Source organism: Silene latifolia, chromosome 1 (assembly GCF_048544455.1).
Source record: "Silene latifolia isolate original U9 population chromosome 1, ASM4854445v1, whole genome shotgun sequence".
Taxonomy (NCBI): domain Eukaryota; kingdom Viridiplantae; phylum Streptophyta; class Magnoliopsida; order Caryophyllales; family Caryophyllaceae; genus Silene; species Silene latifolia.
Genome location: NC_133526.1, coordinates 82,667,161 through 82,723,563, shown reverse-complemented (window position 1 = coordinate 82,723,563; position 56,403 = coordinate 82,667,161). Strand labels below are relative to the sequence as shown.

General features: G+C 34.6%; 11 protein-coding genes and 1 pseudogene across 11 annotated transcripts; all 12 read right to left on the bottom strand.

The window, feature by feature from the left end:
- Positions 1 to 19,828: 19,828 nt before the first annotated feature.
- LOC141649511 (uncharacterized) lies at positions 19,829 to 21,101 on the bottom strand (annotated as a pseudogene).
- Positions 21,102 to 21,640: 539 nt separating this feature from the next.
- Positions 21,641 to 22,480, bottom strand: LOC141649505 (glutathione S-transferase T3-like). Its single transcript, XM_074458194.1, has one exon. It carries the CDS (start codon positions 22,478 to 22,480, stop codon positions 21,641 to 21,643), a length of 840 nt encoding a protein of 279 aa, XP_074314295.1.
- A 2,493-nt stretch (positions 22,481 to 24,973) lies between these two features.
- LOC141649496 (glutathione S-transferase T3-like) lies at positions 24,974 to 25,636 on the bottom strand. The gene has a single exon (XM_074458188.1). It carries the CDS (start codon positions 25,634 to 25,636, stop codon positions 24,974 to 24,976), a length of 663 nt encoding a protein of 220 aa, XP_074314289.1.
- A 2,315-nt stretch (positions 25,637 to 27,951) lies between these two features.
- On the bottom strand, positions 27,952 to 28,713 carry LOC141649488 (glutathione S-transferase T3-like). The gene has a single exon (XM_074458181.1). The coding sequence runs from the start codon at positions 28,711 to 28,713 to the stop codon at positions 27,952 to 27,954; it is 762 nt and encodes a 253-aa protein (XP_074314282.1).
- Positions 28,714 to 31,107: 2,394 nt separating this feature from the next.
- Positions 31,108 to 31,869, bottom strand: LOC141649483 (glutathione S-transferase T3-like). Its single transcript, XM_074458173.1, has one exon. It carries the CDS (start codon positions 31,867 to 31,869, stop codon positions 31,108 to 31,110), a length of 762 nt encoding a protein of 253 aa, XP_074314274.1.
- A 2,403-nt stretch (positions 31,870 to 34,272) lies between these two features.
- LOC141649478 (glutathione S-transferase T3-like) lies at positions 34,273 to 35,112 on the bottom strand. Its single transcript, XM_074458169.1, has one exon. The coding sequence runs from the start codon at positions 35,110 to 35,112 to the stop codon at positions 34,273 to 34,275; it is 840 nt and encodes a 279-aa protein (XP_074314270.1).
- Positions 35,113 to 37,424: 2,312 nt separating this feature from the next.
- On the bottom strand, positions 37,425 to 38,264 carry LOC141649471 (glutathione S-transferase T3-like). The gene has a single exon (XM_074458162.1). It carries the CDS (start codon positions 38,262 to 38,264, stop codon positions 37,425 to 37,427), a length of 840 nt encoding a protein of 279 aa, XP_074314263.1.
- Positions 38,265 to 40,578: 2,314 nt separating this feature from the next.
- LOC141649464 (glutathione S-transferase T3-like) lies at positions 40,579 to 41,418 on the bottom strand. The gene has a single exon (XM_074458157.1). It carries the CDS (start codon positions 41,416 to 41,418, stop codon positions 40,579 to 40,581), a length of 840 nt encoding a protein of 279 aa, XP_074314258.1.
- A 2,316-nt stretch (positions 41,419 to 43,734) lies between these two features.
- LOC141649460 (glutathione S-transferase T3-like) lies at positions 43,735 to 44,574 on the bottom strand. The gene has a single exon (XM_074458152.1). It carries the CDS (start codon positions 44,572 to 44,574, stop codon positions 43,735 to 43,737), a length of 840 nt encoding a protein of 279 aa, XP_074314253.1.
- Positions 44,575 to 46,900: 2,326 nt separating this feature from the next.
- Positions 46,901 to 47,740, bottom strand: LOC141649456 (glutathione S-transferase T3-like). The gene has a single exon (XM_074458147.1). The coding sequence runs from the start codon at positions 47,738 to 47,740 to the stop codon at positions 46,901 to 46,903; it is 840 nt and encodes a 279-aa protein (XP_074314248.1).
- A 2,487-nt stretch (positions 47,741 to 50,227) lies between these two features.
- Positions 50,228 to 50,890, bottom strand: LOC141649453 (glutathione S-transferase T3-like). The gene has a single exon (XM_074458143.1). The coding sequence runs from the start codon at positions 50,888 to 50,890 to the stop codon at positions 50,228 to 50,230; it is 663 nt and encodes a 220-aa protein (XP_074314244.1).
- A 2,480-nt stretch (positions 50,891 to 53,370) lies between these two features.
- LOC141649448 (glutathione S-transferase T3-like) lies at positions 53,371 to 54,033 on the bottom strand. The gene has a single exon (XM_074458140.1). It carries the CDS (start codon positions 54,031 to 54,033, stop codon positions 53,371 to 53,373), a length of 663 nt encoding a protein of 220 aa, XP_074314241.1.
- Positions 54,034 to 56,403: the final 2,370 nt, after the last annotated feature.

Here is a 56,403-nt window from a genome sequence, read left to right as displayed (position 1 = left end):
ATCTAATAATTTCTTAAAAAAATAAGTATATTTTGTTTCCAAATTTAATAATCATATTTAATTATTAAAACAAAAAAAACTCATACTATATTTCAATTGTATCGACACCACCATCATCTTTCAAATATGAGTTTTTTTTTTTTGAAATTGTCATCTCATTAATAATCAACTAGGCGTAGGTTACAATGAAGATAACAAATAGACAAAGGAAAATCAAGATTGCTAACGTAAAAAATACATTCAAAATAACTATCTAAATATCGTAATGATGCTGTAGCTCCAAAATCATAAATTTCTTGAATTTATGAATAATCGATGTCTTTGCATCCTTCTTGATGGAGGGAAACAGTGTAGCCGTCTTGATGTATTCATCCACGAAACAAATCTGATAATCTCCCCGTCGATTAAAACTTATTATATTGATAACAATCCCACGAAAAAATGGAAAAACCCCGAAAGAAGGGACGGAACAACAGATCTCACCAAAAGGGAGACTATTATTGAAAATAAGATAGATCTTCAAATATGAGTTTTAATCAATCTTGTTCTTGCGATTCACATTGTTATCATAACTTGGTTCCAATCCGTCAACTCGTGAAGAAAAATGGACCTAACAAAGGAATGTTTTTTTTATCGTTGTCCCTTATGGAAGGTATATTTATGTTTATAGCTCAAAATAATATAATTAGTATAATATCTATGTTTATTGCTCTAATTAATTTTTAATGCATCTTTAGACTGAAGATTGTGGTTACTTCGTATGGGATGAATGCGTGGAGGTTGATCAGAACATGAACAGGTTGATTGATCTAAACAACTCTTTGGAGGATAGGTTACGGCAATTGACATCGGAAAATATTAAATTGAAATCTCAGAAGTTACGTGCTAGTAAATCAGAAAAGTTAGCTCGTCGGTTATTGTATTATTCATGGGTTGTATTTGTATTATTATTATCAATTTGTATTGTGATAATACTACATAAATAAGAGAAGAAGCTTTAATTTGTTATTGATTGTTGATCTAAATTTGTATTTTGACGATAGTTGTCCATTATTCGTTGTCGATCAAAAATAATTTCGGTCTCGGTTTGTTATGCTTGATTATTTAGGTGTTAAAAACTTAAAATGAATCAATTGCAAAAAGAAAAAGAAAAAATTTGTAATGTGTTAACTTTGCAAATTACAAATGATATCTACTTACTGACGGCCCAAATAAATGAATGGATGAAAATGGCCCAATTGAGGAAGTAAATGGGTCGACGAGAAAGAATGGATGAAAATGGCCCAATTGAGGAAGTAAATGGGTCGACGAAAAGTAATCGATGAAAATGGCCCAATTGAGGAAGTAATAATGGGTCTAGTTACCGAAGGCCCAAGTAAGTTAGTTGATAAATAGAATGACCCCAAATTGTTATATAAGACCTATATTTTGATTGAGCTTTTCCCCTATTGGGGCCACATTCCTAATGGTCTGGTTTTTAACATAGAAACATGGAAAATGAATATTAATGACCCAAGTGAATAATGGTCAGTCCTACCAAGTTAAATTGCATAATTATTTGTAGCAGCATAAGATCTCATTGTGGTGTTTGTTACTCGCTTGGCCGTGTTCTCCTCATGTGCCGAATTGTTTTTGGATTAAAATTAGTCATCACACATTGGTAAAATTACGGGTATTTTTTTAACGAAGAACGTAAGATAATAATTAAAAAAAATAACAGGAATTTGAAAAGGAAAATGGGTAGTTGATAATCATAGATCCATTGGAAAATATAAACCAACCTTTTAATCCTTACAAAATACGTACTATATAAACCATATTTAACCTAACTAAAAACCAAGAAGTTCAAGTTGATGAAGCTCCAACTCAATTTTCCGGATTTCAATCACCCCTTGTTCACGATTAGCTTTCACTTCATGTATAAGAGCTTCCATATTTTCCTGCACGTCCTTCATCCCTCTACTTATTTCCCGCTGCCTTATCACCTCCGCTCGGTCTATTAGATCGGCCAACTGAGTGTCAATCTCTCGCAACCGAGCGAGTTTGATTCTGCGATTGATAGTGTATTGTACTAATATAGGAATGAACTGTCTAACCATCTGAAATTCATACGAGTTAATTAAATTAAAAATAAAACGTTATGTAAAAGGAAAATTGGATGACAACTACCATTCATATCCCATCGCCAATATGGACATAAACCGTTTATATTCAATCAAAAAATAGTTATGATTGACGAGTTATTAAATTGATTGTCACATACATGCAAAAATCGTTTACGGTTTTAAACTTATACAAACGATTTCATTTAAAAGAAAGAATGGTTAAATATCTTGATGAAATGAGCAGTAAAAAAGAAAGAATGGTTAAAATACCTTAATGAATGATCAAACAATTAGTAACAAGAGTTGTGAACAAGTTTAGAGTCCTCCTTACAAGTATATATGAGATCTAGAGTTTGTGTTGTAAAGGGAGTTTTATTTTTGTAGATGAATGTAAAATACTGCCATATTCCTTTTATAATGGGGAGAAAGACAATTTTTTAAATTTTTGTAATTAGTGATGTTTAAAACCGTCTATATTCAATTAAAAAAATAAAGCGTTATGTAAAAAGAAACAAATATAACAACCTTTCATATCACATAAACCGTTTATATTCAATTAAAATATAATTATGATTGAGGACTTATTAAATTGATTGTCGCATACATGCAAAAATTGTAAACTATACAAACGATTTAATTTAAAGGAATGAATGGTTAAATACCTTGATGAATGAATTAGTAACACAAGAGTTATGAACAAGTTTGGAGTCCTCCTTACAAGTATATATGAGATCTAAAGGTAGTTTTATTTTTGTAGATAGATGTAAAATAGTGCCATTTTCCTTTTATAATGGGGAGAAAGACAATTTTTTTATTTTTCTTATTAGTGATGATGTGTTTAAATCCTGTCAATTGGAAGTCAAATCAACATGCATGCATGCTAGATTTATGCCGTTTCGTTGCTTGCTTACACGCAGGGCCGGCTATTACCCTATTCAACCTGTTCATTTGAACAGGGCCCCCAATTTTTTGGGGCCCAATAATGTCACTCCTCAGTCCTCTCACATGAAGTACGAAATACAGAGTACAATTTTTGTGGGCCTGGCTTATTTTCGTCAACGCTTAAACCAATTTTTACCACTTTCATCTGTATATTTTTTTCAAAGTATAGGGTCCACAAGTACCACTTTTATCAAATCACTTGGTTTTGATTTTCCAAGCTCTATTTTTCTTTTATTTATTTGAAGCTCCTTTTCTTTCTTTTATTTATGTTAAAATTTTGCTATTGTTGGTGGTTTTTTTAAATTCATTTTAAGCTCCTTGAAATAAGTCTCTCCATAGATTGCTTTACACCCGATCGTTATTTAAGATAATTTTAATTTAAGACGGTTTTTACAATTGATTAAATTAGAGGTGAAAATGAAAGAAGATTGTGAGACGTCATTAAGTTAAGACGACCTTATGCAAAACCTACCGTTTCTTTTTATTGGTTGTCATATACGAAGTATAAAATATAACTTTTCAATAAATGAAAAAAACGAGATACAAAATTAAATTCTTTTTTACAATGTCTTTCGTAAACTTGACGAAATCATTTGTCTCAAAAAAACGAAAAAACGACATACAAAAAAACAACCTCGTAATAAATAGGGCCCCGACATGACACGTTTTGTACAAGGCCTCCGAAATCTCAGAGACGGCCCTGCTTACACGACACACATAATCAAATCAAATCAATTGTAATTCTTTTTGTGTTGTGTTTAGTCAAATCAAAATAATTTATAAGGACTCCTTAATAGGAAAATCAATCTACATTTTTAACTATTAATAGATATTCATATGTTATATCGAAACCAAAGAAAATCAATGATAATAAAACTGATTCAAATGGAAAATATTAAAAACCCATATTTAAATTTACATACTTAATATAAGTGACATCATGCATGCCCACTAAATTAAATAGAACTTAAACGAGAAATAGAGGCTCTTAGGGAGTCATTCTCTTCCATGATTTTGATCTTCACCTCCTTTGCTAGTTTGAGGTCTCGTAAAGCAGATGCAATATCTGCCTGCATCTTCTCCAACTCCGGCATAAAGCCACGATCTTTGGCCACCTTGAGTGGGATTTGAACATTAACAAGGAATAGGTTGTTCTTCCTTTCGATTTCCTCTAAGCGATTTATGAAACATTTGTTGTACTCGATTGTAATTAATGTTTTGGTAATGTTTCGATCCATTATTTTGAAGGAAGTTTTCAGTTTAGGTTTTAAAGGTTTAGGGTTTGAAATATTGATAAACAAATCAAATTAGATAATGGCTTGTGTAGTAGATGTGGTTAGGATTTACTGAATATATGTATCATATATATAAATAAAGTGTGGGTCGTGTCTTTTCATATGCCACACAGGAGGATTTTTAATTATAAATTAAAATTAACAAGTGGAAGTTGAATTAAAATTAATATGTTTATAGGAAATGACAACTTGTCCTTTAATCTTCCGGTACAATGAATTGTATTTTAATAAATCTTACGTAATTAATATAATTCCGAGTATTTTTTGCTTTAAATTTTTTTACTATGTACTCTATTTAAAACCGATATTTATTTATCAACTCTTGTTCAAGTACGAAATTAAAATGACGTCACATAGTTAACATTCAAAATCGAACAAAATATAAAAGGGGTAGAAGAGAAAACCCAACCATGATAGTACTAAAATGAAGTAATATTAAGATAAACTTAAATAAGAAAAGTACAACATAATAATATTATAAAAATAAAACATGCATAGATATTAATTGGAAATTAAATACATGAATATCTAATTAAGGATTTCTTTTAATCCTTCTATTTTGCATGAATATCTAATATCTAATTAAGGATTTCTTTTAATCCTTCTATTAAGGATTGTAACCTCACATGTAGGATGATTAACATAATACAGGTTGGTACCGGACGTTATCCAAAGTAGTGTATATCAACCCCATACTCCATAATGCTTCATATTTGAGGATTGTAACATCACATGTAGGATGAATAATGCAATGCTGCCACCCTTGAGCCGGTTTCTTCGTTTAATATGATTCCCGTGTAGGTAATCCTAAACCCTAATCCCTAAACCCTAAACCCTAAACCATAAACCCTAAAACCCTAAACATAAACCCTAAAACCCTAAACCATAAACCCTAAACCCTAAACCCTAAAACCCTAAAACCTAAACATTTTTTAAACAAAATTGGTACCGGAGAATGTCCAAAGTAATATGGTTAAACATTTTTTAACGTAATTAAATTATTTGGTAGAAATAAATATTTTAAACAAAATTTCGTTGACAATAATGCCCCTCAATTTCACTAAATCCATCCCTCCATAGTTGCAATATTTCAAGGTTATAAGTGAAAAAATTTCTTAAAAAATTAAAGGGAAAATAAATAGGGAAAACATTAATTCAGGCGCCGAAATGAAAAATCGAAAGAAAACACCCCCAAATCCAGAATTCAAAACCTTATTTCGCGAAAAATTAAAAAAATTAACTTCCCTCCAAGTCGAAAATAATGGATGTAGGCAGAGAATATTGGGGAAATGTTCTAGATTGTTGTCAAGATATCAATAAGGGAATAGACATGGGTGACAAAAGAGTAGAAGACGAAGTAACATGTTCGACCAAAGCAGCTGAAGACGTCAACGATAACGTACTTCCATACTTTCTTTACACTTTTACATTTGTTAATTACTCAATATTTTAGATTTAATTGAACAACCGTATTCACCATGAAGCTTAACAACGAGGGAGAATCTGATGGCGAATATGAAGAGAATGAATCAAAATCCGAGACGAAATCGAATCGTATGTCTTTAAATTAATTTCATACTCATGTAAATCCTTGTGCTAATTAATTGCAGGAGATGTACTAAAATTAATCTCACTGGTTCTTTTGAAGGACACCCATTCGAAGGATAGAAGTATCGATAAACCCAGAAAGCGTGGAAGGCCAAGGAAGCTTCACAAATCATCTGGCCCCAGAAAGGTAATATTTAAATTTTAAATTTTAATTAGTACTCCCTATTAATTCGAATTTGTTCGATAAAAACCCCAATTTTTTATCTTTAATTTCAGTATCCTCCAATGCGCCTTTATCCTCATAAAGTAATGGAGCTCATTGTCAACTTAAATAGTAATCAAATCCAGTGGGTAAAGCAGTCCATTTTTCAGACGATCCTTGACCTCAAAATAAACAAGTCACTGGACCGTTTTTTCCTGGCATGGTTGAGTCGTAGGTGGAACCCTAGATCCTGTGAACTGAAAATTCGTGATGATTATATTGTTAAAGTTGATGAGGAAATGATTGGGTGGGTGCTTGGTTTACCATATGGTGATGACGCCTTCGACTTTGAAGAAACGTCTTCAAGGCGTCTAGAGTTTAAGGAATTGAAGAAACACTATGAATGTTATGGTGGTGTCCCCTACAACTTCATCTACAATGCATGTATATCTGAGGTCAAAAGTAGAGTACTTTTCTTGCGGCATTTCATTTTTTATGTATTAGGTGTCCTTCTCTGTACTACGAAGAGCAAATTTGCAAGTCCAGAGCTGCTACGAGCGGTTGTTTACGATTACGTTTCTGAAAGTTGGAAATGGAATTGGTCTAAGTTCATTTTACAATGGATGGTGAAATATCTTTGGTGAAGGTACATGTGATGGTATTTCAGGTGTGCATTAGTCTTGATGGTAAGTGATTCCTCATTATATGTGAATTGCTTCAGATATGGTTGTTAATTTTCCCTGAAAGTTGCACTCCATAATCGTGCATTGTCTGTCACGTGTTGTACTTGCAGATTATTTATCTTGATAGGTTGAACTTTGAGGGTAAGGGCCTTAGGTGGAAAGTTGATGAGCCAAGATTGGGTGCATGACAACACTCTGATATTCAAAAGGCAACAGTGGCGATAGGGTAGGTGATTCAGAGGATCATTTTGGAAGGTCGATGTTGTTCGGAATGTCGTTTATGGCCAACCTTACCCAATAGGTCCACGCTACATCAGACCAAAGTGGCTTGAAGGTAAAGGGTGCTCGATGACTAAGGAAATGGGTGTTGATGTGGATTTGAAGAAGGCGAAGGTAAAGCCGGCAACGGTAGGACGTAAGCGAGTTAAAAGGTCACGAAAAGGAAACAAATAACTGCAGTGTTGAAGATGTGGACCAAAAGACATTTATCAATGAAAGGGTTGACAAACTTCTACGCCGTATAGTTCTACATCCCGCCAAAGTGCGTATGGGTTAGTGCATGGGAATTTTTAGGATTCTCGTAGTTGCTTTCATAAAATAATACGTTTTGTGTACTTTGATATCGTCCATATTGTTATTTTTTAGGTGCAAAGACGACTCAATTTTCAATGACGGAGAAGTTGAATTGTCGGTCCGTCGTGTTCGTCAAACTATTCTTGGAGAAGAACCAATTGGTGTAGAGGTTGTTGAAAAAGGTTTCCATCTAAATTACATTAACTAATTGTTTAATTTTTACTAAATCAGAATTTGATTAACTTTTTTACTAGGTAATGGAGGCTTTGGCAAGGGTAATCAATTATACTTTATTTATGAAAGATCCGATTGACACTCAACACTACATACTTTGTCCAAAACTTATGGTAAATTGTGAGACATATTCAACTAACTTTGTAATGTACAATCTTAGAACTACATGTTTCTTCAATTTATGTAGGGGGAGATGCTTGATCTGGTTGTGAAGGGTAGAGGCTGTCATAAGTTCATGCCGAATATGGCCACCCTAGTAAAGAAAGATATAAGTAAGGGGTTTAAACTAAGTGAGACAACCCATGTAAGTGCCTTTTCTGCATAAATTTGCATGCATGATGGTTTTATCGGTGCCTCACTCGTATTTGTTTTAATTTGTGCCACGAACCTTCCATGTTTATTGACTAGTTCCATGTACCTGTATTTGTTGATGGCCTCTGGATGTTGTATGTGGTGAACAAGTGTAAAAAGTCAGTACGCCTTTACAAGACAACCGATGATTCAGTTGACAACACGAATGTTCATGAAGCTGTGGGAAGCAAGCGTTATTAATGTCCTAATAACATTTCGTATATGTTATGTGCTACTAAAGCATAAATAGCACAACGCTAATAGATGGAATTTTCTATATGTTTTTGCAGAAAAGGACGTTGGAGAAAGCAACAAGTTTGGCCGGTGGGATTTCGCTCAAGTGCAGTAAATGGCAACTGAAGGAGAAGAAAGGAGTGGCAATTGAGAGGGATTCAGCAACCTACGTCATGCACCGTTTTCTTAAGTTACTATATCTATCTGATGGAAACTTGGTAGAACTTGAGAAAGACGGTAAAATGTGCCGTAAGTTAGCGTTAGGATTTATGTTGGGTCACCAAAATAACGGGAGCAGTTACATCATTAAGAAACTGATCGGGGAAGTCTATTAAGAAAATGACTTGTTTAATTTTATGTAAATTTGTTTGTATACACTTTAAATTAACGAATTGCATTTCCACGTGAAGACAACGTAGTAAACGGACCATTTCGCACAAATCTTCAAATTAATTACCAGAGAATATGGAGTATAGGTTCAATGTACATACGCCGTATGTACATTGAACCTATAAAATATACGCAGGGGCGGCCTGTTGGATTTGGAGGCCCAGTTCCAAATACTAGGTGGAGGCCCTTACGATAATCGTGTCATATTTTTTTATAGTCATAAAAAAATATGAGACCTTTAATGTATGAGGAGGCGTAATATTTAAAATTTGAAATACTATAAATATAAAATGAATCGAGTCAATTTTTCGATTTAAGTCATATTACTTTAATTATATTATTTTGTTTTTTGTGAACAAATGTTCGCTCTATTTCTTCCAATTAGCGTTTTTATACTTTTATTTCTAGAAGTAAAGTAATTAGAAAAATAAGGCTACAATAAAAAAAAATAGTCAGAAAGTGCATTATTGACAATAACATATTCGTTTCGTTAAATAAGATCACGTTTTTAACACCATTCTTATTTAAGACCGTCTTAACTTATAGATGATTTTCACACCCGATTATATTAGAAGTAGAAGTAAAACAAGGGTGTTAGAGGTTTCAAGATAATACGGTCATTTGCAAGATCAACATTTTTTTTTAAAACGGCAAAATTATCAAGTCACTTGCACTTATATGATGGATTTGCTTTTAAATATTGAAGGGGAAATTTCATACGAATGAACTTTTAAAATTTACGAAGACGAAATAAGAGATAAAGAAAAAGAATGAAACTAAAATAATTAATTAAAGCTAACTAAAGCTAACTAATGAAAAAAAAAGAAAATAATAGAAATACAACAAAAAAATCCAAAAATAATTGATGTAAAATGACAGCTTCAGGACTCGAGCCTGAGACTTCATTAGGCTTTTTTTGTTGTTCGTTATTAGGCCCATTACGACTAAGCCATAGGAAAAACTGTTAACTTTATAGAATGTTAATACGCACTTTAACAATAACTTCTTCCAAATGAGGCCCCCAATCCTATTGGGCCCCGGTTCGGTGAACCTAATTGAACCACTTAAGGGCCTCCTCTGAATATACGTAAAACTGGCCATTGAATATGGAGTATAAAAATGAAAAGACACCATCTCCATCTCCTATATATATATATATATGTGTATATATATATATATATATATATATATATATATATATATATATATATATATATGTCCCCATAAATTTTTTTCTCTGTCAACCAGTCCATCAACACAACCCAAAAACCCTAAAAAACCTAAATGGAAGGTGTTTATCCATACAAAAGAATGAAAATGTGGTGGGAACCAATGCTCTATACACCAAAGAACTATAAGGTCAAGGGATACAACAAGACATCACCGGCATTCAGAGTCGGTTCGTGCAAGGACCTTATCATCTCCTACATCCTGCCAAGATGCGATAGGGAAACTAGGCTGAATGCTGCCCTGGTTTGCAGAGCATGGGGCAGTTGGTACCATAAGGAAGGTGGCCGTGCTGAAATGAACAAGTATAATATGTCAATTACTGGTTGGCCACAACCACCATATTGTCCATGAAAATGGACAATATTCAATAAGGAAATGTCTTGTTTGTTTTTTATTTTATGGAATAATAAAAAAATATTAATATATAATGTTTATGTTTATCTAAGTAAGTTTCGTTCTTTTTAGATCATTTTACGAAAGAAAATATATTAATGTTATAATGTTTATGTTTATCTAAGTAGGTTTCGTTCGTTGTTAGATCATCATATCACATAATGCAATATTATAATATCCGTATCATAAAGCTATTAAAATAACGCAATATTGTTAAGATCTTATCTCTTTTTTTTTTTTAATTTGCTGCCATAGTATAATCCTATAATCATGTTCATATTGTACCGAATAAAAAAATAAAAAAAAATACAAATCGTTTATTTTAATATCCCACAACAAATTGGCACCCATTTATTTCTTTTTCCACTTCCCCATATAAACTGACTGCACAAACAGTTTGAGAAGTTGAAGAGACATACCGTCTGATAACGTCTACATCACGGCCTACTTCTTCATCATTATCAACAAGGTAGGTTTGATCTCACATTTAAACTTAAATATGTTTATTAATAATTTAACAAGTATGTATGTTACAGTATATGTTAAAGAATTATTGTTCTTCATCAGTAGAAGATGAAGTACTTGATGGAATATTGTTCTTTGTATACAAATTTTGCCCTAAATTTATACTCTGTACAAGTTTAAATGATTATTGTTGCTTAGTCAGTCCAAGATGCATGCTTGTTTTTCATATATTGATGTCTTGATGATTCTGATTATATGATATGTAATCCCCAAATATGCATGTTCTACATATATTGAGGTTTAGGTTTAAAGGATTGATGATTGTGAGTTTTGAGTAACATCATGTATCTCGTTAATCTTTATGCATGTTTGATCTTACTGGAATCTTTCGAAGAGTTTATGGATATGAACAGAAAACGGAAGTGCGACCCTTTCTGGTGGAAGTTTCAACATCCAAATAAAAGACAAGCGGTTTCAAATCCGGATTGTCCTTGGGAGGCAGAAATAACAAAACTAGAGGAAGAAAGATTTCTTAGAAGGGCTAGGAATGTTCCAAATTCAGTTGCGTATCCAAAAGGAAAGATCATCCTCAAAGGGACCGATGAGAGATCATCCGCTTACGAAGTGGGTTCTAATGAGGACTTGATGGTGGGTTATATAATACCCAGGTGCGGCTGGTGGAAACGTTCTGTGAGCAAGGCAACAAGGGGATGGTATACCTGGTGGTTCCACTCAGGTCCGACCATTGAACGTATTGAAGAGCAAGTGCGTACTGAGAACCTCTTCTACGACGAAGATTATAAGAGGCGATATTGTCCATGACTTTATTTACTTTTAAGTTGATCTTTTAGGGCTCTAAGTTTAAATTGGTATGTAATTTTGTAATTATAAACTCATGGTTTCTGAAATTAAACTTATGGTATGTGAAATTAAACTTGGTCAATATAATTACACTTCATTAAGTAGATGATTGTCTTCATTATGCAAAATGCAATTTCATTCATATGCAATTTACATGACAAACAGACTAACGGTAAAATTCGTAAGATGACTCATACATCGATCGATTAACATCTCCTTCCATCGCATGCAAAGGAGGAGTAGGCTGTGATGCACCAAATGTGCTTCTGCTAGGGGTAGAATAAGGTGAGCGTAATTGCGATGCACCTAATACGCTCCTTGTAGGAGTTGATTTCGACGTATCAAACTGGCTCCGCGTAGGGGTACATTGTGACGCACCAAACAGGCTCCGCGTAGGGGTACATTGCGACGCACCAAACTGGCTCCTCGTAGGGGTACATTGCGACGCACCAAACTGTCTTATAGGAGTAGATTGCGATGCACCAAACTCGCTACATGCAGTATTTAAATGATTGCTCTCATTAGCGGTGAATGGGTTTGGAACATTAGTTTTTTTCTGCAATTCAAAAAATTATGACGTTATTTAGAGGGTTATGCAAAAAATCCGAGTAAAGAATTTAGTACAACAATGAATAACAATTACTCTATTACTCACCTTCTTATTCTTTCTAGCATCGGGAGTTCTATTGCCTTTTGGTACCCTCCCAGATCTTCTTCTGTCAACAGGGTCCTGCAGACCACCTTCCCTCTGTGTTGCCTTCCTCTTCATATATCTAATATTGCATTCCTTAGGCTGTAACCTTCTATGACCCCATACCCTAGAAGAAACACCGCCAGGGACATAAGCGTCTATAGTTTCAACACCAACAATCCCCTCCAACTCCTTAATTAATTCAGAAGTCAATCTATCATATGTTGCATAAGTTTCATCGTCTCGAAGCGCTAGTGTGGAAATGTAATGGTTCCTTATAGTTACCTCCAACGACTTCTTCGCACGAGCTGAGGCTTCCGGATTATAGTACCCAGTTTTGATTGTCTGGTATTCTCTAACCAAGTCCTTTCGCCATCGATCAAGTATATACTTCTCCGGGATCACCTTCACATCTTCGATAACCATGCATCTAATAATATGTCGACACAGTATACCCTTGAACTCAAATAACTTACATGAGCACTTGAGCAGTCCCACACTTCTGTCAATATCAACCCAATAGTTCTTACACTTACCAAATGACGCCACTTTTTTTATCTTCAACGTTAAATGTCACACTATGCCCAAGTCTTCTCGGCGGATCAGCGTTCGTATAAATTAACCCAATTACCTCGTCACGTACCAACTTATATATCTTCTTAGTATACAATTTATGGAAAACCTGCTCAACAAGTAAGTTGCACTCAATCTTATACGGTTTCTCTGTGCAATCGTGATTGTTCGCGGTCTCCTCCTCCACTTTCAATTTCAAGGCTTCCTCAATTTTCTTTGCAAACTGACTTAAAGTAGTCCTCCCATTGACATAAGTTTTGAAAAACCGGTTTTGTTGCTCACTCCTCTGCGTCGACGACATCCCAGCACAAAATATCTCACGCCAATATGCGGGGACCCAACTCTCCCTGATCAAATACGACTCCATCACCCACGAACACTTTTCAATACCATATTTACGAACCATTTCCTTCCATGCTATCTCAAAATCATGCACCTCCAAACTGTCGTGAACTGCTAAATTAAGGTCACTTGAGATATCGTTCCAAAGTGGATGTTTTCCCAGATTTTTACCAGCATTTTTCAATATGTGCCAAAGGCAGAGCCTGTGGTGAGTGTTGGGGAAGATTTTTTTAATTGCATTACCAATTGCTCTTTCCTGGTCTGTCAATATAACTGATGGAGCTTTACCCATGCATTCTAAAAACTTGGCAAAAACCCACTCAAAACTTTCTTCATAATCACGCGTAACCAAAGCACAAGCAAAAGCAATTGAATTCTCATGTTGATTCACCCCTATGAAAGGGGAAAAGGCATGCGATACCTGTAACACCATGATTTATTCTATCAGATTAATGATATACTACAAAACTTATACTTACATAACCAAACAAATAAAATCAGTAATCAGAATAATTTCTATAGTACAATTAAATTGGTAATTTTAATTTTAATTTTATGAATTCTTGAAGCACGGTAAAACACTCCTACTCTTACATAACAAAACAAACAAATACGATTAATCAAAATAACATTTTAACACAGATAAATTGAGATATAACGCCTTACATATTCGTCAAGAAAGTTGTATCGTACGACACGTCTCCGTACGATTTAAACATAGCTCGGCAGCGTGAATCACACCAAAAAACATTCATTGGAGCCCCAAAATCATCGAGTTCAATTGCATAGAAATAATTAGGATCCTCCTCTTTCATCTTCTCAAAATATGCCTTCAATTCTTTAGCATCGCCATCTATGACGCTACGTCTTCGTTCTTGATTGATGGCGTTTCGACTATCACTAAACTTAAAGCCAAGGTTCTCATGACCTCCCCCCTCCAAGACCAACGACTTGTAATTATTTAATATTGAAATACCCACAGACATCATTGATCATCATCCTCTTTTTGAAGTAGTCATTTATATGTCTAAACCCAACAAATAACCGGCTTTTCTTAGGATCCATCTCATGGTTGTGCTCTAAATGGCATTGCGTTATCTTCACTACGTCTTCATCGTCGAAATAACGGGACTCAATGTAAACATTGCAGGCATCCTTGGTTTTAGCAGCATGACCACAACAAAGCCTTAATCTTTCATACATATGATACCGCGGTTCATTCTTAAAGGAACCTTTTTTTGAAACACCGTCTTCCTTGTACTTTTTAAAGAGTTTATTACTGCGAATGTACCATGAAAACCCCTTCTTATATGCGTATGAATGGGCGAAAGCTGCGAGTTCTTCGATGACTTGTAAGCCAAACCTACAACAGGTTCAACAATGTTGTCGTTTTCAGCAGCAGTAACGACGGTGTCATCATCATCCACTGGACCGTCGCCATACAACTGGACATACTCTTTCATTAAATCAACATCGCCATTATATTTTGCTTCACCGTTGCCTTTTGTTTCTGCTGCTCGTGAACATTCACCTTCTTCATACAAGTTATTGAGATCAAAATCAAGCGCCATTTAATCAAATGTTGAACGAGTATTTTTTTTTTTTTTTGGTGTAGATGTTGAACGAGTATTAAAAAATAAGGTTTCCAAAATTTTAATTTTACAATATTAATCACTGTATTTTTTTTGTTCTAGCATAATTTACTGTATTTAAGTAATGAAAATAATAAGAGAGATAAAGTGTTAATTAAAAAGATTATATTAAAAATAAGAGAGATAAAGTGTTAATTAAAAAGATTATATTAAAAATAAGTGTTAATTATAAAGATTAGATTAAAATAAGTGTTGTTAATTATGGAGATTAGACTAAAATAAGTGTTAATTAATCTTGGGGTTATTCCCAATACTACTCCCGCCAAAACCGAAATAATCCCTCCCATTTTTCCCTCCAACTTTCCCTCCAAACAAAAAAAGAATCTTTGACTCACCTTTACACGTGGCGAGCGCTGATTGGCCGGTGTACCAAGGCCTTATACACGCCGTGTACTCCTAACATCTTTGATGGATGGACCGTAATAATAATAATGCATAGAGACAAGTAATATATTTTAATTTTATATACAAGTGGTAGACATTTAACCGTTTTAATTTAAGATGAATACCGCTATGACACCATCGTAAATGAGAATTTGTGATGGACATTTGAACTAAATTGACCTGATAACAAGACTTGTACGGAAAAAATTGACGTACACAGTAGTTGGTTTTAGATACTCCGTAAATCGATTGTTACTAAAATAATGGTATACTCCGTAACTAATAATTACTATCGTTTAGTGTTCATTTATTGTTCCTATCGTAAAAACTCGAGCTCAAACGCAATGTATAAATTTCAATTTAATATTTTCCAAGCTCTTATGATGGTTGTAATTGAAGTAAGGTCGAGAAGATATATATCATTTTGTGCATTTTGAGTCCATAACCATATTTAAGCTACTATTTATGACTTTCAAATTGTCATTTTAAGTTATTTTGAATCAATTTGAGTTATGTTAAATAAAGAACGTTGAATTAGTTCACTTACAGGTCAATTTGGATTTCGAGAACATTATGTCATTTTGATGTTGCAATTCAGATCTATTTTTGGCATTAGGTCAAATTTTTCGAGCCAAATTTTTTCGAGCAAAGTCAATCCAATCAAGCTGCTTTGCGATATTTAGACATAAGGCTCCATAATTTAGCAATTCGTGAGGTATGAAATTAAAATATGTTCTCACTCAAATGTGATGCGCCTATATGGGTCTAATGGCGTTTTTTAATCTCATTTTAAGCTCGGGATTGATGCGTGTCTTTTATATGATGTTTTGCACCTCATTTTACACGCATTTCAGAGCTCATTTGTGTAGTTTAAGCTGCCATTTCCCCCATTTCCGTCTACTTTCGTGTTTTTGTACTTTATTGCAGAAATGTGAAGAATTCAACGAAAATTGAGCTAAATCCGTCCCCGACTATCCTGCATTGCAATTGACGTGAAGTATTCGCTTAAGGAACGAGCTTGGTGCGCAATTCAAGGCCCAAAAGACAAATCCACGAGATTATAGAAGTCAAGTAGCAGCTAAAGCAGTCGATCGACCACTACCTTCAGTCGATCGACCAACATGCGGGTTCCAGAAACTACTGTACACTGCATAGCGGTCGATCGACCGGTCATCTCAGTCGATCGACCACCCCGCTACTCAGACGAGAATTAAAAGATCGAGGAAAGCAAGCCCATTATGTTTAGGTTTTGATAATAAGTTGTTACGTATGTTTGCTATATAACGTAACCTAGAACATCAGATAAAGGCATCGAGTTTTAATCGAGTTTTGATCCCAGTTTTGATCTAAATTTCACATTCAGTTTTAGAATATCATAGTTAGGGTTTGGAATATTGGTTGCATCGGATTTTCATTCATACTTCTAATCATTCCGTTACTATTCTTCTGCAATTTTCGGTATTCCTTCTGTTCTACTTTTAGTTCATCTTTATTGCGTTGTTAGATATAGAATTGTTAGTTAGAATCTAAGCCAATTATCGTTTATGTTAATTGTTTGTTCTACTATTTTTAGTATGAATTCAGTAGTCTTTATCGTCAATATTATTGTTATTTTAACCATAGCCATGAGTAGCTAAATCAATTGTGCTAGGATGTAGGGGAATTATAGCGTTGGCGGCGTAGTATTAATTTGATGAAATCGCGTGTCGGTCGATCGATCGCCATACCTGGTCGATCGACCGACCACGTGAGGTTATCTTTCGTTTTAATTGATTTTAATGTTGTATTTAACGAATCGAATGCATGCGACCGTTAGTCGCTTAATTTATGGTGACCCATTAGATCGAAAGATAGGGAAAGTTGTTAGATCACCAATTGAAATGACTAAACTGCGCTGAGATCGAAAGATAGGTAAAGTTTAGATTATTAGTCACTTTTCAGGACGAGAGTCAGTATTAGTGATATTAGGAACCTATAGCGAGATCGAAAGATGCTATCTGTTAAGAGTGGACAGAGAGGACCTCTTGTTTCCCGCCTCACATGCGTTCGATTTGGACCTGTTTAGTATGCTGCCGCCGAAACTATAACGAACCGACCATCCTAGTACCTCTTTTTATACTTGATTTCATCCGTTTGCTTAGTTCACTTTATTTTATTGCTCATTAGTTGTAGACCAAATCCAATCAAACCCCCACCTTATTGTTACCTTAGACCGAATTTAAACAACTAGAAATTACGTCTGCCTCTCTATGGTTCGACCCGACTGCCGCTAGCTATAGTTGTAGTTGGAGATTATAAATTTATTTTTGACACCTCACGACGGGTATCAGGGATAATGTCAAGAGTTTAAACGCATATTATACTGAATTAAGTTTGTTAAAATCACGTCCAACTCGGCTGATTCGAAGTGGCTGGTCTGAACCAAAGACAAACCGCTCTGATCTCAAAGGTTAAAGATTTACCAATTCTTGTTCTAGGTATGGTCCAAACTCCAAACACAAATGAAACCTGCAAAACCGAATACTTGCTACATTTTATTTCAGCAAGGCTCTGTTTGGCAAAAGTAACTGAAAAGGTAGCTGAAATCTGAAAAGGTAGCTGAAAACAGAAAAGCTAGCTGAAACCTGAAAAGGTAACTGATAAGGTAGCTGGAAATTAAGACCTGATAAGATAGCTGATTATATAAAACAAATGTTTGGCAAACTAACTGAAAAGGTAACTGATTTTGATGAAATGACGTAAAAGGAAATGATAATTATTTAATTGTATAAATTTAAGGAGTAAAAAGGGAAAATCAAATCAAATCAGGTACCTGAAATCTCAAATGCTAGTAGCATTTCATTTCAGGTAGCTTATTTAGTTAAATAAGCTACTTGCCAAACGCTTACAAAAAAATAAGGTACCTGAAATTTTGGTCAAATAAGCTACTTTGACCAAATCAGGTACCTGAAATGCCTTATCAAACCGTGCCCAAGTCTCCCTTATGACAGGTATATCCATCACAAGCATGCGATGAGTCAAGTAATACCATATGGGGTAGATAAGACAAAACAGAATGTTACTCTCTAGATACTTTGCTTTTAGGTACTTTGCTTTTGTCTAATTTAACCCACATGTGACATGTGTTGTATTTGACCCGTCGCAAGTTTGCGACGGATATGTCCGTTACAAATGAGAATTTGTGATTTTATTGGGGTACAATTAGAAGGTTTTTATCCTGAAAAGAAATTAACTACTCTCTCTGTCCCGGTCATTTGTTGTCCTTTTCCATATTGGGGTGTCTCAGTGAGTTGTTGTCCTTTCTATTTTAAGAATGAACTTGATGAACAATTTGATCATCCACCCTCAATTTGTTTCACTTGTCATTTAGTAATTGACACCTTCCTCTTTCCTTGATCTTTGTGCCAAAACCAAAGAACAATAAATGACCGAGACGGAGGGAGTATTTGACTTGTGTAACTTCTTCATTAACTAACCAATCAGACTCCAACACTTAATGAACCTCGTCCAAAGTCCAAACGAGATAGTATTTGCATCCCCCCTACTACTAAGAGAATAAAAATTCTCTTAGTTTTCCCTCCAAAAGCATCTATCTAAATAAGGTTATAAATAAAATTTTCTTTCATTACATTATTATCTTTTCAATGAATATATTCTTATAAATAAACTCCAATTTTTAAATAAATTCATAATTATGATTTTTTCATTAAAAAAAAAAAAATTGATATTAAATTATAAAGTATAAGTTGCTAATTTTTTCAGTAATGTAATAATTATTACTGTAGAGAATAACTTGACACATGCTTACTATTAGCTTCGTGACAAAAAACATTCACTAAAAAAATTCACAACATAAATACAATTTTTTATTAGTTTTCCATTTCAATTTTTTTGTTTCATATCAAAATACAATGGAGTGAACTGATAAATAGTAATGAGGTACAAATTTTAAAATTAAGTATAAATTCTCCTATATACTAAGAGAATACAACTTCTCTAAAGTTTCCCTCAAAAGTGCTCAAACTTATATATGGAAACAAATTAGATTTTCATTTATTAAACTAATTTTTCATTTAAAATAATCTCTACATAAAAATTAAAAACTGTATCACACCTTATTAACTTTGTGACGAAAAAAGATTTTTTTAAAAAAATTTGATGTAGTTAAAATATTTTCATAAAAAACACAATTCATGAAATTATTCAATTCTTTTGATTAATTTTAGTATTAGTTATTTTTTTATAAAAATTCGCAAGATATAAATCTAAAATATATAACTAATATACTAAAAATTAAAAGGCCTCTATTTACCGCGCATTTGCGCGGGATCTACACTCGTTAGTAATACACAAATTGGTTCAACACTCAACAGCATTGCTTCCTTGTTAGCGATTCTTCATTAGAGCAAGTACAGTGGTAAGCGACAATCAACTAGCTTGGCAATTTCACCTCATCTTCTAAGCTAGTAACATTCTAAGCTAATAAACTATTCCAACGGTTTATTAGCTTTTATACTAGCTTGATGGGACCCACATGTCAAATTAATTTTTTCCTAAACATAAAAAGACTTAATGAATTTTATTTTGCAAATTAAAAATACATGTAATAAATACGAGAACCCCAAAGGCTCGCTCGACATCTTTTCTTGCAGAGTTGTTGCGGTCGAGCAACACCTCCAATTAATCGATCAAATGGGTTGACTTCCAAATGTGTTCCACTAAATCAGCTTTTAGTTGGTGATGCAAATTTCTATCTCGGATGTTTTCATCCCTAGAAAGAAAATTTCGAAAATCTCCAACAGGCCCTTGTTGAACATCAATAGTATTGGTTTCCGAAAATCCACAATGATTAAAATTTCTTGAGTATGTATGTCTCTCATCCTCGACAATCATATTATGCATTATGATGCATGCATCCATTATGTCATGTAACGTAGATTTATGCCAACACCGAGCGGCCCCACGGACAATTGCAAAACGAGCTTGAAGAACCCCAAAGGCTCGCTCGACATCTTTTCTTGCGCTTTCATGTTTTTTCTTGAAGCAAATTCTCTTAGGATCTTGCGGGTGTGAAAAACTTTTAACAAATGCGGCCCACTCCGGATATATACCATCTGTAAGATAATATCCCATGTTGTACTCTACCTCATTAGCGGTGAATCGAACCTCTGGAGCTCTTCCTTCCAATTTCTCTTTAAACAAATTTGATCGACATAATACATTGAGATCATTGCTTGAACCAGCAACACCAAAATACGCATGCCATATCCAAAGATCCACCGAGGCTACAGCTTCGAGTATAATTGTTGGATGACCATGATCACCTCGAGTATATTGCCCTTTCCAAGAACTTGGGCAATTCTTCCATTGCCAATGCATGCAATCAAGACTCCTGAGCATGCCGGGGAATCCATGACATTGCTCGTGCATATGGAGCAACCGTTGGACATCAGTTGTAGTTGGCCTTCTCATGTACGTATCCCCAAAAACTTCGATAATGGCACGACAAAATTCTGATAAACATTCTATGGCCGTGGTCTTGCCAATTTTGATGTATTCATCGACCGCATCGGCAGGAGCTCCATAGGCTAGTATTCGAATAGCCGCTGTGCATTTTTGAAGGGGTGACAAACCCTTTATTTTTCTTTGCATCGACTCTATGTCGGAAATAGTTAGTATGATTACCAAGCCCTTCTACTATTCGGAGGAACAGTTCCCTCCGCATTCGAAACCTTCTTCAAATATTTGTTCCGGTATATCGGTTGGTTGGTGCGAAATAATCACGATAAAGTCGAAATGCACCGTTTTCACGATCACGAGGAATATACGTTCTTGTAGGATACTTAATTTTTTGAAGCAAGTAAATACCCATTTCATCATCTGTTTCATCCCAAATGTCATCATCCATTTCTTTCATCCAATCGGAAGAAGAAATATCATGAGTTTGAGACATATTGGTATAAGGTAATGTTTAATATTGATAATCAAGGGAGCTAATTTGACTCAAGCTAATTTGACAGAGGTGAAGAGAGACTCAAGCTAATTTGACAGAGGTGAAGAGAAGAGAAGAGAATAGAAAACAGAGTGCTTATATACATACGAACGAAAACTGTGAATAAATACTATTTTCTAACAGCTCTTTTCCTTCAATTGCCAAATTTCGATTGCCAAATTTCGAGCTCTTTTCGTGGCAACAACTATTTGCAACGACTAATTTGACTCAATCTAACAGCTTTTTTTTTTCGAAAAAAGGCCAAGTATTTTTTCCGAAGGGGACTTGGCCAAGTATTTTTTCGAAAAAAGGCCGTTAAAGCCTCTGTTTTGACCTCCGAAGTTTTTCTATCTATATTATGTTCATTCAATTTTGCGAACTTTTGCATAAATTGTCTAAAACAAATCAAAGCTTTTATTATTACGAACTACTAATTAAATGGACGTAATCTATGCTTAACCCTGCGTAATAATTCAGAAAATCGACTAATTAAACAGAAATCATTCTATTCCGTACTTAGCCCTAATAATGTTGCACACTTGTTCATGATCCTTTCTTGCCCGATCATCCATATTTGAAGTGTCCTTGGTTAGAATTTCAAAATCCGATATACGGATGCGTTCCTCCCATAACGAAAATTTCTTTGTTTGTAACTCTTTATACTCTCCAAATGAGTTCACAAAGTCTTCACTGCCCTTCTTCTTAGAGCCCCTACCTTTCGATGCCGCTTTAGATGCCTTCTGACCTATTGGACGTTTCTCCGATATTTCTTCTACATTGGTACCTTCATCGATATTTGTAGACGGTGTGGCTGTCATCGAATTTTTTTGTCTCTTTGATGCACCGCTGTTTTTATTCCTATTTGCAAATTCCTCCCATTTTGGTTGGTGTCGAAGAATTTCCCAAGAATGCAAATATGGGAATGTCTTCTGTTGGCCATTCTTGTGACGAGTACTCCATAGTTGATTAGCCATGTTCTTCAAAGATTCTTCATTATGACCACTAGGATGACTCTCTTTAATTTGTATATAGCATCCGTTGAACTTCGATACTTCGACGCTCATCTTAAACCAATGATTAGAAGCCTTTGGAATGTCGATTGGATCACCGCCTTTCCTCCATTCGTTGTAGTAGTCAACAATTCTTTGCCAATAACTATTGTAAGATTGATGATTACCGGTGGCACCGTCATTTGAAATTGTTAACCAACTTTTGCATAGATCCTCATCTTTTGTTTGGCTCCACTTAAATTTGCCTTTCATGTTTGATGATTCTACGATTTGAACTTCATCCTCTTCTTCAACTTCATGTTGACGAGTTTGAGACTTGGTACCCGACATCGGCGTTGAACTATCTTGGTTAGAAAAGCCACACAAGTATATAGGACTATAGGAGTTATATGTAGATTTTGGTTGTTTGTAGATATAGGACTATAGGAGTTATATATAGCATTGGATCATCAGCAACATAAATAATATTCCTCACTTAATTCAATGTCTCTATTCGAGAGACTGTCTCCTCTAAGAATTGTGATCAACAGATTTTTTTTTTTTTTTTTATCACACTTCAATATAGAAAAACGAAAATGTCGAACCATAACAAGTTCAATTCATACCAGAAATGTAAGTGTTACTGTCAGTGATCAAGCTTTTGCTGCTGTTGTATGATCAGCAAAGTAAGCCAAATTCTCGAACTAAGCATTTAGATATAGTATGCTCGAACTAAGCATTTAGCGTCGGCGATACAATTCGATACATCAAGCAATTTGAGTTATACGTAGGTTTTGATTAAAATGCAAATCAAATAATAAGAATAAATAAAAAATTAATAGAGCTAATTTCCTATTGGTTGTTTGGTAAATGTGGGGCCATCTAAGCAAGTAGCTTAATGAAGCTACTAGCTTAAGCCAAGCTAATATATACATCCTTCTCCAATGGTGTAGCAACTAGCTTGCAATTTTATGAAATTGCAAGCAAGTCCCTAAGCTACACCATTGGACTTGCTCTTAATAAACTTGTGCAAGTGGCATTATTCATACGACCATAGAGATAAAACATTAAGAAAATCACAAATTTTCATTTAAGAGTGACATCTCCGTCTAAACCAGGAGTTCCGCCCTCACGAATGAACAAATTCCACAGGGCTGGAAATAAGTTTCGATAAAAATTCCCAGTATCATTTCGATTAAACCCGGATTACCTTTGGAAGCTCCGTCTGTATTCAGTAAAGGCAACTGTATCACCTGATAAAATTCCCGGTATCACTCTCTAACTATATATCTTACTCAAGCCAATTGTTTTTTTAGGGTTTCTGATTGATCAGGAATTGTGTATGTGATTGATTGCTTGAGGTTTAGGCTAGATTGATTTAGTATTATGGTTTGATTTGATTGGAGTGATTGTTGATTTGTGTAATTTATCTATGGTAATTTGATTGGAAGTAGCTGAAAATGATGTTAATGTAAGGGATTCCAATTGCTAGAATTCCAATTGTTGTTTTTTAGGGTTTGTAAATGATTATGTTTCTTCTCTTTTGATTGATTACGAATCGTGATTGAATGTATGTGAGTAGTATTTTATTCAAATAGTATGATTCTGTCACTTGATGCATTTCTCGACACAATTTTCACCTTGGGTTTGCTAACACAAAGGAGGCTGCGTATGTCTGACCTCCCTGCCCTGCAATTTTACATGAGCCATTGAGGCACTATGTTTATGTTGTCGTTATTATTGTTGGTATGATTCCAGTGAATGGGTGGGAGGACTAGGTTTGGATATGAATGACGTTTTTTCGGTTATTTGTTTTGAGTGAAGTCGTCTTGGGGACCATTAGTTGATGAGCTGATTAGTGGTTAATGAAGCTTACAAATATGGCTGCATAATCTAACCAAATTGATTGGGTTGATTTTGCCCCTATTACGAGTCTACTGGATACCCTTTCATACTAACACAACTCAAAAACTCTCTCGTTTAGACGTGTTTTTCCTTGCGCAGTGTCTCGCTCTTCTAAGTGATCTTGTTTTGAGTTTCATAGATTTTTCTTACTTAATTCATTTGCATGTTTCTGGGTCATAATAAATGTTTTGAACTCATGGTAAAGTTCAGATTTTAAAGTTGTTATTTATCATGCTCTTGATCTACAAATTCATTGACTAATTTAGGATTTTTGATATTGATTTTTATGTGAAATTGGCTGAAATTCAATGATGTGTTGAATATTTTTTGGGCTTTCTTTACCTAATTAATCTCTACGTTTCTGGGTCATAACTCATAATATATGTTCTGAATTCATGGTAATGTTAAACTTTTGATGGTGTTATTAATCATGCAATTGATCTGGTTCACTAATTTAGGACCTTTGATATTGTGTTGAAGATTTGTTATTTTTTTTTATTTTTTTTTTTACCTAATTACTTTTGTGTTGTAGGGTTCTAGTGGAGGACTTGGCCAAGTATTTTTTCGAAAAAAGGCCGTTAAAGCCTCTGTTTTGACCTCCGAAGTTTTTCTATCTATATTATGTTCATTCAATTTTGCGAACTTTTGCATAAATTGTCTAAAACAAATCAAAGCTTTTATTATTACGAACTACTAATTAAATGGACGTAATCTATGCTTAACCCTGCGTAATAATTCAGAAAATCGACTAATTAAACAGAAATCATTCTATTCCGTACTTAGCCCTAATAATGTTGCACACTTGTTCATGATCCTTTCTTGCCCGATCATCCATATTTGAAGTGTCCTTGGTTAGAATTTCAAAATCCGATATACGGATGCGTTCCTCCCATAACGAAAATTTCTTTGTTTGTAACTCTTTATACTCTCCAAATGAGTTCACAAAGTCTTCTTGCCCTTCTTCTTAGAGCCCCTACCTTTCGATGCCGCTTTAGATGCCTTCTGACCTATTGGACGTTTCTCCGATATTTCTTCTACATTGGTACCTTCATCGATGTTTGTAGACGGTGTGGCTGTCATCGAATTTTTTTGTCTCTTTGATGCACCGCTGTTTTTATTCCTATTTGCAAATTCCTCCCATTTTGGTTGGTGTCGAAGAATTTCCCAAGAATGCAAATATGGGAATGTCTTCTGTTGGCCATTCTTGTGACGAGTACTCCATAGTTGATTAGCCATGTTCTTCAAAGATTCTTCATTATGACCACTAGGATGACTCTCTTTAATTTGTATATAGCATCCGTTGAACTTCGATACTTCGACGCTCATCTTAAACCAATGATTAGAAGCCTTTGGAATGTCGATTGGATCACCGCCTTTCCTCCATTCGTTGTAGTAGTCAACAATTCTTTGCCAATAACTATTGTAAGATTGATGATTACCGGTGGCACCGTCATTTGAAATTGTTAACCAACTTTTGCATAGATCCTCATCTTTTGTTTGGCTCCACTTAAATTTGCCTTTCATGTTTGATGATTCTACGATTTGAACTTCATCCTCTTCTTCAACTTCATGTTGACGAGTTTGAGACTCGGTACCCGACATCGGCGTTGAACTATCTTGGTTAGAAAAGCCACACAAGTATATAGGACTATAGGAGTTATATGTAGATTTTGGTTGTTTGTAGATATAGGACTATAGGAGTTATATATAGCATTGGATCATCAGCAACATAAATAATATTCCTCACTTAATTCAATGTCTCTATTCGAGAGACTGTCTCCTCTAAGAATTGTGATCATGATTTTTTTTTTTTTTTTTTTATCACACTTCAATATAGAAAAACGAAAATGTCGAACCATAACAAGTTCAATTCATACCAGAAATGTAAGTGTTACTGTCAGTGATCAAGCTTTTGCTGCTGTTGTATGATCAGCAAAGTAAGCCAAATTCTCGAACTAAGCATTTAGATATAGTATGCTCGAACTAAGCATTTAGCGTCGGCGATACAATTCGATACATCAAGCAATTTGAGTTATACGTAGGTTTTGATTAAAATGCAAATCAAATAATAAGAATAAATAAAAAATTAATAGAGCTAATTTCCTATTGGTTGTTTGGTAAATGTGGGGCCATCTAAGCAAGTAGCTTAATGAAGCTACTAGCTTAAGCCAAGCTAATATATACATCCTTCTCCAATGGTGTAGCAACTAGCTTGCAATTTTATGAAATTGCAAGCAAGTCCCTAAGCTACACCATTGGACTTGCTCTTAATAAACTTGTGCAAGTGGCATTATTCATACGACCATAGAGATAAAACATTAAGAAAATCACAAATTTTCATTTAAGAGTGACATCTCCGTCTAAACCAGGAGTTCCGCCCTCACGAATGAACAAATTCCACAGGGCTGGAAATAAGTTTCGATAAAAATTCCCAGTATCATTTCGATTAAACCCGGATTACCTTTGGAAGCTCCGTCTGTATTCAGTAAAGGCAACTGTATCACCTGATAAAATTCCCGGTATCACTCTCTAACTATATATCTTACTCAAGCCAATTGTTTTTTAGGGTTTCGATTGATCAGGAATTGTGTATGTGATTGATTGCTTGAGGTTTAGGCTAGATTGATTTAGTATTATGGTTTGATTTGATTGGAGTGATTGTTGATTTGTGTAATTTATCTATGGTAATTTGATTGGAAGTAGCTGAAAATGATGTTAATGTAAGGGATTCCAATTGCTAGAATTCCAATTGTTGTTTTTTAGGGTTTGTAAATGATTATGTTTCTTCTCTTGATTGATTACGAATCGTGATTGAATGTATGTGAGTAGTATTTTATTCAAATAGTATGATTCCTGTCACTTGATGCATTTCTCGACACAATTTTCACCTTGGGTTTGCTAACACAAAGGAGGCTGCGTATGTCTGACCTCCCTGCCCTGCAATTTTACATGAGCCATTGAGGCACTATGTTTATGTTGTCGTTATTATTGTTGGTATGATTCCAGTGAATGGGTGGGAGGACTAGGTTTGGATATGAATGATGTTTTTTCGGTTATTTGTTTTGAGTGAAGTCGTCTTGGGGACCATTAGTTGATGAGCTGATTAGTGGTTAATGAAGCTTACAAATATGGCTGCATAATCTAACCAAATTGATTGGGTTGATTTTGCCCCTATTACGAGTCTACTGGATACCCTTTCATACTAACACAACTCAAAAACTCTCTCGTTTAGACGTGTTTTTCCTTGCGAGTGTCTTTGCTCTTCTAAGTGATCTTGTTTTGAGTTTCATAGATTTTTCTTACTTAATTCATTTGCATGTTTCTGGGTCATAATAAATGTTTTGAACTCATGGTAAAGTTCAGATTTTAAAGTTGTTATTTATCATGCTACTGATCTACAAATTCATTGACTAATTTAGGATTTTTGATATTGATTTTTGTGTGAAATTGGCTGAAATTCAATGATGTGTTGAATATTTTTTGGGCTTTCTTTACCTAATTAATCTCTACGTTTCTGGGTCATAACTCATAATATATGTTCTGAATTCATGGTAATGTTAAACTTTTGATGGTGTTATTAATCATGCAATTGATCTGGTTCACTAATTTAGGACCTTTGATATTGTGTTGAAGATTTGTTATTTTTTTTTTTTTTTTTTTTTTACCTAATTACTTTTGTGTTGTAGGGTTCTAGTGGAGGACTTGGCCAAGTATTTTTTCGAAAAAAGGCCGTTAAAGCCTCTGTTTTGACCTCCGAAGTTTTTCTATCTATATTATGTTCATTCAATTTTGCGAACTTTTGCATAAATTGTCTAAAACAAATCAAAGCTTTTATTATTACGAACTACTAATTAAATGGACGTAATCTATGCTTAACCCTGCGTAATAATTCAGAAAATCGACTAATTAAACAGAAATCATTCTATTCCGTACTTAGCCCTAATAATGTTGCACACTTGTTCATGATCCTTTCTTGCCCGATCATCCATATTTGAAGTGTCCTTGGTTAGAATTTCAAAATCCGATATACGGATGCGTTCCTCCCATAACGAAAATTTCTTTGTTTGTAACTCTTTATACTCTCCAAATGAGTTCACAAAGTCTTCACTGCCCTTCTTCTTAGAGCCCCTACCTTTCGATGCCGCTTTAGATGCCTTCTGACCTATTGGACGTTTCTCCGATATTTCTTCTACATTGGTACCTTCATCGATGTTTGTAGACGGTGTGGTTGTCATCGAATTTTTTTGTCTCTTTGATGCACCGCTGTTTTTATTCCTATTTGCAAATTCCTCCCATTTTGGTTGGTGTCGAAGAATTTCCCAAGAATGCAAATATGGGAATGTCTTCTGTTGGCCATTCTTGTGACGAGTACTCCATAGTTGATTAGCCATATTCTTCAAAGATTCTTCATTATGACCACTAGGATGACTCTCTTTAATTTGTATATAGCATCCGTTGAACTTCGATACTTCGACGCTCATCTTAAACCAATGATTAGAAGCCTTTGGAATGTCGATTGGATCACCGCCTTTCCTCCATTCGTTGTAGTAGTCAACAATTCTTTGCCAATAACTATTGTAAGATTGATGATTACCGGTGGCACCGTCATTTGAAATTGTTAACCAACTTTTGCATAGATCCTCATCTTTTGTTTGGCTCCACTTAAATTTGCCTTTCATGTTTGATGATTCTACGATTTGAACTTCATCCTCTTCTTCAACTTCATGTTGACGAGTTTGAGACTGAGACTACCCGACATCGGCGTTGAACTATCTTGGTTAGAAAAGCCACACAAGTATATAGGACTATAGGAGTTATATGTAGATTTTGGTTGTTTGTAGATATAGGACTATAGGAGTTATATATAGCATTGGATCATCAGCAACATAAATAATATTCCTCACTTAATTCAATGTCTCTATTCGAGAGACTGTCTCCTCTAAGAATTGTGATCATGATTTTTTTTTTTTTTATCACACTTCAATATAGAAAAACGAAAATGTCGAACCATAACAAGTTCAATTCATACCAGAAATGTAAGTGTTACTGTCAGTGATCAAGCTTTTGCTGCTGTTGTATGATCAGCAAAGTAAGCCAAATTCTCGAACTAAGCATTTAGATATAGTATGCTCGAACTAAGCATTTAGCGTCGGCGATACAATTCGATACATCAAGCAATTTGAGTTATACGTAGGTTTTGATTAAAATGCAAATCAAATAATAAGAATAAATAAAAAATTAATAGAGCTAATTTCCTATTGGTTGTTTGGTAAATGTGGGGCCATCTAAGCAAGTAGCTTAATGAAGCTACTAGCTTAAGCCAAGCTAATATATACATCCTTCTCCAATGGTGTAGCAACTAGCTTGCAATTTTATGAAATTGTAAGCAAGTCCCTAAGCTACACCATTGGACTTGCTCTTAATAAACTTGTGCAAGTGGCATTATTCATACGACCATAGAGATAAAACATTAAGAAAATCACAAATTTTCATTTAAGAGTGACATCTCCGTCCAAACCAGGAGTTCCGCCCTCACGAATGAACAAATTCCACATGTATGGAAATAAGTTTCGATAAAAATTCCCTAAGATATCATTTCGATTAAACCCGGATTACCTTTGGAAGCTCCGTCGTATTCAAAAGATAAAGGCAACTGTATCACCTGATAAAATTCCCGGTATCACTCTCTAACTATATATCTTACTCAAGCCAATTATTTTTTTAGGGTTTCTGATTGATCAGGAATTGTGTATGTGATTGATTGCTTGAGGTTTAGGCTAGATTGATTTAGTATTATGGTTTGATTTGATTGGAGTGATTGTTGATTTGTGTAATTTATCTATGGTAATTTGATTGGAAGTAGCTGAAAATGATGTTAATGTAAGGGATTCCAATTGCTAGAATTCCAATTGTTGTTTTTTAGGGTTTGTAAATGATTATGTTTCTTCTACTGATTGATTACGAATCGTGATTGAATGTATGTGAGTAGTATTTTATTCAAATAGTATGATTCCTGTCACTTGATGCATTTCTCGACACAATTTTCACCTTGGGTTTGCTAACACAAAGGAGGCTGCGTATGTCTGACCTCCCCCCCGCAATTTTACATGAGCCATTGAGGCACTATGTTTATGTTGTCGTTATTATTGTTGGTATGATTCCAGTGAATGGGTGGGAGGACTAGGTTTGGATATGAATGATGTTTTTTCGGTTATTTGTTTTGAGTGAAGTCGTCTTGGGGACCATTAGTTGATGAGCTGATTAGTGGTTAATGAAGCTTACAAATATGGCTGCATAATCTAACCAAATTGATTGGGTTGATTTTGCCCCTATTACGAGTCTACTGGATACCCTTTCATACTAACACAACTCAAAAACTCTCTCGTTTAGACGTGTTTTTCCTTGCAGTGTACTGCTCTTCTAAGTGATCTTGTTTTGAGTTTCATAGATTTTTCTTACTTAATTCATTTGCATGTTTCTGGGTCATAATAAATGTTTTGAACTCATGGTAAAGTTCAGATTTTAAAGTTGTTATTTATCATGCTACTGATCTACAAATTCATTGACTAATTTAGGATTTTTGATATTGATTTTTGTGTGAAATTGGCTGAAATTCAATGATGTGTTGAATATTTTTTGGGCTTTCTTTACCTAATTAATCTCTACGTTTCTGGGTCATAACTCATAATATATGTTCTGAATTCATGGTAATGTTAAACTTTTGATGGTGTTATTAATCATGCAATTGATCTGGTTCACTAATTTAGGACCTTTGATATTGTGTTGAAGATTTGTTATTTTTTTTTTTTTTTTTTTTTTACCTAATTACTTTTGTGTTGTAGGGTTCTAGTGGAGGACTTGGCCAAGTATTTTTTCGAAAAAAGGCCGTTAAAGCCTCTGTTTTGACCTCCGAAGTTTTTCTATCTATATTATGTTCATTCAATTTTGCGAACTTTTGCATAAATTGTCTAAAACAAATCAAAGCTTTTATTATTACGAACTACTAATTAAATGGACGTAATCTATGCTTAACCCTGCGTAATAATTCAGAAAATCGACTAATTAAACAAAAATCATTCTATTCCGTACTTAGCCCTAATAATGTTGCACACTTGTTCATGATCCTTTCTTGCCCGATCATCCATATTTGAAGTGTCCTTGGTTAGAATTTCAAAATCCGATATACGGATGCGTTCCTCCCATAACGAAAATTTCTTTGTTTGTAACTCTTTATACTCTCCAAATGAGTTCACAAAGTCTTCATCGCCCTTCTTCTTAGAGCCCCTACCTTTCGATGCCGCTTTAGATGCCTTCTGACCTATTGGACGTTTCTCCGATATTTCTTCTACATTGGTACCTTCATCGATGTTTGTAGACGGTGTGGTTGTCATCGAATTTTTTTGTCTCTTTGATGCACCGCTGTTTTTATTCCTATTTGCAAATTCCTCCCATTTTGGTTGGTGTCGAAGAATTTCCCAAGAATGCAAATATGGGAATGTCTTCTGTTGGCCATTCTTGTGACGAGTACTCCATAGTTGATTAGCCATGTTCTTCAAAGATTCTTCATTATGACCACTAGGATGACTCTCTTTAATTTGTATATAGCATCCGTTGAACTTCGATACTTCGACGCTCATCTTAAACCAATGATTAGAAGCCTTTGGAATGTCGATTGGATCACCGCCTTTCCTCCATTCGTTGTAGTAGTCAACAATTCTTTGCCAATAACTATTGTAAGATTGATGATTACCGGTGGCACCGTCATTTGAAATTGTTAACCAACTTTTGCATAGATCCTCATCTTTTGTTTGGCTCCACTTAAATTTGCCTTTCATGTTTGATGATTCTACGATTTGAACTTCATCCTCTTCTTCAACTTCATGTTGACGAGTTTGAGACTCGGTGCACCGACATCGGCGTTGAACTATCTTGGTTAGAAAAGCCACACAAGTATATAGGACTATAGGAGTTATATGTAGATTTTGGTTGTTTGTAGATATAGGACTATAGGAGTTATATATAGCATTGGATCATCAGCAACATAAATAATATTCCTCACTTAATTCAATGTCTCTATTCGAGAGACTGTCTCCTCTAAGAATTGTGATCAACAGATTTTTTTTTTTTTTTTTTTTATCACACTTCAATATAGAAAAACGAAAATGTCGAACCATAACAAGTTCAATTCATACCAGAAATGTAAGTGTTATCACATCGGTGATCAAGCTTTTTTTTGCCTTTGTTGTATGATCAAGCAAAGTAAGCCAAATTCTCGAACTAAGCATTTAGATATAGTATGCTCGAACTAAGCATTTAGCGTCGGCGATACAATTCGATACATCAAGCAATTTGAGTTATACGTAGGTTTTGATTAAAATGCAAATCAAATAATAAGAATAAATAAAAAATTAATAGAGCTAATTTCCTATTGGTTGTTTGGTAAATGTGGGGCCATCTAAGCAAGTAGCTTAATGAAGCTACTAGCTTAAGCCAAGCTAATATATACATCCTTCTCCAATGGTGTAGCAACTAGCTTGCAATTTTATGAAATTGCAAGCAAGTCCCTAAGCTACACCATTGGACTTGCTCTTAATAAACTTGTGCAAGTGGCATTATTCATACGACCATAGAGATAAAACATTAAGAAAATCACAAATTTTCATTTAAGAGTGACATCTCCGTCCAAACCAGGAGTTCCGCCCTCACGAATGAACAAATTCCACAGGGCTGGAAATAAGTTTCGATAAAAATTCCCAGTATCATTTCGATTAAACCCGGATTACCTTTGGAAGCTCCGTCTGTATTCAGTAAAGGCAACTGTATCACCTGATAAAATTCCCGGTATCACTCTCTAACTATATATCTTACTCAAGCCAATTGTTTTTTTAGGGTTTCGATTGATCAGGAATTGTGTATGTGATTGATTGCTTGAGGTTTAGGCTAGATTGATTTAGTATTATGGTTTGATTTGATTGGAGTGATTGTTGATTTGTGTAATTTATCTATGGTAATTTGATTGGAAGTAGCTGAAAATGATGTTAATGTAAGGGATTCCAATTGCTAGAATTCCAATTGTTGTTTTTTAGGGTTTGTAAATGATTATGTTTCTTCTACTGATTGATTACGAATCGTGATTGAATGTATGTGAGTAGTATTTTATTCAAATAGTATGATTCCTGTCACTTGATGCATTTCTCGACACAATTTTCACCTTGGGTTTGCTAACACAAAGGAGGCTGCGTATGTCTGACCTCCCTGCCCTGCAATTTTACATGAGCCATTGAGGCACTATGTTTATGTTGTCGTTATTGTTGTTGGTATGATTCCAGTGAATGGGTGGGAGGACTAGGTTTGGATATGAATGATGTTTTTTCGGTTATTTGTTTTGAGTGAAGTCGTCTTGGGGACCATTAGTTGATGAGCTGATTAGTGGTTAATGAAGCTTACAAATATGGTCGCATAATCTAACCAAATTGATTGGGTTGATTTTGCCCCTATTACGAGTCTACTGGATACCCTTTCATACTAACACAACTCAAAAACTCTCTCGTTTAGACGTGTTTTTCCTTGCAGTGTACTGCTCTTCTAAGTGATCTTGTTTTGAGTTTCATAGATTTTTCTTACTTAATTCATTTGCATGTTTTCGGGTCATAATAAATGTTTTGAACTCATGGTAAAGTTCAGATTTTAAAGTTGTTATTTATCATGCTACTGATCTACAAATTCATTGACTAATTTAGGATTTTTGATATTGATTTTTGTGTGAAATTGGCTGAAATTCAATGATGTGTTGAATATTTTTTGGGCTTTCTTTACCTAATTAATCTCTACGTTTCTGGGTCATAACTCATAATATATGTTCTGAATTCATGGTAATGTTAAACTTTTGATGGTGTTATTAATCATGCAATTGATCTGGTTCACTAATTTAGGACCTTTGATATTGTGTTGAAGATTTGTTATTTTTTTTTATTTTTTTTTTTTACCTAATTACTTTTGTGTTGTAGGGTTCTAGTGGAGGACTTGGCCAAGTATTTTTTCGAAAAAAGGCCGTTAAAGCCTCTGTTTTGACCTCCGAAGTTTTTCTATCTATATTATGTTCATTCAATTTTGCGAACTTTTGCATAAATTGTCTAAAACAAATCAAAGCTTTTATTATTACGAACTACTAATTAAATGGACGTAATCTATGCTTAACCCTGCGTAATAATTCAGAAAATCGACTAATTAAACAGAAATCATTCTATTCCGTACTTAGCCCTAATAATGTTGCACACTTGTTCATGATCCTTTCTTGCCCGATCATCCATATTTGAAGTGTCCTTGGTTAGAATTTCAAAATCCGATATACGGATGCGTTCCTCCCATAACGAAAATTTCTTTGTTTGTAACTCTTTATACTCTCCAAATGAGTTCACAAAGTCTTCACTGCCCTTCTTCTTAGAGCCCCTACCTTTCGATGCCGCTTTAGATGCCTTCTGACCTATTGGACGTTTCTCCGATATTTCTTCTACATTGGTACCTTCATCGATGTTTGTAGACGGTGTGGTTGTCATCGAATTTTTTTGTCTCTTTGATGCACCGCTGTTTTTATTCCTATTTGCAAATTCCTCCCATTTTGGTTGGTGTCGAAGAATTTCCCAAGAATGCAAATATGGGAATGTCTTCTGTTGGCCATTCTTGTGACGAGTACTCCATAGTTGATTAGCCATGTTCTTCAAAGATTCTTCATTATGACCACTAGGATGACTCTCTTTAATTTGTATATAGCATCCGTTGAACTTCGATACTTCGACGCTCATCTTAAACCAATGATTAGAAGCCTTTGGAATGTCGATTGGATCACCGCCTTTCCTCCATTCGTTGTAGTAGTCAACAATTCTTTGCCAATAACTATTGTAAGATTGATGATTACCGGTGGCACCGTCATTTGAAATTGTTAACCAACTTTTGCATAGATCCTCATCTTTTGTTTGGCTCCACTTAAATTTGCCTTTCATGTTTGATGATTCTACGATTTGAACTTCATCCTCTTCTTCAACTTCATGTTGACGAGTTTGAGACTCGGTACCCGACATCGGCGTTGAACTATCTTGGTTAGAAAAGCCACACAAGTATATAGGACTATAGGAGTTATATGTAGATTTTGGTTGTTTGTAGATATAGGACTATAGGAGTTATATATAGCATTGGATCATCAACAACATAAATAATATTCCTCACTTAATTCAATGTCTCTATTCGAGAGACTGTCTCCTCTAAGAATTGTGATCATGATTTTTTTTTTTTTTTTATCACACTTCAATATAGAAAAACGAAAATGTCGAACCATAACAAGTTCAATTCATACCGTAAATGTAAGTGTTAATTGTCGGTGATCAAGCTTTTTTCTTTTGTTGTATGATCAAAGCAAAGTAAGCCAAATTCTCGAACTAAGCATTTAGATATAGTATGCTCGAACTAAGCATTTAGCGTCGGCGATACAATTCGATACATCAAGCAATTTGAGTTATACGTAGGTTTTGATTAAAATGCAAATCAAATAATAAGAATAAATAAAAAATTAATAGAGCTAATTTCCTATTGGTTGTTTGGTAAAATGGGGCCATCTAAGCAAGTAGCTTAATGAAGCTACTAGCTTAAGCCAAGCTAATATATACATCCTTCTCCAATGGTGTAGCAACTAGCTTGCAATTTTATGAAATTGCAAGCAAGTCCCTAAGCTACACCATTGGACTTGCTCTTAATAAACTTGTGCAAGTGGCATTATTCATACGACCATAGAGATAAAACATTAAGAAAATCACAAATTTTCATTTAAGAGTGACATCTCCGTCCAAACCAGGAGTTCCGCCCTCACGAATGAACAAATTCCACATGTATGGAAATAAGTTTCGATAAAAATTCCTCAAAGATATCATTTCGATTAAACCCGGATTACCTTTGGAAGCTCCGTCGTATTCGATAAAGGCAATCAGTATCACCCGATAAAATTCCCGGTATCACTCTCTAACTATATATCTTACTCAAGCCAATTGTTTTTTTAGGGTTTCGATTGATCGGAATTGTGTATGTGATTGATTGCTTGAGGTTTAGGCTAGATTGATTTAGTATTATGGTTTGATTTGATTGGAGTGATTGTTGATTTGTGTAATTTATCTATGGTAATTTGATTGGAAGTAGCTGAAAATGATGTTAATGTAAGGGATTCCAATTGCTAGAATTCCAATTGTTGTTTTTTAGGGTTTGTAAATGATTATGTTTCTTCTCGATTGATTACGAATCGTGATTGAATGTATGTGAGTAGTATTTTATTCAAATAGTATGATTCCTGTCACTTGATGCATTTCTCGACACAATTTTCACCTTGGGTTTGCTAACACAAAGGAGGTGCGTATGTCGACCTCCCCGCCGCAATTTTACATGAGCCATTGAGGCACTATGTTTATGTTGTCGTTATTGTTGTTGGTATGATTCCAGTGAATGGGTGGGAGGACTAGGTTTGGATATGAATGATGTTTTTTCGGTTATTTGTTTTGAGTGAAGTCGTCTTGGGGACCATTAGTTGATGAGCTGATTAGTGGTTAATGAAGCTTACAAATATGGTCGCATAATCTAACCAAATTGATTGGGTTGATTTTGCCCCTATTACGAGTCTACTGGATACCCTTTCATACTAACACAACTCAAAAACTCTCTCGTTTAGACGTGTTTTTCCTTGCAGTTGTGTCGCTCTTCTAAGTGATCTTGTTTTGAGTTTCATAGATTTTTCTTACTTAATTCATTTGCATGTTTCTGGGTCATAATAAATGTTTTGAACTCATGGTAAAGTTCAGATTTTAAAGTTGTTATTTATCATGCTACTGATCTACAAATTCATTGACTAATTTAGGATTTTTGATATTGATTTTTGTGTGAAATTGGCTGAAATTCAATGATGTGTTGAATATTTTTTGGGCTTTCTTTACCTAATTAATCTCTACGTTTCTGGGTCATAACTCATAATATATGTTCTGAATTCATGGTAATGTTAAACTTTTGATGGTGTTATTAATCATGCAATTGATCTGGTTCACTAATTTAGGACCTTTGATATTGTGTTGAAGATTTGTTATTTTTTTTTTTTTTTTTTTTTTACCTAATTACTTTTGTGTTGTAGGGTTCTAGTGGAGGACTTGGCCAAGTATTTTTTCGAAAAAAGGCCGTTAAAGCCTCTGTTTTGACCTCCGAAGTTTTTCTATCTATATTATGTTCATTCAATTTTGCGAACTTTTGCATAAATTGTCTAAAACAAATCAAAGCTTTTATTATTACGAACTACTAATTAAATGGACGTAATCTATGCTTAACCCTGCGTAATAATTCAGAAAATCGACTAATTAAACAAAAATCATTCTATTCCGTACTTAGCCCTAATAATGTTGCACACTTGTTCATGATCCTTTCTTGCCCGATCATCCATATTTGAAGTGTCCTTGGTTAGAATTTCAAAATCCGATATACGGATGCGTTCCTCCCATAACGAAAATTTCTTTGTTTGTAACTCTTTATACTCTCCAAATGAGTTCACAAAGTCTTCATCGCCCTTCTTCTTAGAGCCCCTACCTTTCGATGCCGCTTTAGATGCCTTCTGACCTATTGGACGTTTCTCCGATATTTCTTCTACATTGGTACCTTCATCGATGTTTGTAGACGGTGTGGCTGTCATCGAATTTTTTTGTCTCTTTGATGCACCGCTGTTTTTATTCCTATTTGCAAATTCCTCCCATTTTGGTTGGTGTCGAAGAATTTCCCAAGAATGCAAATATGGGAATGTCTTCTGTTGGCCATTCTTGTGACGAGTACTCCATAGTTGATTAGCCATGTTCTTCAAAGATTCTTCATTATGACCACTAGGATGACTCTCTTTAATTTGTATATAGCATCCGTTGAACTTCGATACTTCGACGCTCATCTTAAACCAATGATTAGAAGCCTTTGGAATGTCGATTGGATCACCGCCTTTCCTCCATTCGTTGTAGTAGTCAACAATTCTTTGCCAATAACTATTGTAAGATTGATGATTACCGGTGGCACCGTCATTTGAAATTGTTAACCAACTTTTGCATAGATCCTCATCTTTTGTTTGGCTCCACTTAAATTTGCCTTTCATGTTTGATGATTCTACGATTTGAACTTCATCCTCTTCTTCAACTTCATGTTGACGAGTTTGAGACTCGGTACTCGACATCGGCGTTGAACTATCTTGGTTAGAAAAGCCACACAAGTATATAGGACTATAGGAGTTATATGTAGATTTTGGTTGTTTGTAGATATAGGACTATAGGAGTTATATATAGCATTGGATCATCAGCAACATAAATAATATTCCTCACTTAATTCAATGTCTCTATTCGAGAGACTGTCTCCTCTAAGAATTGTGATCAACAGATTTTTTTTTTTTTTTATCACACTTCAATATAGAAAAACGAAAATGTCGAACCATAACAAGTTCAATTCATACCAGAAATGTAAGTGTTACTGTCAGTGATCAAGCTTTTTTTCTTTGTTGTATGATCAGCAAAGTAAGCCAAATTCTCGAACTAAGCATTTAGATATAGTATGCTCGAACTAAGCATTTAGCGTCGGCGATACAATTCGATACATCAAGCAATTTGAGTTATACGTAGGTTTTGATTAAAATGCAAATCAAATAATAAGAATAAATAAAAAATTAATAGAGCTAATTTCCTATTGGTTGTTTGGTAAATGTAATATCTAAGCAAGTAGCTTAATGAAGCTACTAGCTTAAGCCAAGCTAATATATACATCCTTCTCCAATGGTGTAGCAACTAGCTTGCAATTTTATGAAATTGCAAGCAAGTCCCTAAGCTACACCATTGGACTTGCTCTTAATAAACTTGTGCAAGTGGCATTATTCATACGACCATAGAGATAAAACATTAAGAAAATCACAAATTTTCATTTAAGAGTGACATCTCCGTCCAAACCAGGAGTTCCGCCCTCACGAATGAACAAATTCCACAGGGCTGGAAATAAGTTTCGATAAAAATTCCCAGTATCATTTTGATTAAACCCGGATTACCTTTGGAAGCTCCGTCTGTATTCAGTAAAGGCAACTGTATCACCTGATAAAATTCCCGGTATCACTCTCTAACTATATATCTTACTCAAGCCAATTGTTTTTTTAGGGTTTCTGATTGATCAGGAATTGTGTATGTGATTGATTGCTTGAGGTTTAGGCTAGATTGATTTAGTATTATGGTTTGATTTGATTGGAGTGATTGTTGATTTGTGTAATTTATCTATGGTAATTTGATTGGAAGTAGCTGAAAATGATGTTAATGTAAGGGATTCCAATTGCTAGAATTCCAATTGTTGTTTTTTAGGGTTTGTAAATGATTATGTTTCTTCTACTGATTGATTACTTAATCGTGATTGAATGTATGTGAGTAGTATTTTATTCAAATAGTATGATTCCTGTCACTTGATGCATTTCTCGACACAATTTTCACCTTGGGTTTGCTAACACAAAGGAGGTGCGTATGTCCGACCTCCCTCCCCTCGCAATTTTACATGAGCCATTGAGGCACTATGTTTATGTTGTCGTTATTGTTGTTGGTATGATTCCAGTGAATGGGTGGGAGGACTAGGTTTGGATATGAATGATGTTTTTTCGGTTATTTGTTTTGAGTGAAGTCGTCTTGGGGACCATTAGTTGATGAGCTGATTAGTGGTTAATGAAGCTTACAAATATGGTCGCATAATCTAACCAAATTGATTGGGTTGATTTTGCCCCTATTAAGAGTCTATCTGGATACCCTTTCATACTAACACAACTCAAAAACTCTCTCGTTTAGACGTGTTTTTCCTTGCGCAGTGTCGCTCTTCTAAGTGATCTTGTTTTGAGTTTCATAGATTTTTCTTACTTAATTCATTTGCATGTTTCGGGTCATCATAATAAATGTTTTGAACTCATGGTAAAGTTCAGATTTTAAAGTTGTTATTTATCATGCTACTGATCTACAAATTCATTGACTAATTTAGGATTTTTGATATTGATTTTTGTGTGAAATTGGCTGAAATTCAATGATGTGTTGAATATTTTTTGGGCTTTCTTTACCTAATTAATCTCTACGTTTCTGGGTCATAACTCATAATATATGTTCTGAATTCATGGTAATGTTAAACTTTTGATGGTGTTATTAATCATGCAATTGATCTGGTTCACTAATTTAGGACCTTTGATATTGTGTTGAAGATTTGTTATTTTTTTTTTTTTTTTTTTTTACCTAATTACTTTTGTGTTGTAGGGTTCTAGTGGAGGACTTGGCCAAGTATTTTTTCGAAAAAAGGCCGTTAAAGCCTCTGTTTTGACCTCCGAAGTTTTTCTATCTATATTATGTTCATTCAATTTTGCGAACTTTTGCATAAATTGTCTAAAACAAATCAAAGCTTTTATTATTACGAACTACTAATTAAATGGACGTAATCTATGCTTAACCCTGCGTAATAATTCAGAAAATCGACTAATTAAACAAAAATCATTCTATTCCGTACTTAGCCCTAATAATGTTGCACACTTGTTCATGATCCTTTCTTGCCCGATCATCCATATTTGAAGTGTCCTTGGTTAGAATTTCAAAATCCGATATACGGATGCGTTCCTCCCATAACGAAAATTTCTTTGTTTGTAACTCTTTATACTCTCCAAATGAGTTCACAAAGTCTTCACTGCCCTTCTTCTTAGAGCCCCTACCTTTCGATGCCGCTTTAGATGCCTTCTGACCTATTGGACGTTTCTCCGATATTTCTTCTACATTGGTACCTTCATCGATGTTTGTAGACGGTGTGGCTGTCATCGAATTTTTTTGTCTCTTTGATGCACCGCTGTTTTTATTCCTATTTGCAAATTCCTCCCATTTTGGTTGGTGTCGAAGAATTTCCCAAGAATGCAAATATGGGAATGTCTTCTGTTGGCCATTCTTGTGACGAGTACTCCATAGTTGATTAGCCATGTTCTTCAAAGATTCTTCATTATGACCACTAGGATGACTCTCTTTAATTTGTATATAGCATCCGTTGAACTTCGATACTTCGACGCTCATCTTAAACCAATGATTAGAAGCCTTTGGAATGTCGATTGGATCACCGCCTTTCCTCCATTCGTTGTAGTAGTCAACAATTCTTTGCCAATAACTATTGTAAGATTGATGATTACCGGTGGCACCGTCATTTGAAATTGTTAACCAACTTTTGCATAGATCCTCATCTTTTGTTTGGCTCCACTTAAATTTGCCTTTCATGTTTGATGATTCTACGATTTGAACTTCATCCTCTTCTTCAACTTCATGTTGACGAGTTTGAGACTCGGTACCCGACATCGGCGTTGAACTATCTTGGTTAGAAAAGCCACACAAGTATATAGGACTATAGGAGTTATATGTAGATTTTGGTTGTTTGTAGATATAGGACTATAGGAGTTATATATAGCATTGGATCATCAGCAACATAAATAATATTCCTCACTTAATTCAATGTCTCTATTCGAGAGACTGTCTCCTCTAAGAATTGTGATCAACAGATTTTTTTTTTTTTTTTTTATCACACTTCAATATAGAAAAACGAAAATGTCGAACCATAACAAGTTCAATTCATACCAGAAATGTAAGTGTTACTGTCAGTGATCAAGCTTTTGCTGCTGTTGTATGATCAGCAAAGTAAGCCAAATTCTCGAACTAAGCATTTAGATATAGTATGCTCGAACTAAGCATTTAGCGTCGGCGATACAATTCGATACATCAAGCAATTTGAGTTATACGTAGGTTTTGATTAAAATGCAAATCAAATAATAAGAATAAATAAAAAATTAATAGAGCTAATTTCCTATTGGTTGTTTGGTAAATGTGGGGCCATCTAAGCAAGTAGCTTAATGAAGCTACTAGCTTAAGCCAAGCTAATATATACATCCTTCTCCAATGGTGTAGCAACTAGCTTGCAATTTTATGAAATTGCAAGCAAGTCCCTAAGCTACACCATTGGACTTGCTCTTAATAAACTTGTGCAAGTGGCATTATTCATACGACCATAGAGATAAAACATTAAGAAAATCACAAATTTTCATTTAAGAGTGACATCTCCGTCCAAACCAGGAGTTCCGCCCTCACGAATGAACAAATTCCATGTTTGGGAAATAAGTTTCGATAAAAATTCCCAAGATTATCATTTGATTAAACCCGGATTACCTTTGGAAGCTCCGTCTCGTATTCGATAAAGGCAATCAGTATCACCCGATAAAATTCCGGTATCACTCTCTAACTATATATCTTACTCAAGCCAATTGTTTTTTTAGGGTTTCGATTGATCGGGAATTGTGTATGTGATTGATTGCTTGAGGTTTAGGCTAGATTGATTTAGTATTATGGTTTGATTTGATTGGAGTGATTGTTGATTTGTGTAATTTATCTATGGTAATTTGATTGGAAGTAGCTGAAAATGATGTTAATGTAAGGGATTCCAATTGCTAGAATTCCAATTGTTGTTTTTTAGGGTTTGTAAATGATTATGTTTCTTCTATTGATTGATTACTTAATCGTGATTGAATGTATGTGAGTAGTATTTTATTCAAATAGTATGATTCCTGTCACTTGATGCATTTCTCGACACAATTTTCACCTTGGGTTTGCTAACACAAAGGAGGTCTGCGTATGTCCGACCTCCCCGCCCGCAATTTTACATGAGCCATTGAGGCACTATGTTTATGTTGTCGTTATTGTTGTTGGTATGATTCCAGTGAATGGGTGGGAGGACTAGGTTTGGATATGAATGATGTTTTTTCGGTTATTTGTTTTGAGTGAAGTCGTCTTGGGGACCATTAGTTGATGAGCTGATTAGTGGTTAATGAAGCTTACAAATATGGTCGCATAATCTAACCAAATTGATTGGGTTGATTTTTTGCCCCTATTAAGAGTCTCATGGATACCCTTTCATACTAACACAACTCAAAAACTCTCTCGTTTAGACGTGTTTTTCCTTGCGTGTCGCTCTTCTAAGTGATCTTGTTTTGAGTTTCATAGATTTTTCTTACTTAATTCATTTGCATGTTTTCGGGTCATAATAAATGTTTTGAACTCATGGTAAAGTTCAGATTTTAAAGTTGTTATTTATCATGCTACTGATCTACAAATTCATTGACTAATTTAGGATTTTTGATATTGATTTTTGTGTGAAATTGGCTGAAATTCAATGATGTGTTGAATATTTTTTGGGCTTTCTTTACCTAATTAATCTCTACGTTTCTGGGTCATAACTCATAATATATGTTCTGAATTCATGGTAATGTTAAACTTTTGATGGTGTTATTAATCATGCAATTGATCTGGTTCACTAATTTAGGACCTTTGATATTGTGTTGAAGATTTGTTATTTTTTTTTTTTTTTTTTTTTACCTAATTACTTTTGTGTTGTAGGGTTCTAGTGGAGGACTTGGCCAAGTATTTTTTCGAAAAAAGGCCGTTAAAGCCTCTGTTTTGACCTCCGAAGTTTTTCTATCTATATTATGTTCATTCAATTTTGCGAACTTTTGCATAAATTGTCTAAAACAAATCAAAGCTTTTATTATTACGAACTACTAATTAAATGGACGTAATCTATGCTTAACCCTGCGTAATAATTCAGAAAATCGACTAATTAAACAAAAATCATTCTATTCCGTACTTAGCCCTAATAATGTTGCACACTTGTTCATGATCCTTTCTTGCCCGATCATCCATATTTGAAGTGTCCTTGGTTAGAATTTCAAAATCCGATATACGGATGCGTTCCTCCCATAACGAAAATTTCTTTGTTTGTAACTCTTTATACTCTCCAAATGAGTTCACAAAGTCTTCACTGCCCTTCTTCTTAGAGCCCCTACCTTTCGATGCCGCTTTAGATGCCTTCTGACCTATTGGACGTTTCTCCGATATTTCTTCTACATTGGTACCTTCATCGATGTTTGTAGACGGTGTGGCTGTCATCGAATTTTTTTGTCTCTTTGATGCACCGCTGTTTTTATTCCTATTTGCAAATTCCTCCCATTTTGGTTGGTGTCGAAGAATTTCCCAAGAATGCAAATATGGGAATGTCTTCTGTTGGCCATTCTTGTGACGAGTACTCCATAGTTGATTAGCCATGTTCTTCAAAGATTCTTCATTATGACCACTAGGATGACTCTCTTTAATTTGTATATAGCATCCGTTGAACTTCGATACTTCGACGCTCATCTTAAACCAATGATTAGAAGCCTTTGGAATGTCGATTGGATCACCGCCTTTCCTCCATTCGTTGTAGTAGTCAACAATTCTTTGCCAATAACTATTGTAAGATTGATGATTACCGGTGGCACCGTCATTTGAAATTGTTAACCAACTTTTGCATAGATCCTCATCTTTTGTTTGGCTCCACTTAAATTTGCCTTTCATGTTTGATGATTCTACGATTTGAACTTCATCCTCTTCTTCAACTTCATGTTGACGAGTTTGAGACTCTGCACCCGACATCGGCGTTGAACTATCTTGGTTAGAAAAGCCACACAAGTATATAGGACTATAGGAGTTATATGTAGATTTTGGTTGTTTGTAGATATAGGACTATAGGAGTTATATATAGCATTGGATCATCAACAACATAAATAATATTCCTCACTTAATTCAATGTCTCTATTCGAGAGACTGTCTCCTCTAAGAATTGTGATCACATGATTTTTTTTTTTTTTTTTTTATCACACTTCAATATAGAAAAACGAAAATGTCGAACCATAACAAGTTCAATTCATACCAGAAATGTAAGTGTTATCACAAGTGATCAAGCTTTTTTTTGCCGTTGTTGTATGATCAAAGCAAAGTAAGCCAAATTCTCGAACTAAGCATTTAGATATAGTATGCTCGAACTAAGCATTTAGCGTCGGCGATACAATTCGATACATCAAGCAATTTGAGTTATACGTAGGTTTTGATTAAAATGCAAATCAAATAATAAGAATAAATAAAAAATTAATAGAGCTAATTTCCTATTGGTTGTTTGGTAAATGTGGGGCCATCTAAGCAAGTAGCTTAATGAAGCTACTAGCTTAAGCCAAGCTAATATATACATCCTTCTCCAATGGTGTAGCAACTAGCTTGCAATTTTATGAAATTGCAAGCAAGTCCCTAAGCTACACCATTGGACTTGCTCTTAATAAACTTGTGCAAGTGGCATTATTCATACGACCATAGAGATAAAACATTAAGAAAATCACAAATTTTCATTTAAGAGTGACATCTCCGTCCAAACCAGGAGTTCCGCCCTCACGAATGAACAAATTCCACAGGGCTGGAAATAAGTTTCGATAAAAATTCCCAGTATCATTTCGATTAAACCCGGATTACCTTTGGAAGCTCCGTCTGTATTCAGTAAAGGCAACTGTATCACCTGATAAAATTCCCGGTATCACTCTCTAACTATATATCTTACTCAAGCCAATTGTTTTTTTAGGGTTTCTTGATTGATCAGGAATTGTGTATGTGATTGATTGCTTGAGGTTTAGGCTAGATTGATTTAGTATTATGGTTTGATTTGATTGGAGTGATTGTTGATTTGTGTAATTTATCTATGGTAATTTGATTGGAAGTAGCTGAAAATGATGTTAATGTAAGGGATTCCAATTGCTAGAATTCCAATTGTTGTTTTTTAGGGTTTGTAAATGATTATGTTTCTTTCTGATTGATTGATTACGAATCGTGATTGAATGTATGTGAGTAGTATTTTATTCAAATAGTATGATTCTGTCACTTGATGCATTTCTCGACACAATTTTCACCTTGGGTTTGCTAACACAAAGGAGGTGCGTATGTCTGACCTCCCTGCCCTGCAATTTTACATGAGCCATTGAGGCACTATGTTTATGTTGTCGTTATTGTTGTTGGTATGATTCCAGTGAATGGGTGGGAGGACTAGGTTTGGATATGAATGATGTTTTTTCGGTTATTTGTTTTGAGTGAAGTCGTCTTGGGGACCATTAGTTGATGAGCTGATTAGTGGTTAATGAAGCTTACAAATATGGCTGCATAATCTAACCAAATTGATTGGGTTGATTTTGCCCCTATTACGAGTCTACTGGATACCCTTTCATACTAACACAACTCAAAAACTCTCTCGTTTAGACGTGTTTTTCCTTGCAGTGTACTGCTCTTCTAAGTGATCTTGTTTTGAGTTTCATAGATTTTTCTTACTTAATTCATTTGCATGTTTCTGGGTCATAATAAATGTTTTGAACTCATGGTAAAGTTCAGATTTTAAAGTTGTTATTTATCATGCTACTGATCTACAAATTCATTGACTAATTTAGGATTTTTGATATTGATTTTTGTGTGAAATTGGCTGAAATTCAATGATGTGTTGAATATTTTTTGGGCTTTCTTTACCTAATTAATTAATCTCTACGTTTCGGGTCATAACTCATAATATATGTTCTGAATTCATGGTAATGTTAAACTTTTGATGGTGTTATTAATCATGCAATTGATCTGGTTCACTAATTTAGGACCTTTGATATTGTGTTGAAGATTTGTTATTTTTTTTTATTTTTTTTTTTACCTAATTACTTTTGTGTTGTAGGGTTCTAGTGGAGGACTTGGCCAAGTATTTTTTCGAAAAAAGGCCGTTAAAGCCTCTGTTTTGACCTCCGAAGTTTTTCTATCTATATTATGTTCATTCAATTTTGCGAACTTTTGCATAAATTGTCTAAAACAAATCAAAGCTTTTATTATTACGAACTACTAATTAAATGGACGTAATCTATGCTTAACCCTGCGTAATAATTCAGAAAATCGACTAATTAAACAGAAATCATTCTATTCCGTACTTAGCCCTAATAATGTTGCACACTTGTTCATGATCCTTTCTTGCCCGATCATCCATATTTGAAGTGTCCTTGGTTAGAATTTCAAAATCCGATATACGGATGCGTTCCTCCCATAACGAAAATTTCTTTGTTTGTAACTCTTTATACTCTCCAAATGAGTTCACAAAGTCTTCACTGCCCTTCTTCTTAGAGCCCCTACCTTTCGATGCCGCTTTAGATGCCTTCTGACCTATTGGACGTTTCTCCGATATTTCTTCTACATTGGTACCTTCATCGATGTTTGTAGACGGTGTGGCTGTCATCGAATTTTTTTGTCTCTTTGATGCACCGCTGTTTTTATTCCTATTTGCAAATTCCTCCCATTTTGGTTGGTGTCGAAGAATTTCCCAAGAATGCAAATATGGGAATGTCTTCTGTTGGCCATTCTTGTGACGAGTACTCCATAGTTGATTAGCCATGTTCTTCAAAGATTCTTCATTATGACCACTAGGATGACTCTCTTTAATTTGTATATAGCATCCGTTGAACTTCGATACTTCGACGCTCATCTTAAACCAATGATTAGAAGCCTTTGGAATGTCGATTGGATCACCGCCTTTCCTCCATTCGTTGTAGTAGTCAACAATTCTTTGCCAATAACTATTGTAAGATTGATGATTACCGGTGGCACCGTCATTTGAAATTGTTAACCAACTTTTGCATAGATCCTCATCTTTTGTTTGGCTCCACTTAAATTTGCCTTTCATGTTTGATGATTCTACGATTTGAACTTCATCCTCTTCTTCAACTTCATGTTGACGAGTTTGAGACTCGGTACCCGACATCGGCGTTGAACTATCTTGGTTAGAAAAGCCACACAAGTATATAGGACTATAGGAGTTATATGTAGATTTTGGTTGTTTGTAGATATAGGACTATAGGAGTTATATATAGCATTGGATCATCAACAACATAAATAATATTCCTCACTTAATTCAATGTCTCTATTCGAGAGACTGTCTCCTCTAAGAATTGTGATCATGATTTTTTTTTTTTTTTTTTATCACACTTCAATATAGAAAAACGAAAATGTCGAACCATAACAAGTTCAATTCATACCAGAAATGTAAGTGTTCTTGTCGGTGATCAAGCTTTTTTTTCTTTGTTGTATGATCAGCAAAGTAAGCCAAATTCTCGAACTAAGCATTTAGATATAGTATGCTCGAACTAAGCATTTAGCGTCGGCGATACAATTCGATACATCAAGCAATTTGAGTTATACGTAGGTTTTGATTAAAATGCAAATCAAATAATAAGAATAAATAAAAAATTAATAGAGCTAATTTCCTATTGGTTGTTTGGTAAATGTGGGGCCATCTAAGCAAGTAGCTTAATGAAGCTACTAGCTTAAGCCAAGCTAATATATACATCCTTCTCCAATGGTGTAGCAACTAGCTTGCAATTTTATGAAATTGCAAGCAAGTCCCTAAGCTACACCATTGGACTTGCTCTTAATAAACTTGTGCAAGTGGCATTATTCATACGACCATAGAGATAAAACATTAAGAAAATCACAAATTTTCATTTAAGAGTGACATCTCCGTCCAAACCAGGAGTTCCGCCCTCACGAATGAACAAATTCTGGGTGGAAATAAGTTTCGATAAAAATTCCCAGTATCATTTCGATTAAACCCGGATTACCTTTGGAAGCTCCGTCGTATTGATAAAGGCAATCTGTATCACCCGATAAAATTCCGGTATCACTCTCTAACTATATATCTTACTCAAGCCAATTGTTTTTTAGGGTTTCGATTGATCGGGAATTGTGTATGTGATTGATTGCTTGAGGTTTAGGCTAGATTGATTTAGTATTATGGTTTGATTTGATTGGAGTGATTGTTGATTTGTGTAATTTATCTATGGTAATTTGATTGGAAGTAGCTGAAAATGATGTTAATGTAAGGGATTCCAATTGCTAGAATTCCAATTGTTGTTTTTTAGGGTTTGTAAATGATTATGTTTCTTCTCTTTTGATTGATTACGAATCGTGATTGAATGTATGTGAGTAGTATTTTATTCAAATAGTATGATTCTGTCACTTGATGCATTTCTCGACACAATTTTCACCTTGGGTTTGCTAACACAAAGGAGGGCTGCGTATGTCGACCTCCCCCCTGCAATTTTACATGAGCCATTGAGGCACTATGTTTATGTTGTCGTTATTGTTGTTGGTATGATTCCAGTGAATGGGTGGGAGGACTAGGTTTGGATATGAATGATGTTTTTTCGGTTATTTGTTTTGAGTGAAGTCGTCTTGGGGACCATTAGTTGATGAGCTGATTAGTGGTTAATGAAGCTTACAAATATGGCTGCATAATCTAACCAAATTGATTGGGTTGATTTTGCCCCTATTAGAGTCTCTTTTGGATACCCTTTCATACTAACACAACTCAAAAACTCTCTCGTTTAGACGTGTTTTTCCTTGCGCAGTGTCTTTGCTCTTCTAAGTGATCTTGTTTTGAGTTTCATAGATTTTTCTTACTTAATTCATTTGCATGTTTCTGGGTCATAATAAATGTTTTGAACTCATGGTAAAGTTCAGATTTTAAAGTTGTTATTTATCATGCTCTTGATCTACAAATTCATTGACTAATTTAGGATTTTTGATATTGATTTTTGTGTGAAATTGGCTGAAATTCAATGATGTGTTGAATATTTTTTGGGCTTTCTTTACCTAATTAATCTCTACGTTTCTGGGTCATAACTCATAATATATGTTCTGAATTCATGGTAATGTTAAACTTTTGATGGTGTTATTAATCATGCAATTGATCTGGTTCACTAATTTAGGACCTTTGATATTGTGTTGAAGATTTGTTATTTTTTTTTTTTTTTTTTTTTTACCTAATTACTTTTGTGTTGTAGGGTTCTAGTGGAGGACTTGGCCAAGTATTTTTTCGAAAAAAGGCCGTTAAAGCCTCTGTTTTGACCTCCGAAGTTTTTCTATCTATATTATGTTCATTCAATTTTGCGAACTTTTGCATAAATTGTCTAAAACAAATCAAAGCTTTTATTATTACGAACTACTAATTAAATGGACGTAATCTATGCTTAACCCTGCGTAATAATTCAGAAAATCGACTAATTAAACAGAAATCATTCTATTCCGTACTTAGCCCTAATAATGTTGCACACTTGTTCATGATCCTTTCTTGCCCGATCATCCATATTTGAAGTGTCCTTGGTTAGAATTTCAAAATCCGATATACGGATGCGTTCCTCCCATAACGAAAATTTCTTTGTTTGTAACTCTTTATACTCTCCAAATGAGTTCACAAAGTCTTCTTGCCCTTCTTCTTAGAGCCCCTACCTTTCGATGCCGCTTTAGATGCCTTCTGACCTATTGGACGTTTCTCCGATATTTCTTCTACATTGGTACCTTCATCGATGTTTGTAGACGGTGTGGTTGTCATCGAATTTTTTTGTCTCTTTGATGCACATTTGTTTTTATTCCTATTTGCAAATTCCTCCCATTTTGGTTGGTGTCGAAGAATTTCCCAAGAATGCAAATATGGGAATGTCTTCTGTTGGCCATTCTTGTGACGAGTACTCCATAGTTGATTAGCCATGTTCTTCAAAGATTCTTCATTATGACCACTAGGATGACTCTCTTTAATTTGTATATAGCATCCGTTGAACTTCGATACTTCGACGCTCATCTTAAACCAATGATTAGAAGCCTTTGGAATGTCGATTGGATCACCGCCTTTCCTCCATTCGTTGTAGTAGTCAACAATTCTTTGCCAATAACTATTGTAAGATTGATGATTACCGGTGGCACCGTCATTTGAAATTGTTAACCAACTTTTGCATAGATCCTCATCTTTTGTTTGGCTCCACTTAAATTTGCCTTTCATGTTTGATGATTCTACGATTTGAACTTCATCCTCTTCTTCAACTTCATGTTGACGAGTTTGAGACTCGGTACCCGACATCGGCGTTGAACTATCTTGGTTAGAAAAGCCACACAAGTATATAGGACTATAGGAGTTATATGTAGATTTTGGTTGTTTGTAGATATAGGACTATAGGAGTTATATATAGCATTGGATCATCAGCAACATAAATAATATTCCTCACTTAATTCAATGTCTCTATTCGAGAGACTGTCTCCTCTAAGAATTGTGATCATGATTTTTTTTTTTTTTTTTATCACACTTCAATATAGAAAAACGAAAATGTCGAACCATAACAAGTTCAATTCATACCAGAAATGTAAGTGTTTCTTGTCGGTGATCAAGCTTTTTCTTTCTTTGTTGTATGATCAGCAAAGTAAGCCAAATTCTCGAACTAAGCATTTAGATATAGTATGCTCGAACTAAGCATTTAGCGTCGGCGATACAATTCGATACATCAAGCAATTTGAGTTATACGTAGGTTTTGATTAAAATGCAAATCAAATAATAAGAATAAATAAAAAATTAATAGAGCTAATTTCCTATTGGTTGTTTGGTAAATGTGGGGCCATCTAAGCAAGTAGCTTAATGAAGCTACTAGCTTAAGCCAAGCTAATATATACATCCTTCTCCAATGGTGTAGCAACTAGCTTGCAATTTTATGAAATTGCAAGCAAGTCCCTAAGCTACACCATTGGACTTGCTCTTAATAAACTTGTGCAAGTGGCATTATTCATACGACCATAGAGATAAAACATTAAGAAAATCACAAATTTTCATTTAAGAGTGACATCTCCGTCCAAACCAGGAGTTCCGCCCTCACGAATGAACAAATTCCACGAAAGTGGAAATAAGTTTCGATAAAAATTCCCGAGTATCATTTCGATTAAACCCGGATTACCTTTGGAAGCTCCGTCGTATTGATAAAGGCAATGTATCACGATAAAATTCCGGTATCACTCTCTAACTATATATCTTACTCAAGCCAATTGTTTTTTTAGGGTTTCGATTGATCGGGAATTGTGTATGTGATTGATTGCTTGAGGTTTAGGCTAGATTGATTTAGTATTATGGTTTGATTTGATTGGAGTGATTGTTGATTTGTGTAATTTATCTATGGTAATTTGATTGGAAGTATTTGAAAATGATGTTAATGTAAGGGATTCCAATTGCTAGAATTCCAATTGTTGTTTTTTAGGGTTTGTAAATGATTATGTTTCTTCTCTTTGATTGATTACGAATCGTGATTGAATGTATGTGAGTAGTATTTTATTCAAATAGTATGATTCTGTCACTTGATGCATTTCTCGACACAATTTTCACCTTGGGTTTGCTAACACAAAGGAGGTGCGTATGTCGACCTCCCCGCCTGCAATTTTACATGAGCCATTGAGGCACTATGTTTATGTTGTCGTTATTGTTGTTGGTATGATTCCAGTGAATGGGTGGGAGGACTAGGTTTGGATATGAATGATGTTTTTTCGGTTATTTGTTTTGAGTGAAGTCGTCTTGGGGACCATTAGTTGATGAGCTGATTAGTGGTTAATGAAGCTTACAAATATGGCTGCATAATCTAACCAAATTGATTGGGTTGATTTTGCCCCTATTAGAGTCTCTTTGGATACCCTTTCATACTAACACAACTCAAAAACTCTCTCGTTTAGACGTGTTTTCCTTGCGTGTCTTTGCTCTTCTAAGTGATCTTGTTTTGAGTTTCATAGATTTTTCTTACTTAATTCATTTGCATGTTTTCGGGTCATAATAAATGTTTTGAACTCATGGTAAAGTTGATTTTAAAGTTGTTATTTATCATGCTCTTGATCTACAAATTCATTGACTAATTTAGGATTTTTGATATTGATTTTTGTGTGAAATTGGCTGAAATTCAATGATGTGTTGAATATTTTTTGGGCTTTCTTTACCTAATTAATCTCTACGTTTCTGGGTCATAACTCATAATATATGTTCTGAATTCATGGTAATGTTAAACTTTTGATGGTGTTATTAATCATGCAATTGATCTGGTTCACTAATTTAGGACCTTTGATATTGTGTTGAAGATTTGTTATTTTTTTTTTTTTTTTTTTTTTACCTAATTACTTTTGTGTTGTAGGGTTCTAGTGGAGGACTTGGCCAAGTATTTTTTTCGAAAAAAGCGTTAAAGCCTCTGTTTTGACCTCCGAAGTTTTTCTATCTATATTATGTTCATTCAATTTTGCGAACTTTTGCATAAATTGTCTAAAACAAATCAAAGCTTTTATTATTACGAACTACTAATTAAATGGACGTAATCTATGCTTAACCCTGCGTAATAATTCAGAAAATCGACTAATTAAACAAAAATCATTCTATTCCGTACTTAGCCCTAATAATGTTGCACACTTGTTCATGATCCTTTCTTGCCCGATCATCCATATTTGAAGTGTCCTTGGTTAGAATTTCAAAATCCGATATACGGATGCGTTCCTCCCATAACGAAAATTTCTTTGTTTGTAACTCTTTATACTCTCCAAATGAGTTCACAAAGTCTTCTTGCCCTTCTTCTTAGAGCCCCTACCTTTCGATGCCGCTTTAGATGCCTTCTGACCTATTGGACGTTTCTCCGATATTTCTTCTACATTGGTACCTTCATCGATGTTTGTAGACGGTGTGGCTGTCATCGAATTTTTTTGTCTCTTTGATGCACCGCTGTTTTTATTCCTATTTGCAAATTCCTCCCATTTTGGTTGGTGTCGAAGAATTTCCCAAGAATGCAAATATGGGAATGTCTTCTGTTGGCCATTCTTGTGACGAGTACTCCATAGTTGATTAGCCATGTTCTTCAAAGATTCTTCATTATGACCACTAGGATGACTCTCTTTAATTTGTATATAGCATCCGTTGAACTTCGATACTTCGACGCTCATCTTAAACCAATGATTAGAAGCCTTTGGAATGTCGATTGGATCACCGCCTTTCCTCCATTCGTTGTAGTAGTCAACAATTCTTTGCCAATAACTATTGTAAGATTGATGATTATCGGTGGCACCGTCATTTGAAATTGTTAACCAACTTTTGCATAGATCCTCATCTTTTGTTTGGCTCCACTTAAATTTGCCTTTCATGTTTGATGATTCTACGATTTGAACTTCATCCTCTTCTTCAACTTCATGTTGACGAGTTTGAGACTCGGTACCCGACATCGGCGTTGAACTATCTTGGTTAGAAAAGCCACACAAGTATATAGGACTATAGGAGTTATATGTAGATTTTGGTTGTTTGTAGATATAGGACTATAGGAGTTATATATAGCATTGGATCATCAGCAACATAAATAATATTCCTCACTTAATTCAATGTCTCTATTCGAGAGACTGTCTCCTCTAAGAATTGTGATCAACAGATTTTTTTTTTTTTTTTTTTTATCACACTTCAATATAGAAAAACGAAAATGTCGAACCATAACAAGTTCAATTCATACCAGAAATGTAAGTGTTACTGTCAGTGATCAAGCTTTTGCTGCTGTTGTATGATCAGCAAAGTAAGCCAAATTCTCGAACTAAGCATTTAGATATAGTATGCTCGAACTAAGCATTTAGCGTCGGCGATACAATTCGATACATCAAGCAATTTGAGTTATACGTAGGTTTTGATTAAAATGCAAATCAAATAATAAGAATAAATAAAAAATTAATAGAGCTAATTTCCTATTGGTTGTTTGGTAAATGTGGGGCCATCTAAGCAAGTAGCTTAATGAAGCTACTAGCTTAAGCCAAGCTAATATATACATCCTTCTCCAATGGTGTAGCAACTAGCTTGCAATTTTATGAAATTGCAAGCAAGTCCCTAAGCTACACCATTGGACTTGCTCTTAATAAACTTGTGCAAGTGGCATTATTCATACGACCATAGAGATAAAACATTAAGAAAATCACAAATTTTCATTTAAGAGTGACATCTCCGTCCAAACCAGGAGTTAAAGCCCTCACGAATGAACAAATTCCACGAAAGTGGAAATAAGTTTCGATAAAAATTCCCGAGTATCATTTCGATTAAACCCGGATTACCTTTGGAAGCTCCGTCGTATTGATAAAGGCAATTGTATCACGATAAAATTCCGGTATCACTCTCTAACTATATATCTTACTCAAGCCAATTGTTTTTTAGGGTTTCGATTGATCGGGAATTGTGTATGTGATTGATTGCTTGAGGTTTAGGCTAGATTGATTTAGTATTATGGTTTGATTTGATTGGAGTGATTGTTGATTTGTGTAATTTATCTATGGTAATTTGATTGGAAGTATTTGAAAATGATGTTAATGTAAGGGATTCCAATTGCTAGAATTCCAATTGTTGTTTTTTAGGGTTTGTAAATGATTATGTTTCTTTCTTTTGATTGATTACGAATCGTGATTGAATGTATGTGAGTAGTATTTTATTCAAATAGTATGATTCTGTCACTTGATGCATTTCTCGACACAATTTTCACCTTGGGTTTGCTAACACAAAGGAGGCTGCGTATGTCGACCTCCCCTGCAATTTTACATGAGCCATTGAGGCACTATGTTTATGTTGTCGTTATTGTTGTTGGTATGATTCGGTGAATGGGTGGGAGGACTAGGTTTGGATATGAATGATGTTTTTTCGGTTATTTGTTTTGAGTGAAGTCGTCTTGGGGACCATTAGTTGATGAGCTGATTAGTGGTTAATGAAGCTTACAAATATGGCTGCATAATCTAACCAAATTGATTGGGTTGATTTTGCCCCTATTACGAGTCTCTTGGATACCCTTTCATACTAACACAACTCAAAAACTCTCTCGTTTAGACGTGTTTTTCCTTGCGGTGTCTTTGCTCTTCTAAGTGATCTTGTTTTGAGTTTCATAGATTTTTCTTACTTAATTCATTTGCATGTTTCTGGGTCATAATAAATGTTTTGAACTCATGGTAAAGTTCAGATTTTAAAGTTGTTATTTATCATGCTACTGATCTACAAATTCATTGACTAATTTAGGATTTTTGATATTGATTTTTGTGTGAAATTGGCTGAAATTCAATGATGTGTTGAATATTTTTTGGGCTTTCTTTACCTAATTAATCTCTACGTTTCTGGGTCATAACTCATAATATATGTTCTGAATTCATGGTAATGTTAAACTTTTGATGGTGTTATTAATCATGCAATTGATCTGGTTCACTAATTTAGGACCTTTGATATTGTGTTGAAGATTTGTTATTTTTTTTTTTTTTTTTTTTTTTTACCTAATTACTTTTGTGTTGTAGGGTTCTAGTGGAGGACTTGGCCAAGTATTTTTTCGAAAAAAGGCCGTTAAAGCCTCTGTTTTGACCTCCGAAGTTTTTCTATCTATATTATGTTCATTCAATTTTGCGAACTTTTGCATAAATTGTCTAAAACAAATCAAAGCTTTTATTATTACGAACTACTAATTAAATGGACGTAATCTATGCTTAACCTAACGTAATAATTCAGAAAATCGACTAATTAAACAAAAATCATTCTATTCCGTACTTAGCCCTAATAATGTTGCACACTTGTTCATGATCCTTTCTTGC

Excerpts from the sequence above, each read along its gene's own strand:
- LOC141649456 (XM_074458147.1), bottom strand. The coding sequence starts at position 47,740 with ATGTCGGGTACCGAGTCTCAAACTCGTCAACATGAAGTTGAAGAAGAG.
- LOC141649496 (XM_074458188.1), bottom strand. The coding sequence starts at position 25,636 with ATGTCGGGTACCGAGTCTCAAACTCGTCAACATGAAGTTGAAGAAGAG.
- LOC141649478 (XM_074458169.1), bottom strand. The coding sequence starts at position 35,112 with ATGTCGGGTACCGAGTCTCAAACTCGTCAACATGAAGTTGAAGAAGAG.
- LOC141649464 (XM_074458157.1), bottom strand. The coding sequence starts at position 41,418 with ATGTCGGGTACCGAGTCTCAAACTCGTCAACATGAAGTTGAAGAAGAG.
- LOC141649448 (XM_074458140.1), bottom strand. The coding sequence starts at position 54,033 with ATGTCGGGTACCGAGTCTCAAACTCGTCAACATGAAGTTGAAGAAGAG.
- LOC141649488 (XM_074458181.1), bottom strand. The coding sequence starts at position 28,713 with ATGAAAGGCAAATTTAAGTGGAGCCAAACAAAAGATGAGGATCTATGC.
- LOC141649460 (XM_074458152.1), bottom strand. The coding sequence starts at position 44,574 with ATGTCGGGTGCAGAGTCTCAAACTCGTCAACATGAAGTTGAAGAAGAG.
- LOC141649483 (XM_074458173.1), bottom strand. The coding sequence starts at position 31,869 with ATGAAAGGCAAATTTAAGTGGAGCCAAACAAAAGATGAGGATCTATGC.
- LOC141649453 (XM_074458143.1), bottom strand. The coding sequence starts at position 50,890 with ATGTCGGGTACCGAGTCTCAAACTCGTCAACATGAAGTTGAAGAAGAG.
- LOC141649505 (XM_074458194.1), bottom strand. The coding sequence starts at position 22,480 with ATGTCGGGTACCAAGTCTCAAACTCGTCAACATGAAGTTGAAGAAGAG.
- LOC141649471 (XM_074458162.1), bottom strand. The coding sequence starts at position 38,264 with ATGTCGAGTACCGAGTCTCAAACTCGTCAACATGAAGTTGAAGAAGAG.